Source organism: Eupeodes corollae, chromosome 3 (genome assembly GCF_945859685.1).
Source record: "Eupeodes corollae chromosome 3, idEupCoro1.1, whole genome shotgun sequence".
NCBI lineage: Eukaryota > Metazoa > Arthropoda > Insecta > Diptera > Syrphidae > Eupeodes > Eupeodes corollae.
The window spans coordinates 62,976,048-63,048,136 of record NC_079149.1 but is presented as its reverse complement, the minus strand read 5'-3'; the positions used below and the strand labels follow the sequence as shown (position 1 = coordinate 63,048,136).

General features: G+C 33.5%; 5 protein-coding genes across 6 annotated transcripts in view; 3 read left to right on the top strand and 2 right to left on the bottom strand.

The window, feature by feature from the left end:
• LOC129950349 (GTP-binding protein Di-Ras2) overlaps window positions 1-14,016 on the top strand; it is a 21,306-nt gene extending 7,290 nt beyond the window's left edge. Inside the window, exons 2-7 of the mRNA XM_056062259.1 lie at window positions 1-79; window positions 1,479-1,646; window positions 9,516-9,625; window positions 12,471-12,631; window positions 13,078-13,186; window positions 13,814-14,016. The exon at window positions 1-79 is cut by the window's left edge and continues 269 nt beyond it. Coding sequence (XP_055918234.1) covers window positions 1-79; window positions 1,479-1,646; window positions 9,516-9,625; window positions 12,471-12,631; window positions 13,078-13,186; window positions 13,814-13,892 — 706 coding nt within the window. The 3' untranslated portion in view covers window positions 13,893-14,016. The remainder of the gene's footprint in view (window positions 80-1,478; window positions 1,647-9,515; window positions 9,626-12,470; window positions 12,632-13,077; window positions 13,187-13,813) is intronic.
• A 4,540-nt stretch (window positions 14,017-18,556) lies between these two features.
• Window positions 18,557-33,537, top strand: LOC129951314 (DNA polymerase zeta catalytic subunit). Of its 2 annotated transcripts, none has more exons than XM_056063409.1 (20): window positions 18,557-18,787; window positions 18,839-19,068; window positions 19,128-19,372; window positions 19,445-19,659; window positions 19,713-19,883; window positions 20,005-20,254; window positions 20,307-20,420; window positions 20,483-20,624; window positions 20,677-20,876; window positions 20,940-21,015; window positions 28,231-30,061; window positions 30,133-30,291; window positions 30,352-30,816; window positions 30,879-31,213; window positions 31,273-31,491; window positions 31,561-32,131; window positions 32,197-32,501; window positions 32,662-32,889; window positions 33,010-33,265; window positions 33,330-33,537. In XM_056063409.1, exons 1-20 carry the CDS (start codon window positions 18,671-18,673, stop codon window positions 33,468-33,470), a joined length of 6,270 nt encoding a protein of 2,089 aa, XP_055919384.1. In that variant the 5' UTR covers window positions 18,557-18,670; the 3' UTR covers window positions 33,471-33,537. The 2 variants fall into 2 exon arrangements, with proteins under 2 accessions (XP_055919384.1, XP_055919383.1); XM_056063408.1 differs by having other exon boundaries at window positions 30,130-30,291.
• Window positions 33,538-39,706: 6,169 nt separating this feature from the next.
• On the bottom strand, window positions 39,707-48,715 carry LOC129951024 (protein kintoun). The gene is made up of 4 exons (XM_056063014.1): window positions 47,194-48,715; window positions 40,570-41,677; window positions 40,189-40,303; window positions 39,707-40,016 (listed from the first exon to the last, which is right to left on the bottom strand). The coding sequence occupies exons 1-4, from the start codon at window positions 48,350-48,352 to the stop codon at window positions 39,828-39,830; spliced, it is 2,571 nt and encodes an 856-aa protein (XP_055918989.1). The 5' UTR covers window positions 48,353-48,715; the 3' UTR covers window positions 39,707-39,827.
• A 6,269-nt stretch (window positions 48,716-54,984) lies between these two features.
• Window positions 54,985-66,334, bottom strand: LOC129950230 (calcineurin subunit B type 1). The gene is made up of 4 exons (XM_056062096.1): window positions 66,177-66,334; window positions 65,837-65,876; window positions 58,592-58,890; window positions 54,985-56,310 (listed from the first exon to the last, which is right to left on the bottom strand). The coding sequence occupies exons 1-4, from the start codon at window positions 66,177-66,179 to the stop codon at window positions 56,140-56,142; spliced, it is 513 nt and encodes a 170-aa protein (XP_055918071.1). The 5' UTR covers window positions 66,180-66,334; the 3' UTR covers window positions 54,985-56,139.
• Window positions 66,335-70,264: 3,930 nt separating this feature from the next.
• The window catches only part of LOC129949739 (nucleoside diphosphate phosphatase ENTPD5), a 21,110-nt gene continuing 19,285 nt past the window's right edge, over window positions 70,265-72,089 (top strand). Inside the window, exon 1 of the mRNA XM_056061369.1 lies at window positions 70,265-70,514. Within this exon, the coding sequence (XP_055917344.1) occupies window positions 70,485-70,514 (30 nt within the window). The 5' untranslated portion in view covers window positions 70,265-70,484. The remainder of the gene's footprint in view (window positions 70,515-72,089) is intronic.

The window sequence follows — 72,089 nt, the reverse complement described above, 5'->3', positions numbered from 1 at the left end:
AACGTATACGGACAAATATCGATCAACTGTAGAAGATTTATATAATAGAGAATATGAAGTAGGAGGCGTAACATTGAAGGTAAGTTGTGTCTTAATAAACATGTAGCTAATATCATGTCAAAGAGAATAATAAGTTTAATATTCTTATTGTATCTTTTAACAAAAATAAAATTGAAATTTGAACATATGTTCACAGCAGCATTGAAGTTATTTTATTGGGCCGATGTTGATTTTGAATTAAACACAAATTATTATGAAAATTATTGTCATTTCTTTTTATTATGATAATATTGGTATGGTTCATTTACGCATAGAACAAAATATCGGCCGCCACGATCTCGGTGGCACACTTCCATCCGATGGTCCAAATTTTCAATTATGCTGAGGCATAATTCAGGTTATATGCTGTTAATGTGCCAATTTATCTCTTCCTTGAACTCTTGAATTGACACTGGCTTATCGATGTACACCTTTTCTTCTTATAATTAATCCCAAACAAAAATTTCAAAGGTGTGAAATTACATGAATGGTCTAGGCGGCCAATTGACATCACCGCCACGTGAGATAACATTTAATTTGTTGGTCAAAAGAGCCATTGTTTCGTTAGCTGTATGGCTAATGGCGCCGCCGCCCGGTCCATTGAAACAACATATCCGCATCCATATCTTCAAATTCGGATCTTAAAAAGTTGGTTCTTCTCATGATAGCGAACACCCTTCACAGTAACTGTCTGATCGGCCTCAATCACTTTTTGTGGGTGCATTTGTTCTTAGACAATCACTCTTGGATTATCATTGGTCCAAATGCGGTGATTCTGCTTATGGACAATTCTACTGAGATTAAAATGTGCCTCATCACTGAAGATGATTTTCTTGCCACCATTCTGACCATTGACGATTCTCGAAATTTTGAAGAGGCTTTAGTTCTTGAGTTAATTGCACGTTGTAAGTGTGTTAATGCAAGTCTTTATGCATAATGTTTATCAACGATGAGCGTTAGATATGCAATTGTTGGACGCTACGAAGAGTTGAGATGGACGGATCTTCAGACGGATCACTATTGCGAACAGCAGCAATATTTTCTGAAGGACGAGCTGTACGAGCATCCATTGGTGTTTTCGGTTTACTCAAACATTTGGATGATTAAATTGACCAATCAAATCATGAAGTCCACGATTTGCATTTTGATTTGAAAGCTCAGTTTCATAATAAGCCTGAATAACTTTAACGCGTTACTCGATTTTGTGTATTTCAATGGTTCAAATTGAGTAAATCTGAAATTGAGAAATACCAAAGAAATGCAGAAACAAACTTGAGGTTAAGGTGTGGGTCACATTCAAAATCGGCTCTTAAAATTTAACAACACTTTAGTAAAGCGAAAACCATTAATTTTAGGTTTATAAATATAAATGCATCCTCTTTCAAATTCAAATTAAAAATTATATATGTACTTGTAAAAAAATACACTTTTCGGAACAGGTGGACATTTTGGACACTTCTGGAGATATGCAGTTTCCAGCTATGCGGCGTTTATCTATAGCAACAGCAAATGCGTTCTTGCTCGTTTATGCGACTACATCCACCCCAAGTTTTCTATGCGTAAAACAATGTTTTGAAGAGATCCGCGAACAGAGAGCCGATTTCCAAGTAAGTATATAATATGTAATATTTATGTAAATTGAAATTGAAATTGTTGACATTTCTCGACGTTTCAAGGTCCCTAGAGATATCTGTGTGTGCGTATGTACGTACGTTCGTATGTCCGTGCATCTGTACGTTCGCGACGTTTTTTTCGTCGTCCATAGCTCAAGAACCAGAAGAGATATTGACTTCAAATAAATTTTGTTATACAGATAATAATGCAGAAAGATGCAGAAAGGGCTCTCAGTAAAATTGTATCTGTGTTTTTTTTACCATAGCAGGTTAAAAAAGGTGAAAATTATGGTTAACCCTAAATATCTCACGAACCAATGACTTAAATTAAACTTTGTATTTACGTTTTTTTTTATAAATCAAAGAAACTGAAAAAAAATGTGTCACCTCGAAAACTTAACGAACAAAAAATGATTTTAACTCCAAAAGTATTTTGTGCAACGAAAAATAACGTTTTTAACATCTGGTAAAATGTTGAGAAAAATCGATTTGATAGTTTTTTTTACAAAAAATTAAAAAAACTAAAAAGTAATTAACAAAAGTACGTAAAAATTGATTTTCGACTTAAATATCTTTTCAAAACTTTAATATTTTGGCTTGAATCTAATTTTATCTTATAAGAAATATTGTTTTGAACATTCGATAAAATTTTAAAAATAAAAAACCTAAGAAAATAATTTCTAAAAGTACGTAAAAATTGATTTTAGACTCAAATGTGTTTTCAAAAAATAAAAATATTGGTTTCAAACTTATTATATCTCACATAAAATATTGCTTTCGACTTTAAGTCAATTTTTGATAAAAATCCAAAAGGCCATTTTTTCATAAAAAATAAAATCTACAAAAACAGTAAGATCACTTGGTAAAAATGATGTTCGGTTCTCGACATCACGTGAACAATAGAAGGTATTGACTTCAAATAAATTTCATTCATCCAATTTAATAAAAAAATTGATTTTGAAATCTAACTATGCAACTATGCAAAATATTGTTTTTAGTTTTTAAATTTGTTAGAATAATTCAATTGACAACTTTTTAAACAAAACACGAAAACCTACAAACTTTTAAGCAAGACAAATCTACAGACGGGATGGGAAGTTATCAGTGTAGATCGCGTCCCATCCTCTTTTTTATTTTACTAATTAAAAATAATCAGAAGTTTTCAAAAAGAGATATTGTTATGCTCATTTTAATTCATGTGTTCCTGTTTGTAAGGTTAATGGTTTAAAAACATCATTAAAGCAATTACTTAATTGTTAAATAAATCTGTGATTATTCAAATCTATACTTTCATTTCGTCTTAAAACTCCTTAATTCTGTTAAACAAGTACTTTTGGGCTGTGGACGAGTTTAACCCAGATAATGTGAGCGTTAATATTTCACAATTGTCAACCTTAACGAAAATTGGATATGTGGATTGTGCTGGAAAATCAAAGAAATTAAATTTTTTTGCAACAGAATCTCATAACATTCAAAGACTTTTGTAAATATCATAAAAGGAACAAGTAACCCAACAAAGAGAAAGAGGTGAGCTTCCGGTGTTTTAAGGCCAACCCAACTGAGGAAAACCGGAAAAAGTTTAAGCAAGGCAGGAAGGCCTGCAGAGTGCAGCGCCTATATTCGAATGACCAAATTTTTACATGACCAAAAATTGTGGTGACAAATACTGCAATGTCCCAAAGGCAGTACGAATTTTTGGTCATTTATAAAAAAACATGAGGGATTTTTCCTCTTCCTCGACTCCTGCGCTTGTTGTTAATGACACTTCTTTAGTTATCTTATTAATAAAGCCAACTTATTTGCAATGTAGTTCGCCGAAAATTCCACCTTACCAGATAGTGTCATGACTCCCCCAGTTCTTGAACGCGTAAATGATTCTATGTGGCAAGAGTTCTTAAAGATCTCAACATTATAAATCCGCTAGCCCAGATGGTATCCCCGCTATTATTCTGAAGGTAACAAAACCACTGCGTAAGCTTTTCCATCTATCCTATTCTTCTGGGCTCGTTCCGAGTTGTTTTAAACTGCATTTGTTCAGCCAATTCCAAAAAAAGGCGAATCTTCTTCTCCCAAAAATTACCGACCGGTAGCACTAACGTCCCTTCTTTCTAAGGTCATGGAAACGCTGATTAATTATCAACTAAAGAAATATCTTGAAGAACGGAAGCTTCTTAATGACCGGCAATATGGCTTTCGTAGCAATAGGTCAACTGGTGATCTCATGGTTACATCGTTTTGGAGAAAGTAAGATTATTGGACTTTCTTTGGATATTTCAAAGCCATTTGATAAATATGGCATCTTGCTCTCTTAACAAAAATACGTGCTTTCGGTATCGACGAATCTCTTCTTCGTTATATTAAAATTTTCTTTCAAACCGTTTAATACAAGTTGTTTTGGACAGATTCGTTTTGTCTCCGACCCTTTTCCTCATTTTTATAAATGATCTCGTGTCTGCTACTTCTAATCCAATACATTGTTTCGCTGACGACAGTACTCTCAGCTTATCATATTCGTGTCCAGACTCACAACCATCCTCTTGGGATGTGGAACTGCAACAGAAAAATATGATTAGCTCATTCCAATGGGGAATACAAAATCGTGTGAAATATAATGCTTCGAAAACGCAATGCTGTCTTGCAATGTTAAAGCGAGATAAAACCTCTTTGTCACTATCTATGAGTGGCACTTGCATCAACGAAACGGAAAATCTTGACATCCTCGGAATGTGCATCAGCAACCACCTTTTGTGGACCGATCACATACGCGATGTTGCCAAAAATGCCGCAAGATGTCTAGGTTTTTTGAGACGTTGCAAGAAATTTGTATCTCCGTCTGACTACAATCTACAAAACCTATATACGTCCGAAATTTTAATATTGCTCTCATCTCTGGGCTTGTGCTCCAGTAACTTATCTTGGTCAGTATTCAAAAAAGAGCTATTAAAATGACATTAACATTATCAACTCGTTTACATCACTCGAACATCGACACAAGGTTTCTTGCCTCACCCTTTTTACCGTTATTTTAACGGACTATGCTCTAGTGAAATAGCCAGTTGGATTCCTCCCTTAAACAATTTAACCGTAATACCCGCGATTCTACGAATTCAGATCAGTTTACCCTCGAGCCCAGAATGCTCAGAAATTTAAAACCAATGTACGCCGACACCTCGTATCCAACCCTTCCCCCTTTTCTTAATGCTCACACTGTGACTTTGGAATATTAAAGGTATACAAAACCATTTAGTGTTCGCTAATTATAAAGAAAACAACTTGAATTCTTTTCGAGGTTAAAAATATAAATATTGTTTTAAAATCAATTGTCAAAATTATTATCGGAAGTACTCGTGTTTTGTTGGAAAATCTATCAATAGCATAGTAGGATTTTACTCGAGTAACAAAAATAATATCCGTAGTATGAATACTACCGATAAAAGTTAAAGTAGAATCTTACTACGGATGGGTTTTTGACATTTATACGAGTCTCGAATGGATCTCATTTGATTTCTTTCTTAAATGTTGGTACGATTGATATTGCATTTGTATCTCGATGGCTGTGTTCATTGAGTAGTTGAGCATTTGAAATCATGTGTTTTCCATTGGGGGAAAAAAATCAATCTGTTACTGTTAATATTATTTAGTTTTGTTAATGAAAATGGACTAACTGGGCTTATTTTGCAAGAGAAAAGATAATTTAGTATTGCTTTGTTTCCACCAAAGGTTTATTTCAGTTTAGATTAAATATATCTTTTTGGTGTTGCCACCGCACAAGAAGATTTAAAAATGATTAAGTTTGACAGCACTTTCTACAATGCAAATGGTGTTTCGATGTTTCTTATGAATTGCAAGTGAGATAGTTTGATTCGTGTTAAACAATGCAATATATAAGAATACGCTACCTGCTCCATGTGCAACTTTTTTTTTTTATTTGACTTAAACAAAACTAGATTTTGTGTATACAAACATGCAAATAAACAGACCATAATACATTATCTAGAAAACTCCTTCACATAGGTTTTTCTTCACAAATTTTGACTCGACTCCGATCCCCGACTGGAATCGAGTCGAATCAAGCTCATTTCAACTCGATTCAGGTATATAAAGAATTAATGCGATCTTCAAGCTCGCTTCACACCACATGTTAATGTCTACGAATAAACCCCTTTTTGAAGTTTTTATTTTACATATGTAAGATTGTTTGGTTAAAACTTTGCAATCGACTATCACATTACACAGACTTATTTTCTTGTTTTTAATAGCCAATTATAAAAAATCAGCTTACACGATTTTTCCCCTTGGTCTGAATTTTGCTATTTTTTTTTTTTTTGAATTTTTTGATAAATTTTTCTGGCAAATATTCAATTGTATCAACTTTATAATGTAAAAATCGGACTACAGCCGATCGTTTTTTTTGGCAATTTATCACTGTACTACATATGGAATACCAAAAAAACACGGCTAGTAATGACCTTTTGTTACGCAGATTGCAGTTTACTTCATCTTTTCAAGGATGTAATGATGAGAGAATTTAGCCACAATTAAAAAACATTGGGCTTTATAACCCACCTGAGGTTGCAGTTGGTTTTTTCTAAGGAAAATTGTTTTAAGCTCGAATTTTTTAAGGAAAAAAATAAAGAACAAGACAACAACAATATTTAAATCGACTTTATTTCCATTTGACATGGATATAATAATGATAATTTTTGTTGACTAAAAATAACAGCCTGATTTTGCTTCAACCAGAAACTGACATTTGGAATAAAAAAATTTAAATAAAAACATAAAATAGGTAAATAGGTGTTATATGTAATGGACTTATCAGTGATTCCTTATTATAATGGAGTCAATGTGAGATTTTCACTGGCCAATTTTTCCGTATGGTTAATCACCTTTGTAAAGTCATACGGCTCACAGCACAGCAATTATGTAAACAAAAATAAGCATCCAGTATCTCCAATAACACGAGTAGTTAAAAAAACATAATTTGTACGGTAGTAGATAAAATCTATTCCTGTAGCCACGTGACTAAGGTTTGCTTAAGGTATTCTAAAATACGAGTTTTTATTGTGACTTTTTTTGAACTAGCGTTATAATTTTAATACATTTTTTAAATTAGTATTCTTGTTACTTTAATAAAGAGAGACTAAAAAAATAAGATAATAAACAATTTTTATTTCGAAACAACTCGTGAAGAATCACACCTTAGTATGAATTAAAACTATAAACAATTCCTGTGAACATACATGGGAGTTCAAACAGGAATAACATTTTTTTTTACATTTTAATTTATTGAACCATACAAAATTTATATATATTTGGCTTAATTCTAACATAAATAATATTTTAAAATAACTTAAATAAAACCATTTGTTGGCACAAAGGGGGTCTAACTTTATTGGTAAATTACAAAAATTAAAAAGTATTTAACATGAAATCGATGGTCAAAAAAAGAGTGACGTTGGCGAGGTTCATCTCGGGTTGTTCAGACCCGGTTGTCTTGATGGAGGTTTATATTCATCATACTACTTATTATTATACATTAATTGTTTAGGGTGGCTGGCGACTCAGCTTCTTCGTAGACTCTTCGATTGCTAAAGTGCTTCTGTCTTTGGCGGTCGAATTATAGATCAGTGCATACCCTTAGTATCTTCCTCTCGAAGATGTATTCCCAAGTTATTACATTACATTACATTACATTTCACACTACATAAATATACAGAGTAGAGAACACAGCACCTTGAGCGACTAGACTATGTAAGGTGATAACAACACAAGACATTAATACAAGACAGAAAGACAGAAGCACGCAGTAGGTTTCGAGACGGTACTCCATCTTTTTACTAACCACACTCACTGATGCTTGATTTCGGTGATCGAAGGGAATCGAGGCTTTATCAGTGACTAGGCCGTTGCCTGTATTCCCAAGTATTTGGCGTTCTTCTTGGCTTTAATCCTTGATCCATCCGGAAACTTCAAAACAAGGTTTCGGGCTACTGCAGCTGATCTACAGCGGCTAATGTTGGTGACGGGTCTCCAGAAGCACACCAATTCCGATTTGGAGGTGTTTACCCTTATTCCCAACATTTGGTAATACTATAGTAGAGTCTGCTTTTGTGTGCTTCTACTCTGCGGGCTGTGATCGTAGGAAACATGGAGGACGAATAGGTGAGTGAGTCATCCGCAAACAGCAGGTTCTCACAATCCGTTGGCACTGGCTGGTCAGATGTCTCATCAGGCTTTAGAGGTACTGTCCAAATTTTGATCCTTGGGCGACTCCAGCCTTTAGGTTTTTAATTGTACACTTGCAACTGTCGAAAGAAAGAAAAGGGTCTCAATCCATACGCTGCCGAAAGCTTTCTTGACATCCAGAAACTATCCAAATGTGACTCGGTGGATATTGAGAGCGGTGGTGACGTTGCTTTGAAACTTTGGAAGTGGATGGATCGTTGAGTGAGCTTGTCGGAATCCAAACTGCATGTCGGGGATGATGTTTTGCTCGTTGCAGAATTTCTTCACCCTCCTTAATATAACTTTTTCCAGAATTTTGCCGATTTTGTTGAGGAGTGAGACCGGCCTGTAGTTGGAGGTCATATTCGTGCTTTTCTTCGGAATTTCCACTACTTTGGCTGTCTTCCACTTTTTTGGAAAATAGCAGTTGTTAATGCAGTTATTTATGATTATTGTCAAGATAATCATAAAAACTTGCGGAAGTCTTTTCAGGATATAGTTAGGAATCCCGTCCATTTCAGTTGACTTCTTCGACTTCAAATTGTAAATGATCACAGCTATCTCTTCAGGATTGCAGAATCTAGGGGTATTAGCTGGTTCATCGGCTTTGCAGTTTTCGTCAAATTGAACTACAATGTTTGGCTGTTGAGTCAACTGGATGGACGTTTCTACTTCGTTCAAAAAGGCTTGGTCCGTTGATAATGATTAATATTGAGCAGAAAGTTCTAGTTTACGTATATATAAAGATAAAATGCTGATATCAAAGCTGGATACAGTAATTTAAAGTTTAGTTATTGAAAAGGAATTTGAAAAATCGAAAAATTTTGTTATCATTAAACCTCTACAAATAATTTAAAGGTGATTTTCAATCGCGTCGAGCCAAAAGTATTGTCTACTTCACTGGTCAACAAAATTAAGTTTTTATTCTTCCACACAAACCAAACCAAATTGAAACGTAGTTCTTAAGAACACATTGTACTATGATTTTCAAAAATATATATATTTTAGATACAGTTTTAATAATTTTAGTTTTTCACTTGGTTTTCGTTAATACTCATTATTTATGTGATTTGAATAGTTTGTTTTAGACTTAATTTTTTTAATTTGTGCTGATTCCGAACTTCGATTTGAATTACATGTCCTCAAATTCTGAAACAGCCGTTTCAACGTTTTTTTTTTTATATTTTATTGTCAATGTATTTCAAAAAGTGTAATGTTTAACCTTTAGACAATAAATTCGTTATGGGAAAAAAATTGGTTTTATACTGTTTTACATTTGTAGGTTAAGAACCAGGTTAGAAGACTTGATATAAATAAACAAATGAAGATGAAGACTTTTTGAAAATTAAATTATATTGATAAACAGCCAAGTATAAGTTTTTTTCGAACTATATAAAGATGCATATCAAAAACCTGAGTAATATATTGATTTTGACGTCGAATTTAAACTAAGGCCATACAAGAGGAATCTTAGAAGAGGTATAATTTGATTAGCAGCTACACACAATTCTTGACCAGTGTTATTATTTCACTTCAATTTATTTCCAAGTCACATAGTATTTATATATATTTGTTTAATGATTTAAGACTGTTTATATGACTTTTGTAAAAAAAAATATTTTTTTTCATCCGCAGGACATACCTATTGTTATAGCTGGTAATAAATCAGATCTATCATTATCTCATCGAGAAGTGAGACTGGACGAAGTTACCGATTGGGTGAATTGTGAGCTTCCAAAAATTAGGTAAGTTTATTTTTTCGAGTGACGTCTATTTTGTATACCATCTACTGAACTTTATCATAATATATTTTAAATTAATTTGTTTATGAGTTGTTTTTTGAGTCTCATACAAATATTGTTAATTTGAATATTTTAAATGAAATACAATGATGTCTCTTAAATTTGGATCTCATTACGAATTTCGAATAAAACATTCGTTAAGTTGAAAGAAACTTAAGAAAGATTAGAATCAGGAGATTAAAAAGACTTAAGAAACAGTTCTATCACTCCCATATTATTTTTAATTTGTATCGTGTTGAACGGTTTTATGTTTAAATGACTTTGTTAAAAACTTTGCTCTATAGTTATTGAAGTTGATGGTGATGCAAAAGAAAATTAAAAACAATACTTCCCCTTGCATAAACAATTTTAAAAAATTATAAAACTAATTTTATTTATAAAAAAAAATAAGTTGTATAAGTAGTTCACACTGCCAAATTAAGTTTAAAAAAATAAGGTAAGAAATTGATAATTTTTGATCTTAACATTGTAATATTTGAATGTTAATCGTGGCACATTGACTAACAAGTAAACTGAATAGGTTTTTTATTTGTCAAGCCATAAATTCTTAGTATCCGTGGCATGATGATAAGTGCGTTGGACTGCGTTTAAACTCGTTTCTGATTTCCAATGAAATAAATCAAAACAACAATGGACAGGTGCTGTTCTAGTTGATTTGGAAAATACCTTTGACACCGTATGGTTAGAGGGTCTTTACCTAAAACTGAGCAGGCTTGGCATAAGCAAGCCATTGTTGTAAACACTTTATGATATGATTAACGGTAGAAAGTTTGTTGTCAAAAGTGTCAATGTAACTTCTACCACAACTTTCTCAATTAAAAATGGTCTTCAACAGGGGGCGGTGAATTCGCCGATTCTCTTCAGCATTTACACCAGCGATCTGATAGATAGTCTTACAAAGGCAATTGCGTACTCCGACGATCTATTTGCGTACAGAACGGCCCGAAGGTTGAGGTTATTAGAATTCTCTTGCAGCGTGATTTTGACAAGATTCAGCGATATTGCGACGACTTGAAACTGAAAATAAATGTCCAGAAGTCCGAAACAATTCTGTTCCGGATTCCGTTGGCTATGGTCACGAGGGATAAGTGCAAGAATTGGCGCATCGTTAATCTTCAGGGACAGCGGAGCCTTCGCTCTGACGAAACGGCTGTTTTTTACCAGTCGGCTTGACCCCTGAGTGCAAGTAATTTGCAACATGGCCCTCATAGGGCCGATGATCGTTTATGGTTGTCCTGTGTGGTTCAACGTTGCCCCTTTCCAGAACAGACGAATCTTCTTACGCGCACTACTATTCCAACGAGGTCCTATACAACGAGACTCGAATCAACAGAATTGACAATTTCGTGATAAAACTCGTTCGAGGTCACATCGCAAGAGCTATGCATTCGACCAACAATTTAATTTTCGGGGCGTTCTATCCGAACGACTAATATTTTGAGAATGCACGCTTGAGCGGCTTCATTCCACCAGAGACATTGCTCTTTTTAGATAGAAGCGGTCTGATACAGGATAGATTGGCAGTTCCGCTAATCTACCACGTCAGACGACGAACCGTGGATAGGCGACTCCTGTTCAATCGGGACGTCTCATGGCACAAGGCGGAGCAGAGCTCCTTTGGTTCAGTAGGGCTGTGTCCGAACGGAACCTAACTGATAGAGTGACGCAGGATAACCAGTTTTAGTGGCTTCAATCGGCAATTGATAGTGGGTAATCAAGATGGGGTTTTAAGCCTTGGCCGGCTTACATACTTGTTATGTAGTTTTAGGATTTAATTTTAAGTAGAATAGGCATGGTGGCACAAAAAAAAATAATTAAGAAAAAACATGGAATAAGAAAAAAAATTGAAAATAAAAAAGGAAAATGAAAAAAAAAAATGTTAGATAGTTAGATTTGCTGCTGTGGGTTTTCTAGTTTTTAAGTAGTTTATAGGTAGAATATTTAGTTTAAGTTAGTTTTAAGTTTTATTTAAGGACCTAATTTAAGTTGTTTTTAAGTAAATATAAAAACGGATATTGATATCAGTTTTTTTAAATTTTCTAATAAATACAAGAATAAATAAAATGAATTACAGTAAGATAGATCTTAGGGCCGAAAGGCATTAGTATTGAGTGTTATATTTTAACTTAGAGCCAGTAATCTAGTTGCCAGTTAATAAGGCTAGTTTTATGAATTTTTGTCTAGCTTTAAGATTAAGATGTAAGTTTTAAGAATAAATTAATACAAATGATTATAAAAAACTATCATGCCAGAGGTTTTGGGTTTGATCCCTGTCTATGCCATCCAAAGTTTTGTTCACGGGAACTTCCTCTTCTCAAATTAGCCTTTCGGATTCGGCTTAAAACTGTAGGTCCTCTCCATCCCTGACAACAGTACTCGCACAAGGAATGGTTGAGAGTTGTATTGTAAGTGACTAGGCCCTAGTTCTCAACGGACTGTTGCTCCACCCAATTTGTTTATTTACTTAATGTTCTTAATCTTAAATTAATTTTAAACTGAGGATATTTTAATATATACGAAATAAGCAGGGCAACCTTCAAATTAATTATTTTATAGAGAGAAAAATCATATGAGATATGACTGGTGGAACACTCAGCTCAAATCGCTTCGGTTTGTGCTAAAATCAAAACATTATTATTTTATTTCACTTTACGAAAGTTCAGTAAAATCACTTTTCTATATAATTACATGAACTTAACTATTTAATTTGCCCTTTATTTAGGATTTTTAAGTTACATTTAATAAGCTTTACTAAAAAAAGTTCTTTTATATTCTTGGTTGTTTTCAGAACAAAGGTGTTAGAGTGTTCAGCGAAAGATGACTATAACACAACAGAACTATTCAAAAGCTTACTCTCCCTCTCGAGGTACCTGCCACTTGGTAAAAATGAGGGTACATCTGGTTTAAAGCGAAGATCATCAGCTTATGTTAGTGCGTCCTCAAGTAGAAGTAAGTTTTTATATCGTGTAATTTTTTTGAAATCTGTAAATGCCAAAATAAATTAAAGTACTTAAAGTATGTAAATCTTTGACGGTTATGTTTTACGTTTACAAAAAACAACTTTTGAGTTGCTTTAACCTCAAAAACGATATTGAAAAATCGTCCATCATACGTCCAACCAAACATCGCTTACATCTAAAGCTAAGATCACATGGTTTGTGTGCTCCACACATTTCAATGGTTCAAACAAATTGTTTGTGTATGTCACTTGTGGTCATCAAAGTTTGTGGTGCAGACGTTTTGTGTATTTTTATGACAGTAATACACAAATTTGGTTACAATTGGATAGGTACATATATGTACATTAATCGTGTGATCTAAGCTTCAGTTTTGATATTTATTAATTAGCAAATTGATTTATTTGTAAATAAATATTAATTTTTTATTATTTGTAGATAAAAACCGTAACGCAAGCCCATCCATAACTAACGATAAAAAAAGTAACCAGTCATCAATTGTTGAATCTGATGCCAGTGGAGAATCAGCCTTCAAACCAAGGTCACGGTAAGTTAATTTGATAAGATTAAAACATGGACTTAATTTACTTCTTATGAGCTTAATAAATTCGGAACCAAATGGAAATGTCATTTAAATTTTTTTCTTTTTTGATGATCATTCATTTGCGTTCAATCTTAGCAGATTCGATATCCGGATACGTTTAGTGTTTTATGTGTAAAAAGAACAACTGTTATGTCAAAAAAGGGATCCAAAGGTATCCTAGTATTTGGGTGCATGTGGGTATCTGACATAATAGCGGATATAACTTATGGTTCAATTTGAAAATTGATTTCAAATTTGTACGTTTTTGGTAAAAATCAGTGAATTTTTAAAATTATCCAACCAACATTTTATTTCACAATAATTTTGGACCTCGAAATCCAAAAGTTTGTCTGTATCCTATCCAGCATATCCTATCCAACACGAGATTGAACGCAGCCATTAAAATAATTCAATGAAAATAAACTATTGTCAAACTGACAGCTGTCAATTGAATAGATCATGTATAATTAGCTAGCATAATTGCATGAATATTAAGTTTTTCGCTTGTTGTGCACCTAGCACAGATTGTTAAAAACTGTTTGGTTTAGACTACTCTAACTAATACTATTCTTATTACAAAATTCATTTCAGATCACTTATTCGAAGAGCGTCCAGAAAAACAAAGCAACAAATAAACAATGCTGCTGGGGATGACTGCAATGTTCAATAACTTTTACATACGTTATAAAATTAAACCAAAACATATTGTTATTATTAATAGTTATACTCTTCTGAACTAATAAGTTAAACAAACAAAATAAGATTACATAATAAATAAGAACCTTGTATTTTTGCTTGGATTGGTTGTAATTGTAATGTCTTAAATCTGGAAGATTATATACAAAACAGTTGCCAGTTGCATAAATGTTTTAGTTTTTATGGACCAAATATAAAAGTTTTTAATTTTACGATGGAAGTTCTCTTTTCAAACTTTTTACAGTTTTATATAAAAAGTAAGATTAAATTTACTTTTAATCATAGCTACAACCACCGGCATGTTAACTTCACCAAACAGTTTGTGGATGAAGTTTCACCCTACCAAGAACGCGTATTTTGTTTATTAAAAAGCTCATTTAGTCAGATAAGGCAAGAATTTCGATAAAAAATTGAAGTTAAAGCTCTTAAAGTTCCAAAATTTCCGTAGAAAATGTTTATAATTTGCAGACGTAACTCGTTCGTGCTCCGAATTTATATACCTTATAATTTTTCAATGACAGTTTTAGGAATATTGAAATAGTAAGTTAACAAATCAAATTTAAATTTGTCAAGTCCTTATTGGAAAACACTTAACATAAAGTTTAATCAAACAGCCATTAAATTGCTTGGAACTTGTACTGCAAGCATTCTATAGGACCAATCTTTTTCACACTCGTACTGTGCCAAGAGTTTTTAAAGATCTCAACATTCATAAAACCGCTGGTCCGGATGGTATCCCCGCTATTGTCCTGAAAAAGTGTTCTTCAACGCTGGCAAAACCACTGCGTAAGCTTTTTCATCTGTCCTACTCCTCCATTTGTCCAGCTTATCCACAAAAAAGGCAAATCTTCCTCACCCTCTAATTACCGACTGATTGCACGTACGTCCCTTCATTCCAAGGTCATGGAAAATGCGTGCTTTTGGTTTTCACGAATCACTCCTTCATTGGATTAGTAGTTACCTTTCAGATCGTTCAATACAAGTAGTATTGGATGGGGTCAAGTCTGAAAACCACAGTTCTATCGTTTTCAGAATCGCATCCCTCACCTTCGGATGTGGAACTGCAACGACAAAATATGATAAGCTCATTAAATTCTGACCTATACAGCAGTGTACAATGGAGAACAAGAAACCATCATACCTGCATGGCACTTGCATCGAGGAGGCTGAACATCTCGATATTCTCGGTATGTGTACCACCAACCACCTCTTGTGGATGTGGAATGATCACATACGCGATGTTGCCAAAAATGCCGCAAGATGTTTGGGTTTTCTAAAGCGATGGCAGAGATTTTTTCCCCCCTCTGATCTGACTGTTATTTACAAGACTTAGATACGTCTAAAGCTTGAGTATAACTGCCATATCTGGGCTGGTGCTCCTGCAACTTACTTAAGCCTCTTGCTAGTATTGAACGTAGAGCATTTAGATTGATTGGTGATAATACCATCATAGAATCATTTACGTCACTCGAACATCGTCGAAAAGTTTCCTGTCTCACCCTCTTTTACCGTTATTTTAACGGTTTATGCTCTAGAGAAATAGCCAGCTGCATTCCTCCCTTTTAACAATTTAACCATAATACTCGCGCTTCTTGGAATGCCCCCGAACCTAACTTCGGTCGTACCGTCAAGTTCAGAGATTCGTTCTTTAGCCATACTACGCGAATGTGGAATTCCTTACCGCACTCTATCATTCCCAGCCATTGAAATATTCAGGAATTCAAAACCAATGTGCACCGACACCTCTCACCCTTTGCTTACACTGTGTTTTTACGTAATAAGGGTGGTAATATCCCCTTAAGTGTGCGCTTATTATAAAAAAAAGAGGACCCAAATATAAATATCAATATAAGTAAAAGTCAATCTTCTTATGTTTTTTTACTGATTTGCTAGGTTTTCGTGTCAACTGAACAAAGAAACCTCAGATAATGGATTGAAAGGTCTTAAATACTTCTTTAAATAGTGATACAGCATTAAAGAAGTTTTTATTTATTTTTACAACTATATTTTGTCTATTAAGTAAAACAAAATCGAATTTTAATTCATAAATCACAGTCCGCTTATATTAATTTAATTAAAGAAACTTCATCTGTGTAATTTGCTAATTATGTCTACTTTTCCAACACATCCCTCCTTCATGTTGAACTCATTTCACAAATTATGGTGAAGGTGAGTATGCTTTGTTTTGACACTTTGAAATTTGGCTTTTTCAAGACGATAGAAACAATAAATGGATTAGCTGCCGTATGTAATAATGGAAAAGCCTTTTATTTTCAAAAATTTTGATGTTTATTGATGTTCAAAAATTCTTACTTCTATAGTTCTGGATCAAATCAAATGGGGTGGCGCAACAGTCCGTTGTGAACAAGGGCCTAGTGACTTACAACTCTCAACCATTCCTGTGTGCGAGTACTGTTGTCAGGAATAGAAGGGACCTACAATTTAAGGCCGAATCCGAACGGCTAATTTGAGAAAGCACTTTTTCATGACAAGAATTACTCTTGAAGGATTTGTCAATTCCTCGCAAGAGGCAGTACCCGCGAAAATTATTTTTTTAAATTAAGATGGCACAGGCAGGGATTGAACCCAAGACCCCTTGCATGACAGTCCAACGCACTAACCATCATACCACGGGTACTGCCTATAGTTCTGGATAGTTATTTCAAAACAAAATTAAGTCTCCTGTATGTCTTTGTAAATTAATATAAAAAATACCAAAATACAGTCTTAAGATTTAAACGAAAGCGGAACTCTTCTATACCCGTGTTTTTAGAAAAAGGATAGTCAAAAAATCCCAAGAAAACGCATTGGCAGTAACCAGATTTTTATATTTAAAAATTAGTACAACTGAAAGAAGATCTGTCAGAATAATAATAAAAAACAGAAAAATAGAAGAAATTTTTATAAATCAAAAGTTAGAATTAACTATAGCAAAAAAAAAATAACTAAAACTGATAAAATGGACCATTTCAACAAGAAATGGTAAGGAAATTGAAATTCCATATAAAAAATTCATTTAACAATTGCTTCAAGGAGGGGGTTTGTTCGTAGACTAATACATTAACATGTGGTGTGGAAGCGAGCTTATAGCTCGCCTCAATTCTTTATATACAATATGAATCAAGTTGAAATGAGCTTGATTCCCCGACCGGAAGCGAGTCAAAATTTATGAGGAAAAACCTCTGTGGAGGAGTTGGCTTTACAGATAATGCATTATGGTCTGTTCATTTTCATGTTTGTGTACAAGAAATATTGTTTTATTTTAATCAAATTAAAAAAAAATTGCACATGGAGTTGGTAGCGTATTCTTAAATGGTGCTGAACTATTCAGTTCTTCTTCACGAATCAAACTATCTCACTTTCACTTTATAAGAAACATCGAAACACCATTTGCATTGTAGAAAGTGCTGACAAGCTTAATCATTTTTAAATCTTCTTGTGCGGTGGAAAACCCAAAAAGATTTATTTAATCTAAACTGAGATAAGCCTTTAGTGGAAACATAGCAAAACTTAATTATCATTTCTATTGTTTTCTCTTGCAAAATAAGTCCAGCTAGTCCATTTTCATTAACAAAACTAAATAATATCAACAGTAACAGATTGATTTTTTCCCCCAATGGAAAACAAATCATTCCAAATGCACAACTACTCAACGAACACAGCCATTGAGATACAAATTCAATATCAATCGTACCAACATTTGAGAACAAAATCACATAAGATTCATTCACGACTCGTATAAATGTCAAAATCCCATCCGTAGTAAGATTCTACTTTAACTTTTAGCGGTAATACTCATACTACGGATATTGTTTTTGTTATTCGTGTAAAATCCTACTATACTATTGATAGATTTCGGAACAAAACGGATACTATACACGGGTAATGTGTACTGACTCAAATTTCATTCACTGTGGGTCAACTTTAATTCATGATTATTACAGTTCTTACGTCTGCGCGTTTGGTTACCTACAAACTTTAAATAAAATGTTGTTTTAGGAAATCAATAGTTAGTCCGCTGATTTTGATTGAACTCTGAAAGGTTTGTCAAAAACTTAAGCCAATGTGCACTAACTATCCCTTAGAAGTGACCAATAAAAATAGCAGTTTAAAATGTACGGTCATTCCACTCCAAAAAAATCATGAGTGGAATAACAGACTGCTCATCATATCATCAAAACAGAAACATACATTTTCCACATTTTAATCTTACTAACGAACACAGTAACGTTACATATTGAAAACGAAAGTCATAAAAATGATAATGAAATCGAATACGGAATCCGATTAGCATTCTATGGAGGCAATTAAATGTCAATTTTGACGTTTCAATATCTTAAAAATATAAAAAAGTTGAACAATTTATTGCAATACATAAAAACATACAGTTTATCGCATTTTACCATTTACCATTGACTTTGAAATTCGTTTACTTTTCAAAAAACTTAATAAGACACACAATAAATGTAGGAAAAAATAAATCGATTTTTTACGTCTAGCTACATAATGCTCGGTCCACTGTGTTTTGCGTCGTGGCTCTCCGCTCTAAGACATCGATGTCGATTGTTACGACCCATCGTATCCATTGATATCGATATCTCAGAAAAATGACAGCTGTTTGTTTTGTTTGTTGTGAAATGCAACAAATGCATGCCGTGTTTGAAATTATTTAATATCTTTATTTTAAATTAAACAATTCTTAAAAATTGCTAATTCTCCGATCAAAATACCTTCAGCCCAACTAATCGCATCATGACATCGCCCGGAATATTTTCTATACGAATTGTTACCGTCGATTATTATATGGAAAAACCAAAACCAGGACTGGATCTTTGTTTTTCTGAGTTTCGTGCCAAGGAAATAAAGAAGGTAGTACATCATAACTTTAAAACATAATTTAATTTCTTATAAGTGAAATAGGTTCCCGTGATTCGAATATTTGGTTCAACTGCTGAAGGAGTAAAGACGTGCATGCATGTTCATAGCATATTTCCATATCTCTACATCCCCTTCGATAGGAAAACGTTTGATACGCTAGACAAGTCAGGCTACTTGATAGCATCAAGTCTTGACAGAGCCATTAATATTTCCTTAGGCCAAAGCAATTCAGGAAGCCAACATGTTTTAAAAATTCAGTTGGTGAAAGGAATGTAAGTTACTATTGTATGTTTTTAAGGTGTTGTCGAAAATAAACTTTGTTTCACATCAGTCCATTCTATGGATACCATCCAAAGGAGCATCAGTATCTGAAAATATATATGCTTAATCCTCGGTTCGTCAGACGTGCCGCGAATTTATTACAAAATGGAGCAATAATGGGCAAAACATTCCATACCCACGAGTCACATGTCCCATACATTTTACAATTCTTTATCGACTATAATCTTTATGGAATGAGTTTCCTGCATGTCCCTAAAGAAGTCCTAAAATTTCGCCGTAATGACGAACAAGAAAGTAATTTAATTACATTCATAAGACCTTTTTTCTAGCTGTGTTTTCATTCAAATTACTATTTTCTATTGGTAGATATTCCATACCAAATTCCAAAAGCTCAGATTTTGGACTCCAGTATCGCTGCTAAGCAATCGACGTCAAAATTAGAAGTAGACATTAGTTGTTGCTTTATATTGAACCGTTTTCAGCTAGAAAATAAAACCAGTACACATGCAAATCCTGGAATTGAATCAATTTGGCAAGATGAGAAAGTTCGTCGGCAAAATCTTAGTAAAGATTTAAAAACAGTAAGAATATTGTTTGGAGTTTAAATGCAAAAAAATAAATATTTTTTCTTTAGATTCCTCCATTAGCTATTCCTCCAAGTCAGGAACGTCCAGATGTTAAGCCCACAAACAGTGAGGATTTTTATAGAGTTGCGTTACTCAGTAAGCTACAGCAGTTAGAGAATCCTGCTGATGAAACCATGAATGAGACAATTGAAACTATCAAATTTGTGACAACAGAAAAGGTAAACTTAGTATTTGAAATATAAGTTAAAAAAAAAATAAGCTATAAAATAATGAAATTGTTTCAAATGCATCACAACAAAGTTTGATAGTAAAGTAATGGAATTTACTTTTCGTTTATAGAAAAAAACTTTCAATCTCTCAAAATTGCTCATCAATGCTGTGTACCCAGAAGAATGTACTCAAGATGATTTGTTGACAAATGCATCAGTCATAGACAACCATTTCCCAAGTGGATCTCTTTTGGATAGCTCAAATCGATTTTCTAAATCTCCTTCAACACAAGAATCAGACAACAGCTTCATGGACGAAACTATTGTTGACGAAGATTTGATACGATGTCTCAGCCAGCCGGACTATGCGAATAAAACTTGTAATAATCTCAAGTTCTCTACCATAATTAAATTTAATAGTCTTTTTTTAAGTGCGTGAAGAGGATATGGAGTTATTAGACGTAATGCAAGAGTTAGAAGACAGACAAGATGAAAACGACATAGACTTAGACAGCACATTGGCTCCACTTTCACAAAATATCAAATGTAAGCATTTTTTAATTTGTGATTTTTGAAATTGACTTTAAAATTAAACGTGGAACTTTAAGTTAATAACTCACAACATGCAATTCACCAAAAACTATCGGCCAACGACTCGAGTGAAGATGAATCTGATAATGAATGTTTAAATGATTTCACCATGGTTATGGACGATATCGATGAGCTTTTGATACAATTAAGTCAGCCCTCGTAAGTTTTAACTTTCCAATTTGAAATATAAATAGTAATAACTTTTAATCAGATTACCAGATATTGCACAAGTCGATAGAACTGATGATTTATTAAGAACTCCGACCAAAAAATTAAGAAGTAAGCTTTCAAACACACCGCTTCATACCACACCAAAACGATCAATTAAAACTGATTCACCAAGAACACCCAAAAGCACAGCTAAAAAGTATGAGCCTTTACCACTTTTGATAAAGTCGCGATCTGTAAAAAGTATTATTTTTGTTTTTATTTCACATTGTCAGAATTTTGAGCGTTTTTTATTTTTATTTAAAGAAAATCTTTCAAGCACAACTGAGCCTATAGAAGAGGAGCCTCATACACATTTAATAAAATCAGTAAAAAGCAATAGGTAAGTTTAGAGCATAAATTATAAATAAAAATAATTAAAACGCTTGCAACAATATGAATAAATAATATACGAGTAAGTTAATACACATAATGTTATGTATTTTGTAGGGTTTGGCGTAATGTACATATAGTCTGTGAATATTCCTCCCCATCACTTACGTCCCTGCTTTCCAAGGTCATGAAAAGGCTCAAGTTATATCTCCAAGATAGAAGGTTTCTTAGCGATAGCTCCATTAGTGATCTCGTGGTTGACTTATCTTACTGAAGAGTGGAACAAATCTTTACATTGTGTTCGAGAAAATAACATTATAGGGTTTGGCATCAGGCACCCTTATCAACGAATATGCTTGCCTTTGATTTAGATGGTACCTCCTTCGTCTTTGGATTAGAAATTACCTTTCGGACCGTCCATGCAAGGAGTATTGGATGGGTTCAAGCCTAAAAACCACAAAATAAACGTTTGTTTGTCCCAGGGCCCTGTTTTGTCTCTCGACACTTTTTCTTATTATTATTGATCTCTTGTCTGCACGTTCTAATTAAATTAATTATTTCGCTGACGAAAGTAACCTTCGTTTTGAGACTCACATCACTCTTTTCATTTAATTTGACCTACACAGTATGGTTAAAAAGACATACACCCTACTCGTCATTATCCAATATCCATAGGTCGCACTTGAATATAAAAAAAAATTAACATCGCGATCTTCTTGCTATGTTCATGACCAACCACCTTATATACACGATGTCGCCAACAATGCCGCCAAATATTTATGTTTTCTGTAACGATGCAAGAAATGTGTCTCCTTCTGATATGTTTACAATTTACAAAACCTTTATTCCTCTAAAAACTTACTTAAGCCCTTTGACAATAACATCATCAACTCAATTATGTCACTCGAAAATCTTTGTAAAGTTTGTTATCTCAACTTTTGTTGCTGTTATTTTAATGGACCGATTGCCAATTGCATTCCCCCTTAGACAGCTCAACGGTATTACTCGTGATTCTAAGAATGCCTATCAGTATACCCTTCAGCCCAATGTCAGCGTTACATTACATTACAAGTACATTTGTTTTTTAGGCGTACTACATGAATGTGGAATAACTTACCACGCTCTATCTTTCCTTGTCATTAATATGTTCAAACCAATGTTTCCTAATGCTCACATTGTGTTATTTTAAAATTAAATGCTAACGGCCTGAGGTAACAAATGGCATTCAAATTTTATCTACAAAAAACTATGTCACAACCTCACAAGAATGTGTACTAAGAGGCAATTCGTCTTTTAAAATTGGTCGATCATGCAAATATTTATGATGATAAATTCAGTTCTTGAAAATATCTTTTTTTCGGGATGTATATTATTTATTAGTAGTACCCAAATCCTCGAAGCAGGGCCGGCCCCATCCAAACTTACGCCCTGTTCAAGATTTGTAGAAAGCGCACCTTTTTTATATTTTCACACATAAGCTGATACACAAGTAAAAGAGGAAACATTTAAACTTGGTAACTTACTTTTCTGGCTTTACATTTTGAAAATTCAGAAATAAGATCATAAAAGTCTAAAGAATTTAATAATTCCTTTTCAATGGACATTATAGATAAGCCTAACAATCTCTTTTGAGTCATGGTTGCCCTAAGATAATTTTTAATAATTTTAAGTTTAGAAAAACTACGTTCTCCTGAAGCCACCGTGACCGGGATTGTATTAAGGATTTGGAGAGCAATTACTAAATAAGGAGCAAAATCTTCAAGCGGGGATGTTAAGGTTATCTCTTGAAACAATTCTTCTCCATCTAAATCTTTAAAAAAAAATTAAGGCATGAAAAACGTACATTAGCAGACAGCAAATAAATGTTAAGTCAAAAATTTTATTTCCTAACGATTCTGCAATGTTTTTTGCCTCTAGATTTCCTATTTTTATAAGGGCTTCATGTGTTTCTTCTAAATTTGTTTTTAAAATCCTCAATGCTTCTAACCAGCTTTCCCATCTAGTCTACGAAAGGGATTTCAAAGTAAGACTTGGAATTTTTGTCCTTTAAATATCCCACCTCGTTGGGGATCTTGAAAAAAAAAACATTAACCACTAAATTAAAGGAATGCAAGCAACATGGAATGAAAAATGCTCTTGGTTCCAGTGTTCGAATGTGATTCTGAACACCTGCTTCTTTTCCTTTCATATTCGAACCATTATCATAACTTTGGCTTCGACAGTTACTTATTAAAATTCCATGTAATTCAATCTTGTCTCAAATCAACTGGGTCAGTCACATTCCGGTCTTCTCTTGTCACAAAATACGTCTCTTCTATTAACAACTGATAGCTATTTATTTAATTTAACAATTGAAACAATCTGCATTCTGCACCAGACTAGATATACTTTAAAGTATCCTTTACAACAGTCATTAACTTAAAAAAAACTGCCTGAGCAAGAACGATTCGACTCCACATAGAATCATCCTTATTTAATTTTTACACTCTATGCTCCTTTTCCATTCTAAAACGGTTATATTTCATCTCCTGTAAGCAAGCACTAAACTCTTACACAGATACAATGAGCAATAAGAAAACCTGCAGGCTCTACCCATATTTTTTTTTATCTATCTCCCATGTTAGTTTCTATATGTGTGCAAAAAAGAAAACTTGCCCATTTGTAACAGAAGGTAGCACAGCAACCTACCTGCTCTCTTTTTCCGGAGGTATGTTTTTGTTGTGTTTTTGTAGATAATTCACATACAGAGGTAGGGTGCATGATACAAACCCTGCACGTTCTAGCCCATAATATCAATATGAATAAGTATTTTGCATTGTCATACTCTCTATGATAATTTTGGGACTCAGTGTGCATAAAATAAATGTTGCACATATGAGATGGCATGGAACATTTTTGTGTTGAGATTTTGTATCGTGTATGAACAGGGTGAAATATTTGGAAATCAGGTAGGTAGGATTTTTAGTTCTGCGATATCTTGAGTTAAATTTTCATTTAATGCAACAATGAAAGTGTTGCAGACGCGCAATCGAAAAAAGTTGGTCTCCTAATTGGTTTAGACGCTAACGCCCATCACACGGTATGGGGTAGCTCTGATATAAATGAGAGAGTTGAGTACTTGTTTGATTATTTACTAAGCACTAACCTACTCATAAGTAATATTGGTAATGAACCCACTTTTGTAACCAAGAATAGGAAAGAGGTACTTGATATTACACTTACTTCTGACTCGATCCACAATATGATTTCAAACTGGCATGTCTCAAAAGAGAATTCCTTCTCTGACCACAAATACATTCAGTTTGAGCTCAAAGATGTAGCAAATACATCTACGGGAAATTGAAATTGAATTGATTTCGAAATCACCGGAATACTAACTGGGAGCGTTATAGGGAAGTACTAGCACAACTGCTTAATCACAACCTTCTTAAAAGCTCCTCCAGGAAAGATGAACTAGACCTTTCTGTAAATCATCCCACCGAAGCCTTAAATAAATCAATGAGATCTTCATGCCCTGTAACCGTTTTAAAGGGTAAAAAGAAACCTTATTGGTGGAGTAAAGAACTAGAACCATTCAGAACAACAGATCTAAGTACACTAGATCTCCTTCTGACTGGGACTTATACAAACAAGCTCTAAAGCAATATAAAAAAGAATTAAGAAAGAGTAAGAGGTCTTCTTGGAGAAATTTTTGTGGTAAAATAGAAAATACTTCAGAAGCCTCAAGACTCAGGAAAATTCTCTCAAAAAGTCCAACAATACCCAGTGCTTTAAACACAAAAGCAGGCACGTCGACTATCACAGATGAAGAAAGAAGAATCTCTTAATCTGTTATTAGACACCCACTTTCCAGGTAGCTCTAACATAATCAATGACTTAACATCAGAGTCTTTAGCTTATACAAGCGATTTAGTTGATCTAATAACGCGGGAAAAACTGCAATGGGCCATAGACAGCTTTGATCCATATAAATCTCCAGGACCAGGCGAAATCATTCCGGCCGAACTACAAACATGCTCAGACATGATTATTCCACTATTGGAAATCATTCTGACAAGCTGTGTAAGGTTGAGATATATTCCCAAAGCCTGGAGAATGGCAAAAGTAGTCTTCATTACCAAAGCAGGGAAACCCTCACACGTTAACCCTAAAGATCTACGACCAATCAGCCTATCATCCTTCCTTCTTAAAACCTTGGAAAGATTGATTGAAATTTATATCAGACATAATTTAAAACCATGTCTCATTTCCACAGCTCAACATGCTTACTCTAAGGGAAAATCAGTAGAATCAGCACTTCACTCGCTGGTACGTAATATTGAACATTCCCTCGAATACAAAGAATATAACCTGGTAGCGTTCCTAGATATTGAAGGAGCTTTCAACAACGTCAGTTACCAGGCGATCACAACAGCAATGGATAAGCTGAAATTAGAAAAGTCACTCAAAGATCTTATAAGTCTCATGCTCAAAAGCAGGACAATAATTTCTAACATGAGAAGTTTTACTACCGCCAGATCGGTGAATCGAGGCACTCCCCAAGGTGGAGTCCTTTCGCCTCTTTTATGGAACATGGTAGTAAACGACCTACTTACAGCATTGGAAGCAGAGGGTTTTAAGGTGATTGCCTATGCTGACGACGTTGCGATATCCGTATCTGGGAAGCACCCCCAAGTTCTCTCGGAACTCCTACAAAATGCCCTAAACAGGCTAACTAAATGGGCTAAGCAATGTGGATTGGACGTCAGCCCACACAAAACAGAATTAATACTCTTTTCGAGAAGGTATAAAATTCCTCAGATTAGCCCACCCAAAATTAGAGGAATACTATTAAGCTTTTCCGATCAAGCTAAATATTTGGGCCTCATTTTAGACAAAAAACTAAATTGGAAGGCAAATATTGATGAAAGAGTCAAAAAGTCTACTGTAGCGCTTTTTACTTGTAAAAAGGCCATAGGATCAAAATGGGGCTTCTCCCCAAAAATAACCCACTGGCTATACACTTCGGTAAACAGGCCGATACTCATTTATGGAGCCGTCGTATGGTGGACCGCACTGGACAAGATGGTAAATCTAAATAAGCTCATTAAAGTCCAGCGGTCAGCAGGTATGTGTATCACAGGGGCACTTCGCACAACACCAACCGCAGCACTGGAAGTGCTTTTAAAGCTAACACCACTTGACATCTTCTCTAAAAAGGTGGCTGCCAACTCATGTGTAAGGCTTAGAGCCACCTCTCAATGGACCAGTAACAATATTGGACATACTACTATTCTAGACAATTTCAGATCTATCCCAGATCGCTTAGACTATACAACCCCAAAAATGGTATTTGGTAAAAGATTCCATGTGTCCATCCCTTCAAGATCCTCCTGGGAAGAAGAGGGACCCCTGGAAGACGATGCGGTACACTTCTATACGGTTCAAAGACCGATCACGGAGTTGGAAGTGGTATCTTTTCAGAACAACTGAATCTCAGTCTATCCTATAGACTTCCCAATCAATGTAGTGTATTCCAGGCAGAAGTAATGGTGATTAAAGAAGCACTATCTTGGCTCAAAGAAAACGTTATATCTTGTAAGGATATACGAATCTTCTCAGACAGCCAAGCCGCTCTTAAATCTCTCGCGTCTGTCTCCACAAACTCTCGAACAGTCCACGATTGTCAATCATCTCTGAATGAGATGACGGAACAGTTTAACATTCACCTCATTTGGGTGCCGGGCCACTGAGACATTCCGGGAAATTGTAAAGCCGATGAGCTCGCCAAAAACGGAACACTTCTGCCTTATGTTAGACAAAAACATAACATAGGAACACCACTTGCTACATGCAAACATCTTCTCAAGCAATATGCTCTAGAAACAACAAATGCTAGATGGTCACAAAGTACCACCTGCCTAGCAACCAAGCAAATATGGCCAAGTATTGACTTAAAACGGTCAAAAAGCTTGATATCACTGAGCAGACAAAGTATAAGCTCTGCAATTGGAGTAATAACGGGACACTGCCTCATAGGAAGACATGCTCTGAGGCTAGGGGTCTACACAAATGACTTCTGTAGAAGCTGCATGGACGAGGAGGAAGAGGAAACAGTCCAACACCTTCTGTGTACATGTCCAGCACTCTCCATTAGAAGGAATAACTTTCTCGGTAATCCCTTCTTCGATAACACCAGTGAACTGGCAACGATTGACACAAAACGTCTCTCTAACTTTATTAAAAGTACAAAATGGTTTTTTTAAATTCATTACTCTCCCATGAGTAACCTGATTAGTGGTATCACAATGGACCCTTGAGGTCTACGTGTGTCAATGACATCTGGACAGCCACTCCAACCTAACCTAACCTAACAATGAAAGTGATGTTAGTTAGTGCGGAAGAGATAACTTAGGAAAGTTGTGATTGTGATTTTTGGGATTATTTTAAGAATGTTTGTGGTAAAAAATTGGCAATATTAGTAGTACATACAGATTAAATTGTCTTGCTCCTGGTAATGCGCCCCCCCCCCCTGAAATTCGCGCCATGTGCATTTGCACGTCTTGCCCGAATCCGGCCCTGCCTCCAAGAGTAATTCTTGTCATTAAAAATCTCTTTCTCAATTAGCCATTCCTATTCGGCTTTAAATTGTAGGTCCCTTTCATCCCAGGAATGGTTAAGAGTTGTCACTTGACCGGAGCTCTCAAGGGAATGTTGCGCCACCTAATTAAATTAAAGTATTTATATTATTCATTAACTAATAACATCTTTTAACAAAAAAATTAAACTAAATTTCGAATCTAAATTTATTTGTTATTACTTCTGGACCTGCGATCTGCTTAGATAACACGATTTTAATTGTTGTAAGTATTTTACGGATCGTGTTAACGCTTTTTTAAAAATTAAATAACATAGACAAAGAAAACGCATACGCCTGAGTGAACCACACTATTTGGTAGATAAGTACATTTTAGAAAATGTGCAACTAGGGTAGACGAGTTTCCTTCCTTTCAGCATATATTTATGTACATATATTAATACAGATTTTATACAAAGTTCTGGTTCACATTTGGGTCAAGGCCCAAACGACGTTTTGATTCAATCGGTTTCAGAGTCTTAAGCATATTTAAAACAAAACGAACATACAAAAAACACATTTACAAACAAAAATAAACTGTACAGCAATTTTAACTTTTTTCAAGTTAGTTTAAAAATGTTTTAATTTTCTATTTTCTTGCATTTTTAGGAAAAAGCAACATGTGGACTTGGATAAAACGCATATAACCTGTGAACTGCGACCTTATCGTAACCGAAACGAAGCTAAACTAAAAACCTATTATCCGCAAAATCTAGATTTTGAACCTATAGAAAATAATTCTAATCAAGTCGATACCAATAAGCCTACGAATTGCAATATTAAAAAAGACGAAGAAGAGTTCCACTTAAATTTGTCCAACTTAAATCCCGTTGTCAATGTTAAAAGGTTGTCCATGGAAAAAAATCCTAACAACATTTCTCGACACCAACAAAATAATACAAAGAAAAGTGTGCTCACTAATGATATTGGTGGGCCATGTATGTTAAATTCTCTTGATAATAGTCACAATCAAAGCGTAGAATGTTCTCCAGTTGAAATTTCTCATTCGCCAGTAGAAGTTAGGAAATTGCGAAGATTAAGTTCAAAACATAAGGTAAGGATTTTGCATGAAAATTCATCCGAAAGCCCTTCAAGTGGCGATCCATTAACTCTCAGAACCAGATCAAAATCAAACGTCAGCGTATGTCCATTGAATTCTCTCGACAAAGATGAACAATTCTCAACACCATTGAGAGAGAAACGAAATGAATTTAAAGATCACAATCTCGATAACAAAAATATAGTAACAGACACAATTTCCGAGCCAAGGTCAATTTCAAAAAGGAGAAAACGATTGGCTCTTAAATTAAAAGGAGAATTAAAAAAGACAACATTTTATAAAAGAGAAAAAGAGTCCCTGAAAAATAGTTCAATCAGTAACACTGAGGATCATGGTATGAGCGTTGATGATTCAAATAAATGTCCTGTGAAATGCAAAAAGCCTATTCAATCAATAACAAAAGAGCTTCGAGTACTCCTCAAAAGATTTCCAATTGAAAGCAAAACGAGTACGCAAACAAAAAGAATATCAACTCCAACAGAAAAGCCAAAGATTTCAAGGGTGTTAAGAAATTCAGAAATCAAGAGTTCTCCAAGACCTTCAAAAGCTTGTCATGACGAATCATTTAAGGATACAGAAAATGACAATGCGATGGAAAGTTTTTGTGAACAGTCTTTTGTTTTAGACAAAACTATTTGTAGTGATTTAACTGATGTTCAAACATTGTCCAATACTGAAATCGTTGTAATCAAGCCGAAAATTCAGGCAGAAACTTACAAAGAAGTTAAAGACAACTATGCACTTCACAATATTCCTGACATGGTACACAAAACTCCATTTTACAGTGATTATCTTGATGCACCAAGCAAAAAAGAAGTCGGTCATACACTTCTTTGTATTCCTGTCCTTTCACTCAACTACTTGGAAGACTTCGAAAGTCCAATAGCTAACCTTGAAAGTTTCACAAAATATAGAAAGAAAATTGTCCAAACCATGGACATTCAGCTACGAAATGAAACTTGCATAAAGGAATATTTTTCTAAAGATGAAATCATCACTGCAATTCCAACTAAACTCCCGCCCAGCAAGCAAGATGCTAAAATATGGCTAAAGGCTAAAGAACTTTTAAACAAAAAGAATATTGATGCAGAGGAAAATATAATTCTAGAAAACAGCCCAATAGAAATTCATCGTCAAAAAGTTTCGATATTGGTGAATACGGAAAATGATGGAGCCTTAGAAGATGCGGATAGCTCAATATGTAGTCTTTCATTAACACCATTAACTCCTCCTATTAAAACAGATCAAACACACAAACTAGAAGATTCATCAAATAAAATTGTCCTAACTGATATCGACGATAAAGGGTCAGAGATTAAAAGATCTGAAGATAGCGATCAAAAGAATACGCAATTTAATAGAGCTGATTCAAGTCAAGAAGTGAGTTTCTAACCTATGCATATTAATTTATAAAAATATTATAATGTAATTGTGTACTTTTTCATTAGAAGGCTCAAGCGGAGTTAGAAAAGTTATCTTTTCTCAACAATCTCCACAACTCGCAGGGCTCATTTGACTCGAGTTTTGGCATAAGTCATGCTACTTTAAATAACACGTTTGGCTTCAAAGTAAACCTAGAAAATCTACAACAAGCTAAATCTGACATTGAAGTAAGTTTAAATTCTATCAATTTGCATTGGATGCATTAAAACAATTTCTTTTCGCTTAAGCACAATCACCTCACGACGCTTTCACTAGAAGTTTTTGTCTCCACACGAGAGGATCTACTACCAAACCCACAATTTGATGCAATTTCTTGCATATTTTATGCAGTTGAAAACAGTATTCCAACATTAGAAAATTCAGAAGAATTGTCAAAAACTAGTGGTCTTATTTTAATATCTGATGGCAACAGCTCGATAAGTTCAAATTTAAATTACATCGGTTCAGATGTAAAAGTGAAAGAGGTTGCTAACGAAATCGAAGGTTTGGCTCAGCTCATTGATGTGTGCAGCTACTGGGATCCTGATATTTTTGTTGGCTACGAAATTGAAATGTCTTCTTGGGGATATGTAATGGAAAGAGCGAAATTTCTTGATTTTAATATCGCACCATTGCTCTCTAGAGTTCCAACACAAAATGTGCGTGACTTTGTCGACGAGGAACGAGAAAAACTAACAGATTTGGACGTTGAGGTATTATTTACAAACATTTCTTTAAAAAAATAATTGTTGAAAAAAATTAAAGAATTAAACAGACAAAACTGTGCGGAAGAATTTTGCTAGATGTCTGGAGGTTAATGCGATCAGAAATTGCTCTTACGTCATACACATTTGAAAATGTAATGTATCATATTTTGCATCGGCGCTGCCCGCTACATTCGTGTCGAGACCTCACAGAGTGGTTTCGGTCGCCACAAACTAGATGGATCGTTCTGGAGTACTTTTTCGAGAGAGTACGTGGAACGCTGGAGCTACTCGATCAGTTGGATTTAATTGGACGAACAAGTGAAATGGCAAAACTTATTGGTATTCAGTTCTATGAGGTTCTTTCTCGTGGGTCACAGTTTAGAGTGGAGAGTATGATGTTGAGGTAAGATGAACAATACTAACGAGTGATAAGTAAAAGAGGAGTAATAAATATTTTTGCAGGATTGCAAAACCAAAGAATTTAGTTCCACTTTCACCTAGTGTCCAGCAGCGGGCTCATATGCGTGCCCCAGAATATTTGCCACTAATATTAGAGCCTCAATCGAGATTCTATCCTGACCCAATCATAGTCTTAGACTTTCAAAGTCTCTACCCTAGTATGATTATGGCTTATAACTATTGCTTTTCTACATGTCTTGGCAGAGTCGAAAATCTTGGACAGTGAGTTTAAATTTACACTTCAAACAGACAAGTTTAAATATTTCGATAATTCTTATCTAACAAAAACAGATCAGTACCATTTGAATTCGGTGCTTCTCAACTGCGTGTATCACCGAAATTGCTAGGACAGCTTTTGAAGAGGGATATGGTAACGATATCACCTTGTGGAATTGTGTTCATAAAAAAAGATATTCGAGAAGGTGTTTTACCTAGGATGTTAAAAGAAATTCTAGACACCCGTCAAATGGTCAAACAGTCCATGAAACTACACAAAAACAATACGGCACTTCAGAGGATCCTTCATTCTCGACAACTGGGCTTAAAATTAATTGCGAACGTTACATATGGCTATACAGCGGCCAATTTCAGTGGACGCATGCCATGTGTTGAAGTGGGAGATAGTGTTGTGGCAAAGGGCCGGGAAACACTTGAGCGCGCGATTAAATTGGTAGAAGCTAATGAAGAATGGAATGTTAAAGTCGTTTATGGCGATACAGACTCTATGTTTGTGCTTGTACCTGGTAGGAGTAAAACAGAAGCTTTTAAAATAGGCTCTGAGATCGCTGACCTAGTCACAAAAAATAATCCACAGCCGGTGAAGCTGAAACTGGAAAAAGTGTATCAACCCTGTATCTTACAGGTAAATCCTATTGTATAAGATATTATATTTATCGTTTGTAAGTTGTTTCTTCTTTTTATTTATAGACAAAAAAACGTTACGTCGGCTATATGTACGAATCCCCAGAACAGAAAGAACCAATTTTTGAGGCAAAAGGAATCGAAACTGTTCGCAGAGATGGTTGTCCGGCTGCAGTTAAAATGCTGGAGAAAACACTTAGAATTCTATTTGAAACAGCAGATGTGAGCCAAGTTAAAAAATACATTTGTCGTCAATTTACGAAGCTTCTGTCGGGAAAGGCTAACATCCAAGACCTTTTATTTGCAAAGGAATTTCGAGGTTTAAAGGGTTACAAGCCAACAGCTTGTGTGCCTGCTCTTGAACTGACAAGGTAAGAACCTAAGTGACTAAATAACTTTAAACCATATAAATGTTTCTTCTCTTGAAGATCCCGTTTTGTTGTTACGAAAAATTGAGCCCAATTGAGATGAATCTTTCACCGAAACTTATTGAAATGATTTTACTCATTATATACATTTTTTTTTGTTTAGAAAATGGATGCAATTGGATCCCCGTAAAATACCGCGATCTGGAGAACGGGTCCAATTTATTGTAACAAATGGGCCACCTGGTGTACCACTTATTAAGCTTGTGCGCAGTCCTCACGACGTGCTAGCGGATGAAGGATTAAAAGTCAATGCAATTTACTACATAACGAAAGCGATAATTCCTCCACTCAACCGCTGTCTTTTGCTAATTGGAGCCGATGTAAACGAATGGTCAGTTTTATAAATAAGTTTCTCTTTATCAGTAAAAAGCTTAACAAGAAAAATAAATATTTTCCTGTTCGTATAATAAATTTTTGCGCCTTGTTCAATTTATTAATTTTTCATCCGTAGGTTTGCAAGTTTACCAAGAAAAATTCTGTTTAGCACTGCAATTGCTTCAGCCAACGAAGTTGTTTCATCATCCAATAATGGAATAAAGAAAAGTACAATATCCCAATATTTCTCCTCGACAAAATGTATTGTAGATTGCGGTCGTCAAACAAAGGAAACAATTTGTTCATTTTGCTCCACGGATGTTACAAACAGTTTGGTTACCTTAGAAGATAAGATTTCAAAACTGGAAAGAGCTTTCTTCTTAACACAATTTGTAAATATTGACCTTTATTTTAATGAAAAAAAAAAAAAACAAATTCAATTGTTTTCTATTGAAGATTTGCCAATCATGCTGTGGTCGTCCATATTCCATCACTTGTACATCGTTCGACTGTCCTGTTTTGTATGTGCTGGAGATGAGGAAGCGTGAATTGAGTAACATCCATCAAATGCGAAACATTATTAATGATTGGTTATAATTTATTTATTTTTTTATATTTATTAAAATATGTTTTTGTAAATAAAATATTTTGTTTGTCTCTCTAACTTATTAATAAGAGAAAGCTTAAATATTTCCTTAAGTTAAAATTACTGTCATGTAAATCTGAAGTTGATGTTGTCCGGAGGTAAACGATTGTTTTAATGTTATTCAGCCCTCTTTTCAGCTGTTCACGGAAAATATTTCTCCATGAAGGGATAGTATTTAGTAACTATAATATAAATTAATATAGCTAATAAATACTATTAACGAATGGAGAAACCGAAAGTCTCTGGAAACTATAAGACCAACAAATAGCCTTCGAATCTAATAAATAATAATACCATTCTATACGATCTCTTAATTAAACAATAAATACATTTGAAAAATGGTTCTACGAATGAAAGAACAAATCTTCTCCGACAGGGTTAAAGGCTTAAAAGATTACATTCCAATTCCAATGAGTTGTCGTACGTACCATTCTAAGCCAAAAACTTTGACCGACCGATGACTGAAGACACGATACAAATATAAAACTAAAGCTACGACCAGACGGCAAATAAAAAGCGGTACATATTTGCGGTTTTGACCTCACATACAAATTTTAAAAAGCAGCGCAAATCACGCAACTCGAATACAAGGGTGTTCAGGCGAGTTGCGGAATCCGTCCCTAAAGCTGCACATTTGTTTGCGTTGATTTGCTCGCATATTTAGTGTATGCAAATTAGTGCACAAATTTTACGGCCGAAGTGTGACGTGTTCAAACTATATGTGGACAAATTTACACATTACCCATTTGCACTCATATTTAGGATTGCGATACTATAATAGATTGTTTGACATTGTGCTTCGCTTAAGGTTTATTATTGTTGACGAAGTTTAACCGTACAGCATTTAATTAATGAAGTGCTGAAATGAATATAAAATGTCGAAAAAAAAATTGTAGGCTGCTATTGCTATTTTAGCATTGGATTCGATTGAAGAAAATGAAGAACATGAAAGTCATCAAGAATCTGGTGTGGAGAAATTACGAGTGCGCAGTGTGTGGACAAATGACTGGCCTTTGCATCAGACAGAAGGATTCTGTGCAAAATTGTTATTGGAGCTGCGTGGGGTTGAACCAGGGGTGGAATTGGCTAAGGTGATAGTTGACTATCAGCCTTATTACGGTTGCCAAAGATCAATTAATTGACAATTGAAACATTTTGTCAATTAATTGATACATTGGTATTATGAACGTCAGTTGATCATTTTTTGATCAATTGTGAACAAAGATCAAAAATCTATTGTGAATAGTGCCTATTTATGTTTGTGATGGATTGTTGTCTTTTCGTTGTTTTTAACTTGTTGTTGATATCTAAAAATACATTAAGGAAGGCTTCTTTCGAAAGTATAAGGTTTTGAATGAATCTAAAATACTTTGCAGCAAGCCAAGATTCGAAGAAAACTACGGGATGCTTCAAATCCGATGGATATGGCTGAACATATTTGGCTCGCCAGCCAAATTAGATTTTGTAATGTAACTAAGAAGATACATACATACATATGTTCAGCTATATCCATCGGAATTAAATAGAGATGGCAGAGTAGAATACGTCAGGTAATCTACTCGGTAAACTACGTGTAGTTATTTGGATAAACTACACGTTTGATTTGTTTCATTTCCTACCCTAAATTTGTTATGTGTGCTACCTTCACAAAAAACGTTAAATTTCAAAAAGAATTTAAAAAAAACGAGTGAATAAGTAACGACTAACGATTTAAAAATACTGAACTATACATAAGAACCAAATATGTTGCGTAATTGAACTAAATCAAGGAATTCGAAGTTTTATGAAAGAAAATTGCAAATTTAATAATCATCTGTTTTATTTTTGTCGTTCATTTTAAGAGTATAGTGTTATGATATCTATCAATTTTTTGGAATGTTCTTGGTTAATCCATGTTCCGAATTTTCGAGAGTTCGTTTTTTACACTTTAACAGTTATCTTTTCGATGCAATTTGTCAATTTGGTGGTTGAATGGACATTTCAAACTACGTTTTGACGTCTACCGCTACGTCTGCTACATTTAACTACGTTAACTACATTTAACTACGTTAACTACATTTAACTACATTAACTACATCATTTATAGCAGACGTAACAAATGTAGTAAATAAAAAAAAATCGCATTTCTGCCATCTCTGGATTTGAAGCATCGCGTAGTTTTCTTCGAATCTTGGCTTGCTCCAAAGTATTTTCTTCTTCAATTTAAGTTTTACCAAAAAATAGTTCAATAGTTGACATGCTTTTGGCTTTTGCGATCCGTTAAATATTTTATTAACAAGGAATTTGTTATTGACTGAAAATTTGATAATCAACAAATATTTTGACAACCATAATACCAAGACTGTCAATTTGAATCATTCACAATAGATCTAATTTCTGAAGAGCGTTCACAGTTTATCAAAAATGTTGATTGGTGACAACGATAATACCAATTCATCAATTTCATTGAAAAATGTCAACTAGCGTATTGATAATTGACAACCGTAATAGGGCTGTATCATTTTCATTTTGTCTGTGTAAGATGATTGAACTCAATTCAATTCGATTGAACAATTTCAGATTCAAATTGTCAAAATTCGTTGTTGCCTTGGTGAAATTTTTAATTGATACTAATAAAATATCTAAATAAAAGTTTCAAATTGGCTGATTTTGAATAAAATTCTTACTTTTCTTGCTTTTTCGAATTTCGTAAGCTTTATCGGTCACAGGAATGTGTTTTTTTCAAGAAAAAAAGTTAACTAAGAAAAATTTCCAGTCGTTTGTGTAAGCGTCTGGTATCTTTATTCGGAATAAACATATTTGTTTGAAAACGACTATCACATTTTTTTTGTGCAGCTTTTTATGTATTAATTTGACTATCACCTTATGTAGATTAGATCATTTTGAAATAAACCATAAATTAAAGAAAATAGGCAAAAACTTCATAAGTTGACATTTTACATTTTTTTGTAAACTAGACCTTGTTTCATCAATAGTGGGTATTGGCTCCACGATCTAATAAAGCTTTAATTCGCCTGGGCATACCTTGGATAAGGTTTGTTACGATGGTATCGTCCACATTTTCCCAATCCTCCACTAGGGCAGATCTCAGCCCATTGAGTGTTTCTGGAAGGGCGGGTCGCCTCCTTATCATTTTTCCCAGTAGATGGGATTCATACCCCAGCTCATTGCAAGCCAAGCCATTACATCGATATCCACTTCTTGTAAGTAGTCGGTAACCCACCTAGCATGTCCTGCATTAGAAAGAAATTGTCTTCAATAAATGGTGCGAAAGGAACCACATATTTACAGCTCTCCCCCTAACGAATCGAAGTCTATGAGACAGACCAACCGCTGTTTGGTGACGATCTCGGAGACTTTGAAGCACCAAATATTGAGCATCCCTTGCAGATGTTGCTCTAGGGCGAACTGAGCCTTTCCGCCGGTTGCAGGAGTTGGTGTCTGTACCTATGAATAGCCCTTCTTACCGTCGGTCGTCTCCGTTTTTCCGATCATAACAGCGGCATACTGCACACTTCGTCCATCCTCAACTAAAGGCAGTGCCCTTTATTTACATTTGTTTTTACAATATTGATAAAGAATCAAATTAAAATAGACCCATTACAATAAACTAATTAAAACATTTAGGGGATCACGGAAGCCAAAATTTGTATAACTCCCGTCTATTATAAAAAAAATTATAAAGTTGCGGCTTTCTCAATATAATGCACAATGCAATAAAAGAATATGTTTTAATCAAACAAAAAGAAAAAAAAATTGTTAAAATTAATAATGCCGATCGATTCATTTGATCATTTTCCCCGTTATAAAAAATAAATAAATTATGTGACAACAGTCCGTAAAGAACCAGGGCCTAGTGATTTACGACTCTCAACCATTCCGGTAGTAGTACCTGTGGCATGATAGTTAGTGCGTTGGACTCTACACCAGCGATCTGATAGGTAGTCTTACAAAGGCAATTGCGTACGCCGACGATATAATTGAGTACAGAACGGCCCGAAAGGTTGAGGTTATTAGAATTCTCTTGCAGTATGATTTCGACAAGATTCAGCGATATTGTGATGACTGGAAACTGAAAATAAATGTCCAGAAGTCGGAGACAATTCTGTTCCGGACTCCGTTGGCTAGGGCCACGAGGGATACGTGTAAGAATTGGCGCAAGATGGTCATCGTTGATCTTCACGGGCAGCCATTAGCGAGCAAAAGTGTAGTGAAGTACCTCGGTATCTGGTTAGATCAGTATTTATATTTCGACAGACATACAAATGCTGCTCTGACCAGGGCCAGAGGAGCCTTCGCTTTGACGAAACGGCTGTTTTTTAGCAGTCGACTTGATCCCAGAGTGAAGGTAATTTGCTACATGGCCCTCATACGGCCAATGATCGTTTATGGTTGTCCTGTGTGGTTCAACGTTGCTCCTTCCCAGATGGAGAAGTTTCGGGTGTTCGAGCGGCAGTGTTTACGACGCTGTACCGGCTTATATCGAACAGCCGAATCTTCTTATGTGCATTACTATTCAAACGAGGTCCTATACAACGGGGCTCGAATCAACAGAATTGACAATTTCGTGATAAAACTCGTTCGAGGTCACATTGCAAGAGCTATGTCTTCGACCAACAATTTAATTTTCGGGGCGTTCTATCCGAACGACTAATATTTTGAGAATGCACGCTTGAGCGGCTTCATTCCCCCAGAGACATTCCTCTGTTTAGATAGAAGCGGTCTGATACAGGATGGATTGGCAGTTCCGCTAATCTACCTTTTCAGACGACGAACCGTGGATAGGCGACTCCTGTTCAATCGGGACGTCATGGCACAAGGCAGAGCAGAGCTGCTTCGGTTCAGTAGGGCTGTATCCGAACGGGTCCCGTTGTGGCTTCAATCGGCACTTTATAGTGGGTAGCTAGGATGGGGTTTTAAGCCTTGGCCAGCTTACATACTTGGTTTATAGTTTTAGGGTTTAGTTTTAAGTAGAATAGGCATGGTGTCATAAACAAAAATATACACACGAACAAAATTAAAAATGGAATAAGAAAAAAAAGGACAACAAAATATGAAAAACAAAAAATGTTAGATAGTTAGATTTGCTACTATGGTTGTTCTAGTCTTAGGTAGTTTATAGGTAGAATAGGTAGTTTAAGTAAGTTTTAAGTTTTATTTTAGGGACCTAATTTAAAGTACATTTAGTAAGTAAGTAAAAATAAAAAAGGATATTGATATTAATTTTTTTTAAATTTTCTAATAAATACAAAATAAATAAAATTTAAATGAAGTAAAATAGATCTTGGGGCCGAAAGACATTAGGTTTAAGTGTTATAGTTTAACTTATAGCGTCCGTATGGGACCATTAAGTTAGTTGTAAGTACGTGGAACGCTGGAGCTAGGCTAGTTTAGGATAATTAGGCTAGTTTTATGATTTTTTGTCTAGCTTTAAGATAGGTTTAAGAATGAACTAATAAAAATGAATTTATAAAAAAAGTGCGTTGGACTCTCATGCCAGAGGTCTTGGGTTCGATCCCTGTCTGGGCCACTTAAAGTTACTTTCACCGGTACTGCCTCGTGAGATGAATTGACAAATTGTCCAAGAGTAATTCTTGTCATGAGCTTTCTCAAATTAGTCGTTCGGATTCGGGCATATTTCCCTGCAATTGTTCGCACACAGGAATGGTTGACAGTTGTAAGTCAGTAAGCCTTGGTTCACTAATTGTTTTAACCATTCCGGTGTGTGAGTCATGTCAGGGATGTAGGCGACCTACAATTTGTATGCCGAATACGAGCGGCTAATATGAAAACGCACTTATCACGACAAGAATTCCTCTTGTAATATTTGCCAATTCTTCGGAAGAGGCAGCACCCATGAGAAAACTTTTAAGTGTCTTGGGCACTTATAATAACGCCACGGGTAATAAACCTTAAAATTCTAACTTTTATTAATTTTAGAGAAAGCTAAGTTTTTATAAATATTTTTACAAATTTTTTTATTAGATAACTGAAAGTTGTTTTATTTTGTAATATTTGTTACTTCATAATAAACTTCGGAAGAAAATGGTGCAATTGCTGTACAACCTAATTAATCTGAGAATGCTTCCACATTTCAAAACAAATTATTTCGAAATTTGTTTAACTAAACAAATTGGAATCCACAAATTCCTTAAACTGAAAAAAAAAATTAATAATAAAACTCAAATTTACTTCATAATATTTAAAAACTCAATATATTTTACAAAATAGTTATAAAAGTTCTTCAAATAGCTTCTTATGCTATATTTGTGTAATATTCGGAACTGTTTAAAAAATATTTGTTTGATCTACATGTCTATATCAAACATAAGGCTATTTTTCGAATCCAAATCAGAAGATTCTGATTCAATCCGGTTTCGCATTGAACAGGCATTTTCATGTTTGCCTTGAGTAGAAAGATCTAGGCCACTGTCGTGTTTTGAAGATTTCCTTTGTTTTTCACAATCCTTATGGCAGCATTCGCTGTTGTTTGGAGACTGAAATTATAAATATATATTTATTACAATATCTATCTTCTAGATGGGATCAAAAATATATGTAAAAAGCAAACGCTATGATACAAAAAAACAGCTGAATAATAACAAACAAATTGGGGAATGCTTAACGTAGCTTGAATGAAGCGAAAGAGTTTAAGAAAAAAAACATTACCTTGCTATCTTCATAATCTGCCGAATCGCCTTCGCTATGACGACGTTGAAGAGCACGTTTTTTGTTTTTCTTCTTCTGGTTTAACCTACGACGACCTAAGATACTCGAGTCCAAGCTACAATATAAGAATTATTAGTTATAAGTTTAAAAACGCAACATTCACTGTCAAGATTTTAGTTTTCTTTAGATTGAATCAATCAAAACAAAAGCTCTTAAGTCGACTTATTTGGTTGAGACATTTTGTCCTTATGTTATGTTTATCAATGTTTAAAAATAAAAAAACTCATATGTTTTAGCTAAGTAAGCTTACAAATTAAGAGCTTTAGTGCTTTGACAATAAAATAAAAATGTAAATAAAATAAGAGAAATATGACTTTTTACCGAAATATGTTTTTCTTGATGACATCACTAAATCTAACAGTCTTCTTGCAACTCTCTGAGAGACTATTTTGAGAAGTGTTTTCCTCTGGAATATCACTAATTGAATGCGCGCACTTTAGGTCTCCATCAATGGAGCATGAGTACGACATATTTTCTTCCATTGACGAACAACTGTCCGACATAGTGCGCAAATATCGAGAGCTATGCTTGAGAATTCCTTTGAATGTCGGAGCGCTTTGGTTGCGCGACTCGGAGTAGCTTCTCTGTTTTCGGTTGAATGGTATTTGAATGTTATCTCCTCCACTATTATTTATTACTACCGGAGATGAAATGACGGCGGTGGCGTTGGCGCTGGCTTCCTTGTTGGTAGCATTCCTACACTCATGTTGTTTGAATTCATTGACTTTTGTGTTTTTATTGTTTGAAGCAGATGTTGATTTTTTATTTTCTTGTTTTATGTCATCACAAGTAGACTCAGAAAAAGATCGATGTTTTTTGTTTTTTCTATTTTTTTTGCTTAAACATCTTGAATTGGATTTCAATTCATCATAAGCCTCATCCTTGCAATTGTTTAAAACTTTTGATTTTCTGGGCTTGATTTCAATTTGCACAGATTTTTCATTATTTGAAAGTTCTACGGATACTTCTAGCTTAGACTGAAGATCGTCGAGCTTCTTTTCTTTTACATTGTTCAATATGAATTCATCTTTAATTCTATAAAGTTTTAGATTGTTTTTATTGAGACCAGCATGATAGTATTCCATGTTTTGGAAATTTCTCAAATTTAAACTCAATACAACGTTATTATCCCATGCTTCGGCATCAACAGAATCTATCTGCACAGCACTGTGTTCAACGAACTCGAAATAAAATGCATAATAAGCTGGGTAATAACCCGCTCCAATAGAAGAAAATTGAATGTGAAAGAACTTATCGCCTTTAATTAAATCAATAGATTCATTATCAACATTACGAATGTTTAAAACAATTGCAATTGTTTCATCAAGAACGTTGAGATCAAAGTGTTGAGGAAATGTATAATTAATAGAATTTTTGAGAAAGAAATTAGGATTCCTTGAAACCGTCGGAGAATGGCAAAGCTCCGATTCTGAAATAAAAGAAAACATAACTCGTTAGATACATTGTAAAGAGAGAAAAAACATATTAACATAAATCCAATCGACATGGTTATCCACAAAAGGAAGTGGATCCACAAAAGACAGTGGATTGTTCACAGAACACGATGAAGACCTTATCTCAAAACACGCAATGGAAAAGGATCGCTTTACCCTTAATATAAGAAGCACTGAGGACAGTAAAAAACTTGGGGAAGCAGTCAAAAAGAATCTCAGGAGCTTGGTAACAGAACAAGATGGCGGATAGCGGAAGTTGACGCCTTGTGCAATAAAATGGGAACCTTTTACTCTTGATGAAGCCAGTGAAAACTTGGCTTAAAACAGTCAAAAAAGAATCTCAGAGACTTGAAATCTTATTTATTTTATTTATCAAGAAGATAAATAAATATATTCATTCAAAAAGAAAGGCTAATATTTCTTGATGAACCTCTTGCTAGACACCCTTAATGTTTTGACAGAAGTTACCCAAAATTTACTTTTATTTATGTTATTGATAAACCTTTTTGTGTTAACCGGTAAAGTTATGATTCAACGAAAAAAAAGAATAAACAGTTTATTATAGTGTAAAAGTAACAAACCTAAAAAAAAACATTCATTGGAGGTGGACGAAACAATAAGACCAAGTGACTTCTGTTTGAATTTATGTTAAAATTGTTGAGATTTTAATAAAAAATTTGAAAGAACACTATCCTTGGAATAAAATTCTTTCAATTATAATGAGAATTCACATTAATGTCGCTGAGTACATTGCACCCAAACCATGAGGTGAATTATCCTAAAACTGGTGCAATATGGAAAGTCGCGGCGGGCAGTGGCCAAAATAATTGGGAGATCAAAGACATTTGTGTTTAAGGCACTAAATCCCCAAAAAACCAACGCAAAAACATGCAGACCCCGGACAACGTCTCAGAAACTTGATGCTCAAATTAAACGTTTACCTAGGGAGAACCCGTAAGTCTTCTGGGGATATTAAAAAGTATACTACAAAAACATTAAAGCACGGAGGTGGAAACATCTTGATGTGGGGATGTTTTTCGTGGTATTGGTTAGGTTCAATTTATCGGATCGAAAACAAAATGGACCAGCATCAGAACACAAAAATACTAGAGGAAGTAATGCTTCCGTATGCCGAGTATGAAATGCCGTTGAGGTGGAAATTCATGCAAGACAACGACCTAAAGCATACATCTCGAAAAGTCAAAAGCTGGATTTAAGAGAAAATGATCGATGTAGTGCCCTGGCTTTCTCAATCTCCAGTTTTAAATCCATTGGAAAACTTATGGGCCATTGTAAAAAAAATCACTCGCTGCCAAAAAATCCAGAAGAAAGAAGGAAGATTTGTGGAACAACTTTAAAAAAGCTTGGTATGCAATACTACAAAGTGCCTGCAGCAAAATTGTGGAGTCAATGCCAAAAACAGTCCAAGATGTGGTACAAAGGGTTATAGTACAAAATTCTAACTGCCAAGTGTGAAAAGTGTAAAAATTCAAACAAAATAATTTATTACCTTAATGGTCCTTTGTTTTTTTCTTTATTTTATGTTTTAGTAAGTAATTATACTTCTTGGAAAAAATAATAAATTAATATACTCTTCATCTTATAAAAAAAGAAAATGTTTACAAAAAACAAAACATTTAAGTTTTTAGCGTGTTACACCACTGTACATTACTTATTTTAAGAAATGTATAAAAATAAACATAAAACAAATTATTTTAGATGCATAAATGCAAAACAAATAAACACTAAAACCAAAGACCTTCAATTTTTTTAAGTTAAATAAAATAAAATATTGACCAATAGTAAAATAAGCGAGAGTTTCCTTCAAAACTCACAACAAATAACTCAAAATAAAACTAGTAAAATGCTTTTAAAGAGGCCAGACGAAACCGTTTATTAGCAAAGCAAACAAAGATTTTGAGTTTAGGAAAACATGATTTTTTACCGACGAAAGCAAATATCTATAATCTTTTTGACTCGGATGGTAAAGTCAATATTTGGCGTAAGCTCAACAAAGAGCTGAAAGAAAAAAAATTGAAGGCAACTGTTAAACGGGGCAGTGGAAACTGGGTCATGGTTTGAGGATGTCTTGCTGGATTGGAATCTACAATTTTATTTTACGTGGAGATCCTGAAAACAAATTTACATGCTTGTGCTGACAGACTTGGGATAAAAGATAATTTCAAATTTTAAGAAGACAACGATTTCAAACCCAAACCCTTACGAAGCGCGTTCCTGATTTCGATACAACTGTCACCATAATCACCAGATAATAATGTGATCGAAAATTTGTAGAAAGATCGAAGATTTCTACAGATTTCCTATAATTAGAGTATTATCGGAAGAATAGCCCACAATACCACTCTCGTAGTGTAAGAAGTTAGTTGAATCTAAAAGGTTGTTAGGTAAGCGTTTTTTATACCTTGCATTTATTGTTTTTTAAATTGTAGGTCCCTTCCATTCCTGACAACAGTCCTCGCACACAGGAATGGTTGAGAGTTGTAAGTCACTAGGCCCTGGTTCACAACGGACTGTTACGCCACCCCATTTGATTTATTGTTTTTGGTTTTATTAGAAGGTTTTATGAATCTTGATCTTACGTTAAATTAATTTATGACAACTGCAAAAGTTTGGTGTTTGAGATTAGGATGAAAAAGAAATTTATAAAATTTTGTACGAGCTTTAGTTTGCTAATTGTAATTTTATATGAATGTTTCACTAAGAATTAAATCGTTCGTATTGTAATCTGGGATCATAAATATGTTTTGATGTCGGTTCTAGCATAAATACCACATTGGATCCGCTTCATATTTTTCTTGATCAAAAAGTATAAACTGCCGTATTTGGATATACAACATTTTTTCAACTTAACACTAAAATCATCTTTTTAAAAAAGCTATGGACAATGACATTTATTTGAAATTCTTTGAGATGTTTTAAATAAAGCTATTAAGTGATTTAATGCTAAGCAGCTAAATTATTTGTGTTGCAATAAGATTTTATGTGTTCTAGAAGCTGGCCATACAAGAGGTGTGCTCCAAATAAAAGCCAGGCTTCTTATTCAGTTCTCGCCAGAAGAAAGAAATTACCAATTAAGTTTTTTGTCATTAGTCCTCTTATATTTTAATCATTCCTAATAATGCTCTCAAATTTCAAAATTGTTTTGTGGAAACAATTTTTTGTTTTCACTTAATTGTAAAAATTTTGAGGCCAATGATGAATTCGCCTGGAAAAAATAATAGAAACAAGCTTTTTCAACTGTTATTTTAACTTAAGGTTAATTTATGCAAATAGGGTTGTTGAGTTTGTTTATTAGTTTGTCAGATATTTTATTTTCGACACTAACTAAATTTTTTAAAAGTCGTCTATAATTTTAATAAGTTTATGTCGTGAATTACAATGCACTCATTTGGAGCAAGTTGGAAAAGTGATGGTTGAAATGGCAAAAACCTTATACTGTTCTATTCACTATTGCTAAGTAAGAATATGTAAAAAGAAACCATTTCTTTTTTAAGACAACTCAAAAACGGTCCAGTCATAGCTAGAACAAAAAAAAACCAACTTTTAGAAGCAAGTCTTTTTGGTAGAAGCTTACGAAAAGTTACATTTTTTAACCAAGAAAACCATTATATAAAAACTTCCCTTTGCAAAAAAAAAATACACCGTTCTTATTGGAATAACGTTGTGTGGTCGGATAAAACGAAGATGAATTTGTTTACTTCCGATGGAAAAATGTATGTGAGATGGCCAAAAGACAAGAAGTTTAACTCAAAATACACAAACCAAAACAGTGAGGCAGGGTGGTGGAAATAAAATGATTTGATTTTCAGCATTTGGAGTAGATCCAATATTTTGGATCGCGGATAATATGTGCGATGTGGATTATGTCCACATCTTAAATTCAGTTATGCTAACATTAACTGAAGAGGAGGTGCCAATCAAATGAGAGTTCCTGCAGGATAATGACCCGAAGCACACTTCAAAATTGACTAAACAATACTTCCAATAAAACAATGTTATGTTTTCCCTCAACCTAAACCTAATTGAACACTTATGTATGGGGCATTCTACAGCAAAGAATCGGAGATTGCAAATACGAGTTTTGGTCGAAAATTCAAAGGGAGAGGTACTCCATACCTGTACAGACATGTGCCGAATGGTGAAGGAAGTTATTAATAATAAGAGTGGCACTACAAAATACTCGAAGAATTTGAAATATCCTTACCGTTAAGTTAGTATCTCGATACATAAGGAGTACCATTCTAATTTTGTTTCTATTATTTTTCCAGGATGAAACAATATAATGATTACAAATCTACTTTTTATCATTATTTCCCGTTATTATATTTAAAATATATATATATATATATATGTGTATATATACACATATATATGAGCAATATATAATTAAAAATATAGCCGTTTAGTTTTTATTTTCCTACTCTTGACAAATACCTTTTTATGTGTTAAAAAGAATGAACACGAAGCTTGTTTCTTTTATTTTGTCCATCACTGTAGTTCGTGGACCTAAAGACGAGGGCAATTTATTGCGGAGGGCCTAGGCGGATCTAAAATCTTAATAATAAATGCTCTCAAGCCCAGAGGAGTAAACGAAAATATAGGCTGGACTAAAAACTAAATCAAATCCTTTTATTTCGTCAAGGGCTATGCACACAAATTCTTGTGAAAGTTTAGTTTCAGGAAAAACAAGTATCCGCTGTCCCATGGTCAAGTCAATCCCCTGTTCGCAATATTGTTGAGAAATAGTGGAATGAGCTTGAGCGTAAATAAGGAGGTAAGTATTTCACCAACGGAAACCAATTGTGGGAAGCGGTTCAAAAAGAATGGTATTCCATACCTCGCCAAACATGCCAAAAGTTAATAGAGTCAATGCAACGACGACTCCAAAAAGTTTTGGATGATAATGGAGGATACACAGGTTATCAGAGTATGTAAATTGTGATAAAATATATGCATTATTATTTAAAACGATAGTATTCATACTTTAGGAAAACGCACTTATTTTTTTTATCCAAGTGAAAATACCTCCATCTGCAGTTTTGGGCCTACATTGTCTTAAGTGTTTTTCATTTGATTAATATAAGGGCTTTAAAAATATCTACGTAAAATTAATATTTTACGTACAGAAGTTATAAAAAATGAATTAATACAAAATTTAATTATCACACCCATTTTTTTGAACAGGTGTGTTATATCTCAATTTTGGGCAGCAGGTAGATCAAAATGTTCAATCTTCTTTACTGCATTATGCATGCACATCAGCTATTATTTTGATATATAAATAGTTTTGGCCTTTATATAAGTTTTTTACCTTTGTCTTTTTTTAAGTTGTAAGTAAATGAAGATTAATTTGTATACATACATTAGTTCTTATGTTCAATTGATCAACTTATCTCAATTGCACAGTAGTTTAAAACAATAGATACTTATTATTTTTAGAAATTTTATTAAGTATAATTTTTAAATTTACCTTTTTCTGTTTCCAGTTCTTCTGGTGGATTTTTCGAAATTGAACTTGTTGACAAATCATCCCGAATGTCGCTTTCGACGCCACTATCCTCTCGGTAAAAATCTTGTATAGTTCGTTCTTTTTTAGATTCTTTCACGGGCAGTGTAACAACGAGCTTACGTTTATCAGTGTCAAATTTGGCAGAACCGTCTTTATCTTTTACCAAATAAGGAAGGTCCACATTCAATTTGTACTTTGCAGGTTTCTCGCTAACAAAATATAGCTTCTTCCCAGTAACATCTAAAACGCAGTCGCCTGCTGAACTTAAAAGAGGCAGTTCTATTTCAACCACTAGCTCCTTCGGAATTGTGACATTCATTTTGGCATCCGTTTCATAAGTCATTTCCGACATATCGACTGGACGACGGTGTTTAAGCACATACTTCGGCTTGGTGTACTCATCTAAATGATTGTCCTTTACGACAAAAGTCGGCGTTTTGACCTTAGCTTCAGGTTTCGGTGGGAAAATTTTATCGATTGGGTTGGATTCATCGTTGGAATAGAGAGGGGCAGTTTCCGATAATTTTCGAATAATAGAGGCTCGTTGAATGCCTTTAAAATTCAGATTTGGAAATTTTATATTTACGCGGTCCAGCCGCACCTTGTACTCTCTTTCGATTCCATTGCAAGCAGTATCAACAAGGCATTGCTTGAAAGCTGAATTTTTCTCCGCTAAGGAAAACGCCTCAGGGTGAAATAACACGTCAAATACTTGACAGCGACGGTTTTGATCATCATAATCGTGTCGCGGTGGGGGAAGTCCATGAGGAATGCTCCAATTCAAACCCTTGGTTCCATTTTTGGGATCAACGCTGGGTTGACTTGAAGGGGCAATTATCTTCTCGCATTTAGCTATATTAAGATAGCATTTGGAATCACCATTTACCGAAGTTTCAACAACAAAACCCGGTTCGGGGTTTAGAAAAGTCACGTCAACACCACGTTCCGCTTCCAATTGCTTTATTTCATCTTCATATTGCTTGCGGTTTTTCGGATCTTGTATTTCTTCACAATAATCTAAAAAAAGTTTCCTGAACTCTTCTTTATGAAGTGCTATGCTCAATTTATCAAATTCTTCACGTGTAATGTCCAAATTATCTAAATTTGTGTTTACGGACATGTCACACAATCAATAAAAATGACCTATATAAATGTATAGATAAAATTGCTTTTCGGTTTCTTGAATGTTATCACAAAAAATAAATATATTGCGCAACTATGAATATTTTTGTTAGTCTCTTGTGATGATTTAAATCGCTTTAAGTTTCAAAACTTGAGTTTTATTAAAGCAAAAATATTTTGATTTCAATTATTTTTTCTTTTCCAATTGTGTAGATGAAAATTTATAGCGGCCGCTTCTTTCTAGAAGTTTTTCTATGCCTCGAGATATCGAGATAAACCTGTTTCCTGCTTTTCTGTGATATTTTGACACAACTGCCCTTCATAAAGATACTCAGCGCTAAGATAGGAAACATCGATTGTCAATCCGGTTTTTCAATGAGCGGAAAACCATATGTTGCACAGTGGGGTCGTAGTGTAAATTTCAAAGTGGTTAATTTGGTGTTTTGATACAATTTTTTTTTTTAATTTTTCAATGATATATTAGTTTGTTCATTTATTTAAGTAACTAATCTACGAATTTACACTCAACAGGGGTGGAATCACCTAAGATAATTGCTGATATATGACAGTCAAAATAATCGAATTGGATGTACACTGCCAATCACTAGGATGAGGCCACATATTTTTCAACCGATTTTCGGTCCGATACCTGTTGGAATTTGTTTAACCCGGAAAATTTTACTACATGAGAGTAGGTACATATTTTCTTAAAACAAAGTGATACAATTATAGGGTTAATTAGAAAAGACCGTTGGAATTTCCCTACATTAATGAATGAGCTACCTAAAAAGGATATAAAAAAGTGAGTCACTAGGATGAGGCCATTGCGAATATTTCGTTGTAGAAGTTCAGATCAGCAATTTTTTTCAAAATTTGTGTTACAATATTTAAGAACGTTTTACAAATAACTATTTTTATTTAATTTCAACTACAAATGGGTTCCGGAAAGACGTTGACAGTAGCAGAAAGAGGACAAATCGATGCTTTCAAGGAAATGGGACTCTCAAGCCGAGAAATAGCAAGGAAGCTGAACAGAAGTAAGACAGTTGTAAGCAACTATCTTGCTGATCCTCAAAACTATGGAAAAAACCAAAAAGGACGCACAGCCCAAGCAACAACATCCCGAAAAAAGCGGTTAATTTTACGTATTGCTTCAAATTCTACTCAATCAGCTACTAAAATAAGGTCCAAAAGCGGAGTATCAGCCAGTATTTCGACAGTCCGAAGGATAATTTGAAAAGATAGTACTATCCAGAGAAGAAAACTCAAAAAGAAACCTGTTCTAAAGCAAGTACACAAGGAGCTGCGAATGAACTTTGCAACAGAACATGTCTTTTGGAGCAGTCAATGGAAACGCGTCGTCTTTTCGGATGAAAAAAGTTTAGCCTTGACGGCCCCGATGGTTACAACTTTTATTTTCATGATTTAAGAAAAGAGGAACTAATTTTGGGAAGACATCACAGCCGTACATCAGGTGTTATGGTGTGGGGAGCTATCACCTACTATGGCAAAATCGAATTGGAGTTTCTTTCTCTAACAATGAACGGAAGCAGCTACAAATACTTGTTGGAACGCTCATTTCCGAAAATGAAAAATATTTTTGGACCTCTGCCTTGGATTTTTCAACAAGACAATGCCCCCATCCACACTTCCAGGGTTGTCAAAAGCTGGATTTTATCAGAAAACGTAGAGCTTTTGCCATGGCTACCCTATTCACCGGACTTGAACATAATCGAAAACGTAAGGGCATATCTATCTCGAAAAGTTTATGAAGGCGGTAGACAATTTGAAGACAAGGACTCCTTAATTGAAGCTATCCGTGATGCCTGGGATGAGATTTCACTTGACTATTTAAAAAACTTTATGATTCCATTCCAAACCGTCTAATAGAGGTCATATCGAAAAATGGGGGGCATACTCATTACTAATTGAGAAAAACCTAATAAATAAATGTTTGAAAACCAAAAACTGTAAACATTTCTTTCATTTTTTTGATATTTTATAAGATTTTTCATGTGGCCTTATCCAAGTGACGCACTTTTTCATACTGTTTTTAAGTAGCTCTTTAATTAATGTAGGGAAATTAATTTAATTACTTTTTTTTAAAGAAAATATCTGCCTACTCAAATGTAGTAAATTTTTATTGGTACGAAATTTCCAGCAGGTATAAAGAACGAAAATCGGTTGAAAAATATGTGGCCTCATCCTAGTGATTGGCAGTGTATATATGGTGATAGTCGAATTGATACCTTAAAAGCTGTCAAAACAAAAATGTGATAGTCATTTTCCTACAAATATGTCGTTTCTGAAAAGAGCTACCAGACGCTTACAAAAAATGAATGAAACATTTTTTTCAGTTACCTTTTTCAGGTACAAAAACACATTCTTGTGACCAACAAAGCTTACGACATTCGAAAAAACACAAGAAAAGTAAGAATGTTACTAAAACAAAGCCAATTTAATACTCGTACTTTTATTGAAATATTTTATAGGAATCATTTTAAATTTTCACCATAGCATACAGAAAATATATTATCTAGAGTCCCGACCGGTACCCGTCCCACCAGAAACACCATCAAATTCCATTCGAGGTAAACTCTCTCAAATTCGATATCGGTGAATACATGTAAGTGGTGAAAAAAAGCAAAATGAGGGATTGGGCTAAAAAAAGTATAAAATTTGTGTGACCTTCCAAAAATTACAATTTCACAACTTCAATTGCAATATAAAACAATGGGTTTCGGATTTTAAGAGCAAGTCTTTGTTATTTGTTTCGATATTTAATATAATTTGATATTTTTTTTATATATATTCATTTTTAATATATTTGATATTTAAGTTGTTTTACCTTCATTTGCAATTTTGCATTACTGGAAATTAATTTGGCTTGTTAACATTTTGTTGAGTTGTCAAAATTCTCACCTCGTTGTTAATATGTCAAAACTGGACTTAACTCAAATTGGGCCACGTTCGCATTGCAGTTCTATGGTGCACCTATAATTTCTGCATGATTTTTTGTTTTTAGTGAAACTTTTCATAAAAATCATTTAATTTGTTTTCAAAAATCAGCAATTTTTGAATTGATTATCATTTTTGACAGGTCACAAAAATTCTATGAGTTTTTTAGCCTAATCCCCCATTTCACCACTCACATATATTCAACGAATTTGAGAGAGTTCACCTCGGGTACAGGTCGGGACTCTAGATAATATATTTCCTCTATGAAAAATGAGGTGAATTAAATCGGAAATTGTTTTGTAAATCTGCATCGAGGAATCGAGTTATTGATGTGTGAGGTTTTGCTTGCGTGCGTGTGTAATGCTCTTACTTTCTTGCTTGCAGCGATTTTCTTAGCTATAGCTGCATCTCATTCTGTTCAAGCAGTTAATACCCTGGTTACAAGAGGAGATCGAGGAATCGAATCGAATCGAATTGAGATTTCGATCCAGGTATATGGTGGCACTGAATCGAGGAATCGAATTCAAATGGAATCGAAATGACACTTGGGTTGTATTTGTGTGCGTACTGCTACGTGAATAACTTTCAAATTATATAACAATGCTCTCAACACAAAGACGAGCGCCAAATTAAATTCAGCTTAGAACCAAAAATGCTCCATTTAAATGGAGTATTTTTGCTTAGAACAAACAAGATAGAAAAACTTATCGCACGCACACAAGCAAGACCTCACACACCAATAACTCGATTCCCCGATTCAGGTTTACAAACAAATTTTCGATTCGATTCACCTCTATCCAGGTCTATACGGCGCTAAATCCTGATTCAATTCGGATTCAATTCTCCTTGTAAACGCGGTATAAGATGAGTTAATTTTGGTGCGGGGTTTTGTGTTGTATACATTATTTTATTTACATTTTAAAACTATGCAATTTGATATTTTGTGTCAATAAAGATAGAATTTACTTACGACACAATTCGCACACAAATAAAACCAAAGTGTCAATTTGATTTCATTTCAATTCAATTCCCCAATCCACTGACAACGTATACCTGGATCGAAACCACAATCCTCACAATTCAATTTCGATTCCATTCCTCAATCTCCTATTGTAACAGTTTAAACTGAAATATTTTCAAAATTACAAATTTGGTTTTGATGCAAATATAGGTCTTTTTTTATAATGATCACACACTCAAAGGGGATATTACTACCCTAATTATTAATTATGCAGAGGCACAGTGTAAGCACTAGGAAGAGGAGAGAGGGTTTAAAAGGAGATGTCGGTGCACATTGGTTTTGAATTCCTGAATATTGCAATGACTAGGAAAGATAGAGTGTGGTAAGGCATTCCACTTTCGCGTTGTACGGCTAAAGAACGAATCTCTGTATTTGACAGTACGGCCGAAATTGGGATTGAGGGTATACTGATGAGCATTCCTAGAAGTACGAGTATTACGGTTGAACTGTTTATGGGGAGGAATGCAACTGGCTATTTCACTAGAGCATAAGCCGTTTAAATAACGGTAAGTAAGGGTCAAACAAGAGACCTTACGACGATGTTCAAGCCAAGTAAATGATTTATAATGATATTATCATCTATCAATTTAAATGCTCTACGTTCAATACTATCCAAGAGGCTTAAGTAAGTTGCAGGAGCACCAGCCCAGAGATGGGAGTTATACTCAAGCTTTGGACGTATGTACATAAGTCTTGAAGATAATAGCCAGATCAAAAGGGGTGTAATATTTCTAGCATCGCCTAAGGAAACCCAAACACCTTGTGGCATTTTTGGTGACATCGCTATGTGATCATTCATGGGTGACACACATACCGAGGATATAGAGGTGTTCAGTCTCATTGATGCAAGTGTAATCCATGGATAATGGCAATGGGGGCATATCTCGCTTTAACGATACAAGACAGCATTGGGTTTTCGAAGCATTAAATTCCACGCGGTTTTTTAATCCCCATTGAACAATGCTGTTTAGGTCAGAATTTAATAAGCTTATCATATTTTGTCGTTGCAGTTCCACATCCGAAGAAGAGGAATGTGAGAACGAATATGAAAAGCTAAGAATACTATCGTCTAAATAATATTAAAAAAATATTGAGTTGGCCGTAATAATAGCATTTGTAATTATTTTAATAATTACAAATATCATATTTAAAAGCAAATCACATACTTATTGTAAATACAAATTTCAATTGCGTACTTATTAAAGCAAAAAATAATAAGCTAAACAATTAGTTAAAAATTTTCAAAATTTAAACTTGGTTGACAATATAAATTAAGGATGAAATAATGTGATTATTATTTTTTTAATTATTCTAAATATTGTTTCAAATTTCATCATATTTCTAATTTTAGATTTTTCCTTTCCCACAAAACGAATAAGTTAATTACTCCACTGTGTTTCATAAAACGCCTTGTATTTCGCTTTTTTTATATTCTAAACAAAATTGTACTTTTTTCTCTCCCTCGTACTCTCATAGATTTAGTATTTCGTACATATTAATTAAGTAAGTCTCCACTGATCTAAATATCTCCGAAGTAAATTCACATTACCTTTAAAAATTGATTTTTTGTGGACAGGAACATAATTGGATCTGTTTTTTCGTTTGTCATTGCAATTGTGTAAGTTTGTGTACGTGCTATGGTGTACGGTAGAGGTGTCAAAATACCAGCTAAATATTTTTTAAAAATTGTATTAGTTTTGTGCAGAAAGGGGTGAATCTGCCGAAAAATCCAGATCAGCAGATTCGATCTCAATTCAAAAATAAATCAATTTGTTTTTTGACAGATCTAGAGTTAATTGTCATTTATTAAATCAACTCTGTTTATGTCAATCAATGTAAGGCTAGATGTCGGCTGGGGTTGCTAGTTAATAGAAATAGACACCAACTAGAGAATTGTTAAAAAAAAATCTTTTTTTTTTAAATTAGCATTTATTTAGATTCATATTTATTATTCTAAAAATAATTTACATTTAAGATTTAATCCTGTAATATGTAAAATTTCATATAGGTAACAAAGATGGAATTTGATTTAAAACAAAAATAAAGATAATATTGCATTGATAGTATTTAAATAAAAATACAAATTATATTGATAGAATATTATGTTTAAGAAAAGCGTATTTAATTATAACTATACCAGCCCTATTTTGCTAAAAGTTCACTGTGTGTAATGTGTATTCCATCATCCGTCAAATAAAACACATCGATGTGAAATTCAAAAAAAAATACAAATATTCCCAAATATGAGTTGAAACAAAAAATGTATAAAGAGTTTAAAATAAATAGATTTAAACAATAATAAATTTGGGACCCATGAAATAAAAGGTGGATAGAACTTATGGGATCGAATCGAATAGCAAAAAAGGGCTGTAAGTTTGGTTTGGCAGAGCTGTAGATTTGGACAATTTCGAATTTTAATTGAAGTCATGAATCAACAGGACGAACCATAGGGTAGGTACTCTTGGCCGAGGCCAGAATGGTATTGACTGCAATACCTAAATGACAATGGGCTTTTAGAAATGTATGCACCTATGTGAAGATGAAAGATCGATATAGAAAAGTATATAGTTAAGTAAAATCATAGCCAAATCACAGGTAAATATATTGAGAGAATGGGCAATAACGTGCCCCCAAAATATAACTCTACAGTAGCAAAATTATGCCTTTAAACAAATTGTAAATGTCTTCAACTTGAATCAATTCGAAGAGAAGGTTTCAGAATTCGAATAATCGATATCTCGGGAACCTATGAAATTGATTTTGGAACGAATTAAAAATAAGGGCATACAAAACCATACAAAATATTCTCAAAAAGAACAAAATAATATTGAAAAAAAATATAAACAAAACCAAAAATCTTCATATTAAACAAAAAAAATAATATACATATTGTAAAAATATTTATTCTTTGTTTTCTATTAACATTATATATGGCAAATAAAAAATAAAACCTTATGACAGTAAAAAGGATTTAAAAAATTCACGTTGACTAGAGTTATATGTAAAATAATTTTTACTCTTTTTACAATTTACAAAAAATGCAAGAAATATAAAAGTATTCATTTAATATTTGTTCAAAACGACATATTAAATAAAACAAGTTAATTTTGAAAAAAAAAAGTATGTGAAAAAACGGGAGAGGTGTAACAGTTTTCTTTTTCAATTTATTTAACATGCATTTTATTAAAAAGGGAATCTTTCGTGTTAGTTTCTGTTTTGCTTTACTATAATAATTATTATTTATTAATTTGTATGTAATTTTTCTAATGATCCTAATGTTGTTCCTTTAATATTTATTATAGATTTTTTTTTAATTACTTAAATATAAGTATTAAGTTTGAAGTAGAAAATGTTTGCTTTTTAATTTTATATTGATATCTTTTGCTAGAAAGAAATGAAAAAACCTTTTTGGTATTGTTAAATTTGTTTCAGTTGTGTTAGTTGTTCAATAATATTTTGATCATCTTTCATTTATATTTAAAGTGCTATCAATAAAATGAGAAATGAAAGATTGATTTACATATAAAACGTTATTTTCGAGTTTTTGCTAAATCATATCAAGTTTTTCTTTTTGTTTCAATATATATTCCCAAAATTGTTTGTTTCATTATTATTTATTCTTTTTTGTTTTTTTCATTTACATTTATATATAAAAAGACTTTTTAAAGTATATATTTTATATTTAATATGAGGAAAACAATTTTGATGTTAGTTTTAAAAAAATACAAGATTTAAGAACATGGTCTAAAAAATACAAAACATGACAAAAAGTAATGTATAAAAATTTAAACATGGCATACATTAACTTAAACATCTACAACCATTTTTTTGTGAATATCAGTATTTCCAACAACCGAACAGAATTCGTCGAATGAAATTTTACCGTCCTCATCTTTGTCGGCAAAGCAAATAGTTTTATCTACAATTTGTTGTAACTGTGTATCCTTAAGATTATTTCCTACCATCATTTTAAGTACCTGAAATATATTAATGTGTTTTTATTATAAATTTCATTGACTAGCTATAAATTAATTTAAACGTACGAGTAGTAAATAATAAAATCAAAATTGTAAGTTGTTGTAAATTAAAGAGCCTTAGGGCCCACATGAATTAATGTTAAAAACTGATAACAAGACCTTAAAAAGAAATTGTTAAGTTAGTGTTAAGTTAAGTTAAGTTAAAAAGACCAAAAGAGCCTAATAAAACACAATTAATAAGTATTAAAAAAGAATTGGTCAAACACATACAACAATAAAAAAGTTAAGTTAAGTTAAGTTAAAAATTAAAACCGAAGTGATTTGCGGTCAATATTTTGTATTACAATAGAATTTGCAATGAAATCAAATTAAATTCTATCAATTTCGTTATAAGTGAAGTTGCTGTAGTATCTATAGTATCCTACAACTTGACGAATGTTTTAGTCCTAGTCCTGACGGTATACTATCACACATTTTAAAGAAAAGTGCTGCGTATTTAGCACATCTGTTATGTGTTCTTTTTAACACTTCTTTAACCCTGCAGTCGCCGCGCGGATTACTATTGTTATCCACTCATACGAAATGGAGTATTCCTAGGAAACTTGTCGTGGGGATTTTTCGTCTCTTTTAGGACATACAGTTAAATAGTAATTACATGTAAATACATTTTAAGGCCAAAATAAATTTGGAAAAATTAAAGCATTTTGGTTTTATTCTAATCTTAAAATGGATACCATAATGTAATCCATGCGACGACTGGTGTTACATTTTGGTGCGCGACGACTGCAGGGTTAAGTAACTCGCTGTTTCCTTTTATCTGGAAGCGCTCCTTCATAATATTAGTACCCAAAAAAGGTCCTAAAATCGAAATATTGAACTACCAGACTATTGCTAAACTATCTGTGATACCTTAACTGTTTGAGTCAATCGTATGTAGCGTCCTTTCTTTTCGGTGTAATTCAATTATCTGTGAAAACCATCATAGTTTGTTGAAAAAATTCAACTGTTACTAATCTGTTTCACTTTACGTCCTTGTGTTTAGATGTTTTTGAAAAACTGATTTCAGCAAGGCCTTTGACAAATTGTGTCATAAAACATTACTTTTAAAACCATCACAGCAAGGTTTAAACGACTATTTCATAAACTGGATCTCCTTATATTTGCAAGATAGACGCTAGTGTTTAATTTCGTAATGAGTGTTCAAGTTAATTTGTTGTGAACTCTGGTGGCCCCCAGGGTAGTCAACTTGGTCCTATTTTATTTGTTTTATTTATAAATGACTTGGTTTCGAACATACAAAATTCGTCTGTCCTAATATATGCTGATAACATTAAAATTGTTCAAGAAATTAAGAAAGAAGAAGACTTAATATAATTTAGGGAATGGTGCAATAATATTCGTCTTGTTTTAAATGTTGACAAATGTAAAACCATGAGTTTAACACGCAAAAAAGTTCCAATCGTCTTTAGTTACATGTTTGATTCTTGTCCTTTAAGTAGAGTACATGTACATATTTTCTCACTTGGGTGTTGTTTTATATCCTAAACTAACATTTAATGAACATATTAACTTCATAGTTAAAAAAGCAAATAGAGTTCTGGGTTTTATTAAGAAATTTGGCCGTGCTTTCCGTGATCCATTTGCTTTTCTCATAAATCTTCCTTCTTCGACAAATCATAGGATGTAATTGCAGTTTTTTCATCGCCATCAGTTCTTGGTTGTTAAAACTTTAGAAACCATTAAATACTAAATTAAGCAGATAAAACTATGGTGCACACTGTACATAGCAATTAATTGAAATCTATAATAAATTTCACTCTTGTATTAATTCACCAAATGATAATATAAAAAGTATAAATTGCAAATTAATATTTTCCAACACTCTAGTTCAAGTTTTTAGATTTTAAGAATGTATTAAGAATTGTTATCGTTAGTATTAAAGGAATTATAAATAAATGAAATATGCGTGTACGAGTACCACGATTATAACTTAATCATTATCAGTTTCAAAAGCAGATGATGCAAATATGATTATTAATACATAAGTCATTAGTAAGTGGACAGCGAATAATATCTCAAATGTTTTTGCAATCGACATAGTGTGGATGCATATTTTAATTTTCTTTTCAAGTCTATTTTCGTGTGAGGGATTACAAATCTTCCGATTGGCAATTTTGTTCTTCTCACAACGTCTATACATATTTCACATGAACAATCATTTAATATAATGTATATATAGTTATAAATAATTTTTTTTAAATAATATGAAATATTATAATACCTGAAAAAGTTCACCATTTGATATATAACCATCATTATCCATATCGTATATGCGAAATGCGAAGCGTAATTTTGATAGTTTATCTCCTTTGACACTAAACTGTGAAACACCTTGAATGAATTCTTTGAAGTCTACTTCGCCATTTCCATCTGCATCAAATATATCTATGACACGCTGAACTAGTGGATTTTGTTGGAGTTCAGGGAGGGACATAAATTCATCGACACTAAGCGCTCCCGAATTATCCAAATCGAGTTTTCGAAAACGTTTTCCCAATCGACGGATTTCATCTGCATCAACTGTAAAATAAATCGTAGATTTATTATTTTAAATGGAGATTTCATTTTTAAATCGTATACATATTTAGATTTATATTGGATTCTTTTGAATCATTTTGTTTAACATTCCTTACTTTTAAGTATAACTATTTTTCCATTCAGTAAAATGAACATTTTGAGCAAAGGCTAGATTATACTAACAGCAAATATCTTGAAAGACGATTCGATTAAGAATTTATACACCAACATAACGTGATGTACTTAGTTTATTGTGATTTGTGACTAACCTGGTGAAAACTAGGTTTTCTAAATTGTTTGGTAAAAAAAATCAGATTTTTGGTAAACTTTTTGATCAAAGAATAGTTCCGAATTGAGTAATTGTGATTAGTTGTCTTGTAGCAATAAGTGGCATGATGGTAAGTGCTTAGGACTTACTTAGAGTGTCCGTATGGGACCAGTAAGTTATTTGTAAGTTATGGTTAATTAGGCTAGTTTTATGAATTTTTGTCTAGCTTTAGGCCGTGTGTGAATTGCATTAAAATATGCGTTAAAACTTCTACCACAATTAAAATTTGACGTCTTCTTTGAGGTGGGATCAAATTTAGCCATTTGCTGTGTGAATTGCGTTAAAACAATTATTTTAACCAAGATTTCTGCGCAGGTTAAAAAAATTTCCCTCGACAATTTAAGAAATTTCCCTGTACAAAAATTGGTTTTCTTTTTCGCGGAAACATAATTTCGCTTACAAAACATACTTTTAAGAAAACAGGGTTAATAAAAAGTCTCTGAAACTAAAAAAATCTTTTTTATTTATTGTTCTCGATTCTAATGTCATATTTTAAAACAACAGTCAAAAATATTCAAACAAAATTTCCATTTTGATTAATTGATTTATTCGGTGTGGTAACACTGAAAAATTGTTGGTATCTGTCATACATTTCAAAAGAAACAAAACAATTAATTCGTATTTGGTTCAGAAAAATGACAAATTTAAAGTATTTTGCTGTGATTCTTTTATATCTTTTAAAATATCAAAGCATTATAACAAGAAATTCAATTAAACAGAGAAGAGAGCGTGGGGTAAGTTATTAGGTGACGTTCAAGTTAAAAGTTTTCCAATAATAAATTCTATAGGCAGATTACCCGTGTAAGCTATGGAAGACTTCAAGTGTTTTCAGAAGACATCGATGCAATTTTCAACAACGATGAGATCAAATGTCGTGAACATTTTTAGATGTAAACATATCATCCTAGTTTGAATAAGTTTTATTTTTTCTTCGTGAGACCCTAGAAAACAAAAGCACTGAATTTATATAAATTAATTAATTTCAAACCTACATTTTATGTATGGTTTTCCAGCCTGCCTTCGATTTTTTTCTTGCTCCATTTCCATTTGATTTGAATGCAAAATTGCAAAAGCAAGAACAAATTTCTCTATCAATAGAAACGTCAAATTTTAACACACTTTAACCTGCTCCACAGCTCAATAAATTTTAACCCATTTTATTCACCTCATTAGTTTCAAATTTTAACGCTGGTTAAATTTTAACACACATTTTAACGCAATTCACACACGGCCTTAAGATAGGTTTAAGATTGAAGTAATAAGAATTAATTAAAAAAAAGAAGTGTGTATGACTGTCATGCCAGAAGTTTTGGGTTCGATCCCTGCCTATGCCATCTAAATTTTTTTTTTTACGGGTACTGCCTCTTGAGAGGAAACTACGGGACCCTCCATGCCCGACAAAAGTACTCCCTAACAGGAATGGTCCAGAGTTGTAAGTCACTAGGCTCTAGATCTCAACGGACTGCTGCACCACCCAATTTATTTATTTTATTTATTAATTAGTTGCCTTTATATATTCTCCTGGGACTCATATCTTATACAAATTAAACAACACTTTTTACTTTTGTTTAAAGCTACTAAAATGATAAAAAGTAAAGAAATAGGAAACGAAATCCCCAATCCCCAAAAGAGGAAAAAGTGTCTAGGTGAATGGGTCTCAATAACAACAAAAACTGTCATAAGTTATAATATAAGGAAATATTATTTTTATGGGTGAACGAATAATTTTCAGGGCATAGATGCCCACTGGCATTTGACTTCCAAGACTCACATGCTTGGCCAAATCCACTTTAAAGTCTAAACATTGCTTTATATCCTTCACAATAAGAAGCATCAAGATTCACCGTAAATGAAAAATTAATATCTGAAATACCCTTAGTATCATATGCGATAGAAAAGGAAAAGCTACTAATTAATTAATTATTCACTCAGTTTTATATGAAATACAGTATATATCTTTAATTTATGTAAATCAAATAAAAAACTGACAAAAAATATATACTTTCGTTTCTTTTTTACATTACATTACATTTCACACTACTCAGAACATAAATGATAGAGTAGAGAACACAGCACTTTGAGTGACTAGACTATATAAGGTGATAACAACACAAAACATTAATACAAGACAGAAGAGAAAGAACAACAGACAGAAAGAAAGAACAACTGAGAACAGCACGCGGTAGGTTTCGAGACGGTCCTCCATCTTTCTACTAACCGCGCTCACTGATGCTTGATTTCGGTGATCGATGGGAACCGAAGCTTTATCAGTGACTAGACCGTTTCCGTCTTTCGTTTCTTATTGGCTGACATGTGTTCTTTAAGAGAAAAGTTAACATACCATTGGAATTAAACAAATGTATAAACTTCCATTCAGGTAATTAGCATTCATCTTCAAAGCTACATATTTGTTTTCAGTTTGTTAGCAATGCATTTAGTTCAAACCCTCACCTCAGCCCTATTGGCCATTGACGTATTATGGCTGAATCACAAACACGCTTCAGCTTCGGCTTCGCCTGACGTTTACGAGTTCAGCCGTAGGAATTCAATGCGTGCTATCACAATGAAGCTTCGACCTCACGTTTCGTTTGACAATCGTAGGGAAAATAACGTTATGTGACTTCAAACGGAAGCTCTAGTTCAATTATCTGAACATTTGCTTTGTTTGTCAGCTCAACAGCTGTAAAAAAATGTCAACAAACAAAATATTTCCTTTTTGGAGGGATGAAATAATAGAAATGTCATTCAAAGCAACCTCGAAGCAGGCCCACCGTAACACAGACGAAGCCGAAGCTAAAGCGTGTTTGTGATTCAGCCATTATAGTGACTGGCATTGTATCTATTGATGTTTTAGACGCTGCTTCGGTTAACTGTATCTTAAGAATTTAAAAGTTCCTGTTTTTCTCTAATTCTAAACACTGGGCTTCCCAGAGAAATGCGATGTTGATTCTAAAGTATTTTCCATGTATTTGCTAAACCTACCAAATTCTCTATATATCTCTTCGGTACAAGGCGGGGTATGGGACTTTGAAAAGACTTTCAATCAAAACATTACAAAATCGTGGTTATGTTTGACACTCAGTAGTTTAAGTTTGATATTTCTCGAGTGGCACCATGAAAAGCCCCTTGCATCTTTCCAAATAATTTTTTATAGAATAGATTTTTAAAAAATGATCTATAGAGCCTTTAATGTGAGGATGAAATGGATATGGATCTGGTGAACTTTATGTCCTAGACTTTATCTTTCTCTTCCAAAAGGATTAAAGTGTCATTCAAGAGTGTACAAAATGGGGGTAACGCACGGAAAACTAATGTTTCTAAACTGCATAAAACAGAAGTTCCTACAAACTTATGTACATACCAATGCACATGGATTAAATATTCTTAAGATGCAGAATAATGCACTAAATAAGAGATTGTTTAATGAACAACTAAAAAACATTAAGACCTCATTATACGAACTCTTGATACTCGGTTAACCAGTGTATAAATAAATAAATTAGGCGGCGGAACAGCTCATTGAGAACGAAGAACTAGTGACTTGGAAATCTCAACCATTCCTCTGTGCAAGTAATGTCAGGGAAGAGGTGGAGCTAATCTAAGAAAGCGCTTTTAAATACATCAATTACTCTTGGAGGGTTTTTCAATTCTTCGCAAAAGACAGTACCAATGAAGAAAACCTTTAGAAGGCACCAACAAGTATTTAATCCAATACCTTTGGCATTACATTCATTACATGGACCTTAATAAATATGGTTTACAATTTTACATCAACCATTAAATTCAACAGCGTACATACAGTGGTGCACACGAATTTAGCACATTGAAAAGAGTACAAGTATTTTTTCCACTTTCAATTCTTTATTACTTGCAAGTAACGGTTCATTTGTATGTTGTTACACTGTGTAAATGATTGAAAAGTAAAATACCGTTTTGCAAAAAATAAAGATTGTTTGTGATTTGCGTCGTTTTTAGATGGACATACATTTAGCCCGTTTTGCAATCAAAGAGTGTATTTTAAATTTTTGTGTTTTTTAAAAAGGAAATAATAGTTTTTGAGGTAATTAAACATTTCTTTAATGCTCTATATTTAAAAAAAAATAAAAACAAAATTAATTAGTCATAGCAAAAGGAAAATGGTGCTCAAAGAAAAAAGAAGTCTGATCTTAAAAATGAAATAAAAAGGGCGGACGGTAACACATTTAAGTTTTTAGAATGCTCCAGGAAGCTGGTTTATAATGCTCTTCGTCATTTCAAAAAGTTTGGAGTGATTAAAAACGTTAAACAAAACCCCTTGGCCAAAAAGACAACTACAAATGAAGATAGTATTATTAATAGGATATCGACCAAGGATCCGTTTAAGGCCTCCAGTGCCATTAGAAGCGAACTTCAACGAACTTTGGAGTAAATATTTCCTCGAGGACCATAAGACGCCGATTAAATGAAAATAATCTACGTGGGTGCGTTGCTTAAAGAAAGCCGCTTGCATCAACAAAAAAATCTGAAATCTAGGTTACAGTTTGCCAAAGCTCACCTAGACAAACCAATTAGTTTAGCGTTGTCTCAATCGTAAACACTGACACCAGAATGGACCAGAACGTGTACAGAGATATCCTGTTGGATCATATGATACCCTACGCAGAAGACAATTTTCCGTTATTTTGGTGCTTCATACACGACAACGACCCTAAACACACTTCAAAGTGTGAAGTGTGCCTTAGAGGTGAATAAAATCGACGTTTTGAAGTGGCTAGCACAATCACCCGATATTAACCCGATTGAGAATTTGTGGAATGATGTTGAACATCACATTGAGCAAAAAAACCAACCAATTTAACACAATTGTGGCCGGAGATTCAAAATGCTTGGTATGCAATTCCAAAGTCACGATGTGAGGCTTTGGTTGAAAGTTTGCCAAGAATTGCTTCTGTACTGCAAAATAAAGGGTTCTCTACCAAATACCAAGATAAACTTAGAATTGATAACGGTAAGTAAGATTTTATCAAGAAACTGTTTAATGTGCTAAATTCGTGTCCAGGCGAAAATTATAATTTTTCTGCTTACAGATGTTAAACATATCTGATGAAGTACTATGAAAACAGTGCTATGTATATGTAGTGTAAATAAAATATACATAACTAATTTCATAATAACAAAATAAATTGAAAATTAAATGGTTTTAAGAAAATAACTATTTATTGGAAGCCAAAAACGTAGGAATATCGAATTTCTCTTTTTATCCTATAAACAAATATTTGTTAAGGGTTGCGGTTAACATATAACAGCCAGCACAACCTTTAAATTTATGAAAAGTAAAACAAGGTGCTCAATTTCTAACTAGGTATGTGCTGTTCATACGTATTAGAATATTAAAATCTAAAGTTGCTAATTTAACAACAAGCTCTTAGACTTTAATACTACGGTGCTAATTGGAGTTTCATTAGTCAAAATTGGAAATTCATAGGTACTTAGACTTACATTGGAACCATCTTTCGCATTGAAATCGAAAATAAGTGTATTCCCAATTTATTTGAAAACATAAATATGTATTTAATCAAAATTTGCTATACATATCATTTTTCGTTACATGAATTGCTTCATATTGCAGCGCACTAAACTATTTACAGCTGCAATCAAACTATTGTTATCCGCCAGTTATATATGTAGAATTACCAGAAGAAATAATTTTGAAATCGAAGAAAAACAAATAAAATATAAAAGCATACCCGTCTTTTTCTGTCTACCTTCTTTTAGGTGCAGCGTAAAAACAAAATTGTCAAAAGAAAATCTTTTCATACAATTAACAATTTTGTTAATTGCCATTCCAATTTCTTCGTGTCCGTCCTTCTACTTATGAAATTGACCTTCCTAAGACACGAAATCTCTTCGCAATAAAAGGGTCTGAATGTTTATTGAGAAAAAAGAATAATTGAATCCTTTTTTCTCAATCAATTTTCAAACAATAAACCTGCTAAGAATTTTTTCAAGCACATGGTACAAAACACATGAAAGTGTGTAAACATCATTTTTTTATTCAAAAATCTAAAAATAATCGAAGTGAACAAAATATCTATTAATTAAACATAAATACCATTAGCTACAGCCAAAAAGCTTTTGAAGAACTCGCGGCAGAAATGAGGGTGGCAATGGCAAAGCGAAAGGGAACAATTTCCTTCGCATTTATTATCTACAACAAATATTCTACTTTGTTCTCGTCGCGGTCGTAACAGGTGGGTTTGTTTTTTGTCTGTACACTTAGGGTTTTCTTTTTTGAACAATTTAATTCTGATAAATATTATTTCGAATTCTATTTACACAAAAGGATAGATTGTGATCCTGCGTAGAATAAATGAAGAAAAATTTAACTTTGAACAACTCCTTTACACATACACACGAAAGTTGTTTTATATACATACTTTTTTGTTCTGATTTTTGTAGGATATATCTACGCCTAAATAGGACAAATTTCTAATTTGTTAACCTTGTTAAAATGAGAGCCATAGCAGAGTCTAGGCTCATTATGTTAACCTAATAAATGTTGAATGCTGATCGCAACCATTATAAAAGACACGAGAATTATTCAGAAAATCAAGAATATACTTAATTTTGTTGGATACTTACAATTGGAGCACATCTCCATGGGCAAGGATGTTTCGTTACCCTGAAAAATTCACCAAGAAAATAATATATCAGCATCACTGAACCATAATTATAACATATATTTATATTAGAGTATCGAAGGATAATTCCTTTTTTCACTCCAAATTGCCAAATTGAGTAATCTCCGTTAGTGGAATTACAAAATTTCAATATTGTCGTGTTATGTACATTTGGACAAAACGGGATTCGTTTTTAAGGCAATAAAATATAGGATTTTTTTTCTTTTGATTAAGATGCAAGGGAGTATGGAGATAAAAAACGAATAGAAAAAACACTGCCGAGCTTAATAAATTCAATTTACCATTATTATTTATTAATTTTACACCACAACAAACTATTCGACTCTTTTATTAATAAGAAAATATTTTAAATCATTTGATTTGTTCGATTTTTAAAGGCAATTTCTTCTCTTTGCGAGCTTTTTGATATAGCTACAGCAAAATTCGATATGAAAGTATATATACATATATGTATATAACTAAAAACTAACCGATAAATATGACGAGCCAATTTTTAAGGTATTGCCATTTTAAGTTTTAGGAGAAAATTGTGTCACAATTGTCAGTTGGGATCGGAACTCAAGGGATTTTAAGGTCCGTTTGACGGTGTTCAGATTTCATTTGTTCGGGCAACTCATTTTGACGTTTAAAGCATAACGTTTAACTTTGCACTAATATAAAATAATACGATCAAAATGAATTTAATCAAAAGCGTCAAGTAAAAACACTGTCTTCGATTTAAAGTTTCTTATGGCATTTTTAATTGGTGTCACTACTAAGGTTTTTGGTATTAGTGATTATCGGATTTGTTCACTATAAAAAAATGAATTTGTGGGATTTCAGTAGTACTTCTGACAGATAATGTCCGCCGTTTTGTGGGGTTCCGTAATGTGGGGTTCAGAACGACAAATTTTATATTTAAAACATAGAAGCTCATATTAAAGACAGAATTCTTGCTGACATTCTAATAATGATTTTTATATCTAAACAATAAATATAGATAGTGATATTAAATACAAAAAGCTGTACCCTTTCATTGAGCTAAATATTATTAAATTAAAATTAAGTTCAGAGGTCGCTCTATTACTAAAACTTATGTTAAACTATTCGGCACTTTTTGTACATATTTCTGTAAAAAACAACAGCTGATATTACCTTTACTTAAAAGAATAGAATATGGAATGGAAGATATGTGTATCTTGCACTTATAACACGAAAAGTGTAGTTTGTTATTATGGCACAGATTTTTATAAACTTTTTTCTTTATAAGAAATTTAATAAATTTACAGTTATATATCCTAATAAACAGATGAAGGAAAATTTGAATTTTTTCTTCACAATTCTTATTTCTATCAATATTTCTCGAATCTTTAGACAAATGTTGTTATGTTGGTTACAGGAGGAACAAACATTTTTAATGATCTTATACGAAATCACGACAATGATTGATCGTGTTTTTTGAACAATCTGTCAAAATTTGTCATGGTAAATAATGCTTCCATATTTTTTTTTCACAAGAATCAAGAATAGTACCGGTTGCATAAAGGTTAGTGCGTTGGACTGTTTAGCTTAGAGTGTCCGTATGGGACCAGTAAGTAAGTTGTAAGCAATGGTTAATTAGGCTAGTTTTATGAATTTTTGACTATCTTCCAGATAGTTTTAAGATTCAAAAAAAAGTGCGTTGGCCTGTAATGCCAGATGTCTTGGGTTCGATCCTTCCTATGCCATCTAAAGTTTTATATCACGGTTACTGCCTCTTGCGAGGAATTGACAAATTCTCTAAGAGTAATGGCTGAATCACGAGCACGCTTCAGCTTTGGCTTCGTCTGCGTTACGATAGGCCTGCTTTGCGGTTGCTTTGAATGACATTTCTATTATTTCATTCCTCCAAAGAGCAAATATTTTGTTTGTTGAAATTTTTTTCAGCTGTTGAGCTGTGAGACAAAGCAAATGTTCACATAATGGAACTAGAGAGTCACATTACGTTACATTACGTTCTTTTCCTTATGATTGTCAAACGAAACGTGAGGTCGAAGCTCCATTGTGATAGCATGCATTGAATTCCTATGGTTGAACTCGTAAACGTTAGGCGAAGCCGAAGCTGAAGCGTGTATGTGTTTCAGCCATAATTCTTGTCAAGAAAAGTGCTTTCTCAAATCACTAAGCCCTAGTTCTCAACTGACTATTGCGCCAACCAAATATTTTTTTTATTCAAGTATATAACAGTTTTGCTCATGCTACTTAGACAATATTGAAGACAAAATTCTGTTTCAAAAGACATATTGATAAGAAGAAAATAATTGCATCTTTCATGCTTTGATTAGGACATTTTTTTTAAGGTAAACATATTATTTTGACGTCTTGGCAAACAAATTGAATTAAAAATTCATTGTCGTTGAACGTACCCACCATTATAATAAATTAGATTCGTCAAATTATATAGGGGTATAGGGGTCATCGAATTAGTAGAGGTTTTAATGAAAACCTCCAAATAGATCAACCTCAGAGTTTAATCATATGCGTCAGATTGGAGAACCTTGCTTGAATATTGAAATATCAGGACAGTGGATTTAAAGTCTGTATTTGACACGGTGAATAGTCAAGTTTTTTTTCTATAAGCTCCTTGGTATGGGAATTTTGTTAAAATTTGGAAGAGTCTTGCAAAGCCTGTATATGGATACTAATGCAGCAGTTTGGAATTGTAAAGAAAATTCGGATTGGTTCAGAACTGAATCAGACGTTAGACAAGGCTGCACGATGAGTCCAAGCCTATTCGCTCTATTTATCGAAGACTTACTTGATTTCTTACCTGCTGGTATCGTACACGCGGGAGAATTAATTAGAGAACTCTTGTTTGCGGATGATATTGTGGTTCTCACGTCATTACCAGAATCACTACAGCTTATGATGAACCGGATTTTTGAGTACTGTAACATACGGAACCTAATAGTAAACATGGAAAAGTTCAAGAACGGAGGAGGTAAAAACTGCCTTAATGAAAAATTGAACTACAATGGTGAAAATATAGAGATTGTCAAAGAGTTCAAATACCTTGGAGTGATTTTGATAAAAAAAATAAATATGAAAACGCATCTGAGAGAAAAGCGGAAATGCATCAATGAAGCAACTGGGCCTCTGCACAGAGCAATTTACAGTCTACTCAGTCAAAATTTGGAGGCGAAGAACTATTTCCGGGATGAATACAGCGTAGAGGAGATTTCGATGATGGTAAAGTTGCGTGGTGATCTCGTACCTCTCAATTTCCTTCCACATAGGGAAGATTTACCAATATTATGCTTCTTATGTAATCTACAAGTGAGAGAAGATATATTTCACTTCATGGGTAAATGTCCAATTTTTAAAGACATCCGAAGAAATGTTCTTGGTACGGGTTTTTTGAACGAAAATGAAATTGTATCATTGTTGAACGAAGTCGACGTTAAAAAACTTTATATGTACTGCAAACCGGCCCTAAATTGTTAATGAGAGTTTCTGAAGATAATATTTAATTTCAATAGTAAACTTTTCAAAAAAAAAACTTTTTGAATCATGTTCGTAATTTGTTTATTTATAAATTATATTTCATACAAAATAAATTACCAATTCATGTTTTGTCAATTAGGGAGCCAGAAGAATGTCATGGTTTTTTTGTATTTTGTAAACAATGTAAATTATTTAAGGCGAGCAATAAAAATCTATCTATTTATAAACTGCCTAAATGTATATTGATGTTTGCTTTTTTGTTGGCAAAACTGACAGTTAAAAAGGGCCAATAATGCGGTCTCAAAATGTATGAAGACTATGGACTTAAGCATCTTCCACATGAGCTACGAACTGCGAACTGTGGATGTTCGCATATTTTGACTTTCCTTTCACATGAGATTTATATCTATTCGCAGACAGCGACGAATTGTCAATTTATAATTACCCTTTTCAACAAACAGAACAAGAGTGGTATAATTTTGAGGTTAAGTTGAGCTCGAAAAATGTATTCGTTGCAGTGTGGATGATATGTGGAACGCGAATAGAGTTTGACAGTTCGTAGCAAACACACTGCAATTCGTTACTACCAAATTGTTTTTACAAAATTCTCTTATTATAGAGATCAAATTGCGAGTGCGTATCAACAAATTTAAGTTTTTTTCCTTTTCAAAAATAATCTCACACAATTCTAAAAAACAACCTTCATGTCAATTCTCCAAAGCTACCATTTGAATGTTTGTGCGAAGTAAGGGATAGCTATATATCATTGTTTTCGAAAAAATGCCCTTTTGAGAAATTTGTATTTTGGGAATAATCCAACAGCTGACGTACTTGGACACAACAAGAAACTTTGGACTTAATAGTTTCTTCAAAAAACACTCTGTGGCTAGTTACATTTTTTTAGTTGCCGTTAAATGTTGACGTTTCGCCAATAGCAATACGCCAGTCGCCGCCCGCCGCGCCAGTCCAGTGAATCCAAATTTTGATTTGAATAGTGACCACCCAAATTTCCATGGGAGAGAGTATTTTATAGAAGAAGAAGAAGGTCTCGTTTGTTAAAAATAAAGGTTTTAATCATTTCGGTCTGTTTTGTGATTATAATCCACTTTATTTAATTTTATATAATTATGACGTCGGATGATGTTAGAAAACGCAAAGTAAGTTCCATTTTATTTCATGTTTAAGTAAATTATCATTGAATTTTTGTACAACGAAATATTAATTTTCGTGCAGGATTATTAAAGTTGCCGAGTTAAAAAGATATGCGTATGTAGGTACATGCTAATCGTTATCATTACTTTTTCAGTTTCACTGATTATATTTTTTTTTGTCGATTGAAGTGATTATATCGCAAGTTTTAAAGTTTCTTGCTGTGAGAATGACAATCGAACATGTATAAGCATAATGTATGTATGTACATACATATTATGTGGGTAGGCGCAAGCTACCTGTTTGAATCTAGAGATAGAAATTCGGGACCGTGAAATGTTTATTTATTAGAGTATGCACGTTGTCATTATTTACCACTAACAAATATAGGTATATCTGTGATAATACGGCAAATACTAACTTATTTACTCTTTTGGGTATTTTCGTATGAAAACAAAATATTGAGAACATGTTTTTGATTTTTGGTTAATTATGTACCTACCTCCGAAATGAAAACTTGCTGTCGGCACGCAGATTTGACTTTATAATAATATAAACAACATGTAATTAAGAGTAATTGCCAAAGGTCCAAGGTTTACTTGCCTATAATTCATTCTATTTGATTTAAAAAAAGCGTTGTCATCTTTAGATATCAGTTACATAGGGTACTTACATGTATTGCTAGAAATAATCAAAAGTTTGAAGGTATATATTGTATCTACTGGTGATGACATTTTTGTGTTAAGCATGTAATGTTACCGGCAAACTTTAGTTTAGGCATTTCATTTATTTTTATTTTACCTTTGAGAAGAAAAAATCAAGCAATACTACAATTATGTATATATATGTACAGTGGCTCCCAGCCAAATGATGCACTCAATTTCTTTACTGAAACATTTAAATAAATAGGGAACCACTTCGAAATGAAAAGAAAACCATGCGTTATGTTATTTATTAAGTTTATTCAATTGGTGGTTTTAACAAAAAATAAAGAGTTTATAAATTTTTAATAGCTTAACCAGTTATGTTTAATTTTTTTGTTTAGAAACAATATCTCAGCTAAAATGATGTATTGTGTTAAGTTCCATAAAAAAAGCTGTTTTAATAGTGGGAAAACTCGTAAAATTTTCTTAGTATTTCGTAGGATACCCCTTTTGCATAATCACTGACTCCAGTCTCTTTGACATCGATTTAACAAGCTTTGAGGTGAGGAGTTTTGCTTCAAAATATCTAGATATATATTTTTGTCCATATAACCTTTGATAAAAACCAGGTTTCCTTCGCCAGCAGAAGACATACAGCCCCACACCATAACATGGTGTGTCACTGTCCCACGTAAATTCTTCGGCTGGAGCTCCGTATTTGGCTGGCTTCAAACGAACACCTTACCATCCGATCCGTGAAGATTAAATTTACTTTCATCAGTAAATATTATGGTGTCCCAAAAAAAAATCGTCCATGTTAAGATGCTCACTAGCAAATTTGAGTCTTTCTATTTGTTTTTACTGCTGATGAAGGGCTTTTTCCGAGGATTTCTTCCATTCAAATTCGCATCTCTTAAGATCCGGCGTATTGTCTCAGCG

Coding starts and splice junctions, on each gene's coding strand:
- LOC129951314 (XM_056063408.1), top strand. CDS start 18,671: ATGACATCGCCCGGAATATTTTCTATACGAATTGTTACCGTCGATTAT. Junction 30,817..30,878: donor TAACAGATTTGGACGTTGAG/GTATTATTTACA, acceptor AGAATTAAACAG/ACAAAACTGTGCGGAAGAAT. Junction 32,890..33,009: donor GGAGCCGATGTAAACGAATG/GTCAGTTTTATA, acceptor TTTCATCCGTAG/GTTTGCAAGTTTACCAAGAA.
- LOC129951024 (XM_056063014.1), bottom strand. CDS start 48,352: ATGTCCGTAAACACAAATTTAGATAATTTGGACATTACACGTGAAGAA. Junction 41,678..47,193: donor AGAACTGGAAACAGAAAAAG/GTAAATTTAAAA, acceptor CTTTTATTTCAG/AATCGGAGCTTTGCCATTCT. Junction 40,304..40,569: donor ATCAAGAAAAACATATTTCG/GTAAAAAGTCAT, acceptor CTTATATTGTAG/CTTGGACTCGAGTATCTTAG.
- LOC129950230 (XM_056062096.1), bottom strand. Junction 58,891..65,836: donor CATGGAGATGTGCTCCAATT/GTAAGTATCCAA, acceptor TTTATTTTACAG/TTGATGCAGATGAAATCCGT. Junction 56,311..58,591: donor CAAATGGTGAACTTTTTCAG/GTATTATAATAT, acceptor AATATATTTCAG/GTACTTAAAATGATGGTAGG.